We start from the raw sequence: 72,089 nt of genomic DNA, 5'->3' as shown, positions 1-72,089 counted from the left end.
GTCTCCTGAGGGGGAATATGCGTTGTCATGCCCTCTTCACGACTGTCTTGGTGTTTTTGGACAAATAATAGTTTGTTGGTGATGTGGACACCAAGGAACATGAAGCTCTCAATGCGCTCCACTACAGCCCCATCGATGAGAATGGGGGCTTGCTCGGTTCTCCTTTTTCGGTAGTCCACAATCATCTCCATTGTCTTGATCATGTTGAGGGAGAGGTTGTTATCCTGGCACCACACTGCCAGGTCTCTGGGAAAGGGCAGTGTGGAGTGCAATTGAGTTTGCATCATCTGTGGATCTGATGGGGTGATATGCAAATTGGAGTGGGTCTAGGGTTTCTGGGATAATGGTGTTGATGTGACCATGACCAGCCTTTCAAAGCACTTCATGGCTACAGATGTGAATGCTACAGGTTGGTTGTCATTTAGGCAGGTTATCTTGGTGTTCTTGAGCACACGGATTATGGTGGTCTGCTTGAAACATGTTGGTATTACAGACTCGGTCAGGGACAAGTTGAAAATGTCATTGAAGACACTAGCCAGTTGGTCATTGCATGCTCAGAGTACAATAGAGTACAGCTCAGAAAAAGATTGAGATGAAAACTCTATTGCTACATAGTGTGATCTACAGCTTGTCATGAGATACTCCTTAATATTAGATTTTGTGCACCAGCTGTTATTTACAAATAGACAAAGACCGTCACCCCTTGTTTTACCGGAGGCAGCTGTTCTATCTTGCTGATGGACCAAAGACCCAGCCAGCTGTATGTTATCCATGTCGTCGTTCAGCCACGACTCGGTGAAACATAACATATTACAGTTTTTATGTCCCGTTGGTAGGATATACTTGATCAGAGCTCATCCATTTTATTATCCAATGATTGCACGTTGGCTAATAGGACTGATGGTAGAGGGGGTTTACTCACTCCCCTATGAATTCTCAGAAGGCGGCCCGACCTCCGCCCCTTTTTTCTCTGTCTTTTCTTCAAGCAAATGGCAGGGATTTTTGCCCGTTCCAGAGAAAGCAACATATCCTTTGTGTCGGACTCGTTAAAGAAAAAATCTTTGTCTCGTTTGAGGTGAGTAATCGCTGTTCTGATGTCCAGAAGTTATTTTTGGTCATAAGAGATGGTAGCAGCAACATTATGTACAAAATAAGTTCAAAAATAAGTTACAAACAACGTGAAAAACAAACAAAATAGTACAGTTGGTTAGGAGCGCGTAAAACGGCAGCCATCCCCTCCCGGCGCCATTATCATCATGTCACTTTCGATGTTCCCGAACAGATTTCACTTGGTTTCCCAAAATAAGCACTGGGTAGCTGCAGGAACAGGGTTAGAGAGCCCACGGCATACAGAGTTTGGACGGAATATCACCTGTCGTGCATCGAGAGGCTGCATGCTCCTCAAACAGTGATTGATGAGTGGAGTGAAATCGGCTAAGTGTTCTTTTAAGCCCAAACATTTCTATATGCAATCCCATGTGAAAGCGGAGTTTTGATGGTTGCCACTAAAAAGAGGAGGATCAAAGCTGCTACTATATTTGTTTCTCAGCTGCTATTAAGCACATTCTCGACTATAAAACCAGAGTAACCTACCTGGCATGATTGAAAAAGGAACAGCGGGGATGCAGCCTCCATTTTCTATTTGAGTGCATAAGGATGACATGTATTTTTTGCTCTGCCCCTGTTCCTGCCCATTATCATTCTAAATTTAAACTCATTTTACATATTAGTAAAGACAAGATTAAATTGAGAATAGTCTAATGGGTGGAAATATGATAAATTGATGATCTGAGGCAAGCTTTTTTTGCGACTTTTTCTAATCCTCAATATCCAGTAGTTGCATTATTTTATTAACATTTTTTATCTAACCTTTAGTTAACTATGCAAGTCAGTTAAGAACAAATTCTTATTTACAATGTTAGCCTACCAAAAGGCAAAAGGCCTCCTGTGGGGACGGGGGCTGGGCATTGGCGAAAATCTGATATCAACTTTGGAGGGGACAATTACATGAAATTTTCTCAAGAGCAATTCCTGAGGGGGACACCAAAAGTAGTGCTGTAACACATAGCCTACATTGTAATATGGTAAATGTATATTGAGGAACCAAAGAAATAAGGTGTTTGCCGTACTCCTAACTACCGGTACCCAAAACTACACAACTAATCACAACAGCAATACCATTGCCTTTAACAAATCTTAGTTCAATCACCAGTTTAAGTTGAGAGTGGGGGTATCCATGGCATTTTCCAATTATGTTCCTATTTTACAAGTCAAAAAAATGGAGAACCTTTCATAATGTTGCCAAACAAAGACTCAACAAACTTACCTGAGACTCCCTGTCTCTGCCAGTCTGTCCCTGCATATCTGTCCCCAACTCTGCTGTCTGTGTGCCATCTGTTGCCTGCTCTGCCTAATGACATCATTGTGAAACATTTCCATTAGAATTTCATTTCTTTCTTATGAACATTTTATCAACTAGTCTTTGAGATATTAGGCTACTAGGGTTCTTACTTTGCGTTTTGGTGTATTGAAAAATACTCTGATGTCCGTCTTTTATTTTTCTGCCATTTTTCTACCTGGCTGGCTACACACACAGTGTGTAGGTTATTTACAGTAGGAGATGGGCTTCTATCATCTTCAATCATTCTATTTGGGCTTCGATCTAAAAGGTAGCTAGCAAATGTGAAACGGATTAAAATGACAAGAGTTGACAGCTGTATGAGTTCACCATTTACACAACATATGCTGCAACCTTTTGTAATTTTAATAGTTTGTTTCATATTGGCTGGCTTCCAACAATAGCTGAATTTGCAAAGCTAGCGAGCACCAATTCAGTTTCAGTGGTGTTTGCTATAATCTTTGCTACCCGGGTTAAATAAAGGTGAAATAAAATAAATAAATAAAAGTTCACTTGCGACAATTTAGCTTTTGCAACGAGACCATTAAATATATTTAAGACAATGGTAGAAGAGAGTGTAGTTCTGTTCAGTTTGGATTTCAGTTTATCGCTAACCTTATCACAGGGACTTTGAAGCACTAACTTACATCATCTGCATGCTGATTCCATTTTTGACGACGCCACATAAATGGAATAGGTACTAGCTAGCTTAATAGTTCATATTTGCGCGCTAGCTCTGCATATTCAGCTAGTGTGTGTGCGCGATTGACTGGATTAACCTCACGTCAGTTACGTAGCAAGCTAAGGAACTGGCAGTGGATCAAACCATTGTGAGGCAAAGGGTGGGGGGGTTGCAATCTTTTGAAACTTAAAAACGCGCTATTAAGTGTCTATAATCAGCACAATTGCTTTCATTGCGTATTATTAATATTATTTAAATTACATAGTTATGTTTCAGTGATATATTGGGGGGGACAAATCATATTTTTCCCAGGATGGGGGGGTCGTGTCCCCCCCGTCCCCCCCGGGATTTCCGCCCCTGGGGCTGGGATTAAAATACAATTTAAATATAGGACAAAACACACATCACGACAAGAGAGACAACGCAACAGTACATAAAGAGAGACCTAAGACAACAACACAACTCCAGCATGGTAGCAACACAACATAACAGCAGCACAACATGGTAGCAGCACAAAACATGGTACAAAAATTATTGGACACAGACAACAGCACAAAGGGCAAGAAGGTAGAGACAACAATACATTACACGAAGCAGCCACAACTGTCAGTAAGAGTGTCCATGATTGAGTCTTTGAATGAAGAGATGGAGATAAAACTGTGCAATTTGCTTGTTTTTTTGCAGCAAGTCCCAGTCACTAGCTGCAGCGAACTGAAATGAAGAGCAACCCAGGGATGTGTGTGCTTTGGGGACCTTTAACAGAATGTGACTGGCAGAAAGGGTGTTGTATGTGGAGGATGAGGGCTGCAGTATATCAGATATGCAGCCCATATATGTTTTGATTTCTAAGGTTTGTATCATTCACAACTCAAGTTGCCAAGTAAGTCTAAATCTAGTGTATAGGACCTGTTTCAAATTATCACTTTTACGCTCAACATAGCCACTTCATATGCACACGCTCCGGAATGGGAAAATATCCTTTCTATTTTATTCAGCTAAGTTAAATTATATTCTTCTTTCTATGAAATCATATAATATAAAATAATGCCACGGAACTTATAAGCATATCTTGTCTGCTAAATGATCTAACCTACAGCCTATGGCATGGCTCATAGCCAGATAGCATTTGTTCTTCTGAAATACATTTTCTTCATATCTTAATGTTACTTTAGACCTGCCTAAAATATATAATGGATTTATTGTGATGGCGTATATTAAATGGATTTATTCTCATTTTAAATGTAGATGTTCCAAAGGCACGCATCAGCGGCCTATATGCGTGGAGGCCTGGAGATGCTAAACATGTTTATGTTAATTAAAGTTCACTTACCGTGAGACCAGCAGTCATTTGCATGACAATATCTCATGAACGCCACAGCCCTCCCTAGGATCAACAGAAATAACACATGGCAAAAGGGGCTGTGATGAAGTGTACAGGCTGTCAATGGCATTACATCTGTTCACCAAGTATTCCCACAAATAAAATAAGAGACGTGATCGTGTCTCATTGATTTGAATCTGGATTAGCTATCCCGGCCTCAGAACAATTTAAGATTATATGCATTGATTGTAATCTGACTCAATTGATCTAAAACCCCACACGGCTAAATGTGAAAAACAATGTTTGCTTCTCATTGATGATTTAATTCTTACTAATAACCCCCATAAACATTTGTCTAGTATTTGCATATGATCTCAGTAATCATTGTCACCTAGCATGTATTAGAGATACGAAACAGCAAAAATACTAATCCTCGTTAAATTAAGAAGATACATTTAAAAAAAAATGATCCTCAAAGGTTTTTACATGACATGTTTTAGCCACTGTCTCCTGTATTCCTCACCCTGAGTTGGTTCTAGAAAATGTATCCTCCATATTTATTCCTCTGGCAGATACACATGCCCCTTTTAAACAATTCAGAGTCAAAGATAGATCTAACCCTTGGTGTTCTTTGGAGCAATCTGAGCTCATTCAGATGAGAAATCAGGCCTGGCCCAAAAACAAGGAAAGCTAACTGTAGTGGAATGGGAATCTTTCAGACAATTGAGAAACAGATGCACTATCTCGATCAAGAAAGCAAAATCAAGCTACTTTTTAAGCTCTCTCTGACACTGGTGGTGATCCTTCAAAACTTTTGAAAACAGTAAATGCACTGAAGCGTACAAATTCCTCTTCTTCCCTGCCTAAGCAAGTTCTGTCTGACTCTGGCATCATACAAGAAGAATGGGACAAGTGCTGCTTTAAATCATCATTTTTTCTCGGTGGGCTTTTTATTTGAGAGAAACAATGTCTTTAATTGACCTTGGTCAGACCTTGGTCAGACCGCTCTTCCCTCTGTCAACCTTTAGCCGTCAACTTCAACTTATTTTTTTTCTTTTCAACAATTTACTATCTGTGATGTCCTAGATGCCTTGCTTAAGATTGATGTAAAAAAAAATTAAAAAAAAAAAATCCACTGGGGCTAATATGCTTGTTCCATTTTTGCTGCAGCTCTCTGCCACCCTGATTGCTAAATCATTAACCAACATTTCTAACCTGACAATTATATCTGGTACTATCCCCAAGGTTTGTAATGTGCCCCATGTACTCCCCCTTCACAAAGGTGGTGACCCTTGTGACCTAAATAATTATCGCACCATTTCTAAACTTTCTTGACTAGCTAAAATATTAGAATCCTTGATTCATTCTCAGCTAAGATCGTTCTTATCTTTGAAATGTATTCTCAATGTACATCAGTCGGGTTTTAGACCAGGTCATAGCACTATCTCTGCTGCATCCCTAGTTATAAATGATGTGGTTAACTGAATGGATAAAAGGCAACATTGTGCTGTCCTTGTCATTGACCTGTCAAAGGCTTTCAACCCTGTTGATCACAATGCAAATTCAGAGGCTTTCCTCAATTGGCTTAGACCAGGCTGCATGTAACTGCATAAAAATGACTTGACAGATATAACTGAATGTGTAACTACTGATGGTGTTAAATCAGGTTTCCTGGATATTACGAAAGGTGTCCTGCAAGGGTCGATTCTTTGTCCTGTACTTTTTACTGTTTATATTAACAATATCGACTGGTCTGTAAAAAATTGTAACTTGCACTTGTATGCCGATGATACTGTTGTGTATGCTATAGCCCCCACAGTTGACCAGGCTGCCTTCATTGTATTACAGAAAAACTTTATTGAATGCAGGTAAAACTAAGTAAAACTAAGCAACTGGTTAGATGGAAAGCTGTCTTTAAAAAGCATATTGATGAGTTAAGAAGCTGAGAATAAAAGTGGGCTTCTTCTATAGAAATAGGTCCTGCCTCTCGCTAAATAGTAGAAAGCAGATTATTCAGTTGACGTTCCTATTGGTCCTACACTATGGTGACATCATCTACTATATGAACGCAGCTGCCATTTCATTAAAGCCGTTAGATGCAGTTTATCATAGCGCACTGTGCTTTATTACGGGCAACAATTTTTGTTCTCACTGCATCCTCTATCAGAAAGTTGGTTGGCCGTCTTTGATGTCCCGTAGGTTGATACATTGCTATGTTTTTATTTATAATAACCTTTTACTGTAAAACAGACAATGAGGATGCCCTTCATCACAGAGACGTGGTTGTTATTGTTACCTCAGAACGCTCCAGGTATGAATTGTGGGTAAGCCTCACTTACATATAGATAGGCACGGTCTGATTTTGACAACCCTAAATAACACAGATGTTTTGAAAACCACAGACTCACATTTTGGCAAACAAGTTCCTAAAGCTCCAAAAATATCAGTGAGGGAGCACTCAGCTTTGGGCATCTGACAATTGTGTTTGATCTCACTGATGTTGTTACATCAGAGCAGATGGTGTGTGTGTGTGTGTGTGTGTCTGCGCGTGTGTGTGTGTGTGTGTGTGTCTGCGCGTGTGTGTGTGTGTGTGTGTGTCTGCGCGTGTGTGTGTGTGTGTGTGTGTGTGTGTGTGTGTGCGCGCGCGTGCGTGTGCGTGTGTGCGTGCGTGTGCGTGTGTGCGTGTGTGTGTGTGTGTGTGTGTGTGTGTGTGTGTGTGCGTGCATGCGTCGGCCAGTCGGCCAGCGGGCGGGCTGGCGGGAGGTGTGTTTGGCTGAGATTCTCAGGGACAGAGAACAGTGACGCATTTGGAGCTTTAATTTTAAATACCAAAGGAAGCATTTCCCCATTAAGGGAAATAGTGAACATTTTTAGACATCTGCATATCCCTGAAAGTATGTCAATGATTAACAATTTTCCTTTATATGACCACCACAACCCATCCATCCAAAATGCTTTTTCCATGAGGTTTCACATTGTGTGAAGTATTCCATCTTTCACCCCCCCCACCTTTTTCCAGTGACACTCTTTTCCATATAGGAAATTGTCAAACAAAACAGGAGTTATTTTCACAAGGACAATCCTAGTTTATTTCTAGACCATTATAATAGAAAGGTATGGAACATGTCTGTAATTTCAAATATACAGCTGTCATCTGAAACCGATTGGAAAGAGATTTAGAATTGCACACACACACACGTGCACACACACACACAAGACACTCAGATACATGTGACACTACGTTACAGACACACAGACAGACTGGTGCCCAAGTTAATTCTGACGTCACTTCAGAAAATGTGCTTGCGCCTGTTTTTAGCAGCATAGGTTCACTTCAGACTGCGATCACTGGCACTACAGCGGTATTGGGCGCATGTTGCTTGTTCTGATGGATGACCTCTTTGGAGATATTGTGTTTCCAGACGCGGTCACCCTGAGGTGAAATTTGGTAGTGGAAAAAATGTCCTCCTCTCGTCTGTGTGCCTGTCAAAATGTTCTGCACGGTGGACAAAGAGAGTGGGGAGTAGTGTGGTCTAGGAAGTAAGACTGAGAGGGGAATAAAAACCCTTGAAGTTATATCATGTGAAAAAGCAATATTTAGCGGCTCTATCGCACCCCCTTATTGTGACTGGAGGAGCCCCAGCAGAGCTATACTGACACCTAGTGGTAGCTCTGGGAGAGGGCCAGTAGATTGACAGAGACACAACTCAATCAGCCACCTCATGATGGGAGGGTTCAAGCACATAAATCATCTCAGACACACTGCATGCTACTAGAGGGTTTGTGCATGTAGTATGTACTACACAGCTAAACTAAGAAAAAGGAATAAGATCAGGTTTCATCTCACACTAGTCTTATACACTGAGTGTACAAAACATTTGGAACACCTGCTCTTTCCATGACATAAACTGGCCAGGTGAATCCAGGTGAAAGCTATGATCCCTTATTGATGTCACTTGTTAAATCCACTTCAAATCAGTGTAGCTGAAGGGGAGGAGACAGAAGGATTTTTAAGCCTTGAGACAATTGAGACATGGATTGTGTATGTCTTCCATTTAGAGGGTGAATGGGCAAGACAAAATATTTAAGTGGGGTAAAGTAGTAGGTGCCAGGCTCACCAATTTGAGTGGGTCAAGAACTGCAACTCTGCTGGGATTTTCACCCTCAACAGTTTTTCGTGTGTATCATGAATGGTCCACCACCTAAAGGACATACAGCCAACTTGACACAACTGTGGGAAGCCTTGGAGTCAAAATGTGCCAGCATCCCTGTGGAATCTTTTCGACATGTTGTAGAGTCCATGCCCTGACAAATTGAGGCGGTTCTGAGAGCAAAAGCGGGTACAACTCAATATTAGGAAGGTGTTCCTAATGTTTTGTACACTCAGTGTACATCTGTAATATGAATGTAATAACAGAACTAACCAATTGTACTGTAATTCCAGCATACACACTGGGGGGAAAAAACAACGTTTTAACAGTCATTTTGATGTTCTTCAATGACTAGTGTAATAAAGTTCATGAACTTTACTTTCCCGGGTTCCTGATAAGACTTTGGGACACTAAATCAGTAGCAAATGAAATGTCTGACAGAGAAAATCCCAAATGCAATCAAAACCTGTGGAGAAATATGTTGCCCGGCGGATCACTGAAAGAGGGACACTGTGTGCTAAATGAAAAATTGGATATCTGATAATAATGGCAACAGAAATCCTTTCAAAACAGTAGCAGGATAATTTCATTTGGATCTCCCAGTAAAATTTCGAAGTCCAGTAACAATATACATCATTAGGTTATACTCATTAACTGGTCTCTGTCTACTTTTGCCACGTCAAGGAATAACAAATACCCACTTTTCACATAGTTAAACACACACTGTGTCCAACAGAAAAGTATATCAAATTGAAAGTATTTCTAGACAAATAAACAAATCATCCTTGCAGTTAAGTTTTTTTTTGTAGTTCATTTGACATATCCAGTCCCCATCCGTTTGTGTGTGACCAAGCAGAACAGGTGACCTTTCGGACCTCTGAACTTAAAGAATTTGAGGCGTCAGGGTACAAATAAAACCATCGACTCTAATGGCATGTGTCTGTCTCTAATGACACTATTATCCTCAAGTTCATTCAAAGTGGACCGTGTTCCAGTCTAGTCACCACTGTCTGTTTTCCCCCAGCATACTCCACATTCCTCAGGGTTTATACACCAGCCCTGGTTCTCCTTCCTCTGTGTGTTCTGTTCTGCCACGTAGCTGAATCAGTTAGTAGCGTTCTCCACAGGTTATCCCCCAGTAATCCCAACATACCATTTTGCTCACAATAATGTCGTTTCTGGAATTGCTCAAATATTTTCCCATATTTATTCATTCACTTTGTATGAATCATTTTCCATCACTAGTACAACACTTGCCTCATAAAATATACTGAACAAAAATATAAATGCAAAATGAAACATTTTCTAAGATTTTACTGAGTTACAGTTCAAATAAGGAAATCAGCCAATTTAAATTCATTCATTAGGCCCTAATCTCTGGATTTCACATGGCTGGGAATACAGATATGCATCTGTTGGTCACAGATACCTTATAAAAAAGGTAGGGGCGTGGATCAGAAAACTAGTCAGTATCTGGTGTGACCCCCATTTGCCTCATGCAGCGCGACACATCTCCCTCACATAGAGTTGATCAGGCTGTTGATTGTGGCCTGTGGAAATGTTGTCCCACTCTTCAATGGCTGTGCCAAGTTTCTGGATATTGGCTTGAACTGGAAAACGCTGTCGTACACATCGATCCAGAGCATCCCAAATATGCTCAATGTCTGGGGAGTGTGCAGGCTAAGGAAGAACTGGTACATTTTCAGCTTCCAGGAATTGTGTACAGATCCTTGCAACATGGGAACGGGCATTATCATGCTGAAATGGCGGAGGATGAACGGCACCACAATGAGCCTCAGGATCTCGTCACAGTGTCTCTGTGCATTCAAATCGCCATTGATAAAATATAAAATGCATTGGTGTTCGTTTTCCGTAGTTTATGTCTGCCCATACCATAACCCTACCGCCACCATGGGGCTCTCTGTTCACAACGTTGACATCAGCAAACCGCTTGCCCACACTACATCATACATGTGGTCTGTGGTTGTGAGGCCGGTTGGACGTACTGCCAAATTCTCTAAAACAGCTCTGGTGGACATTCCTGCAGTCAGCACGCCAATTGCTCCCTCCAAACTTGAGACATCTGTGGCACTGTGTTGTGTGACAAAACTGAACATTTTAGAGTGGCCTTGTATTGTCCCCAGCACAAGGTGCAGCTGTGTAATGATCATGCTGTTTAAACAGCTTCTTGATATGCCACACCTGTCAGGTGGATGGATTATGTTGGCCAAGGAAAAATCCTCACTTACAGGGATATAAACAAATTTGTGTAAAACATTTGAGAGAAATAAGCTTTTTGTGAGTATGGACAATTTCTGGGATCTTTTATTTCAGCTCATGAAACATGGGACCAAAACATGTTGCGTTTATATTTTTGTTCAGTGTAGTTGGCCCTCTCATAATTTAGTCTTCTTTTGGGGGTTTTGAGAAACAGAACATCTGTGAGCCGGTCATGAATTGTGATGAATTGTTAAACTCTTCCAAGCAGTCTCCTCCTCTAGTTTGACCCGAGCCTTAGGGTTCCCCACCTCCTGATGAGACTGCAGAAATGAGCCGATAGTTCTTCAAGGCCGTAGTACTTCAAACAGTTATAGTTATGCATACCAGTATGCAATGATATGAACTGACAGACAGAGTATCTAAATCTCTGTCAAGACACACACACACTCAGTCCTGTTGCTGTCTTCCTATGTACAGTAATGTCATGGACCAGAAGCACAGATATTTCAACATGAAAAACTGTTTCTCATAAATGACAAAACATTCCTGCAGGACCTGTCTTCCCCTCTCAATCTTTCCTTTACATTGTATAATATGTACAGTAAGACTGCAGGGCAAGAATTCCTCACGTACAGACCTGACATACCCCTTAATCTACTCAGGCAGGCACACTTGAAACAAACCTTAACCTTCACACAGCTCATGTCTTCTCTAACATCTATCCAGACCACTATTTGAAATCATTTCAAATGCTTTAGCTGGGCTTGATTGATTGATTGATGAACCAATAGAATAACCGCATAACTAGAAACCCTGCCCATCTGGCACTCCAGGAGGAAAGCAAATGTTAAAAGTACTTGAGAGATTTCAATAGTATTTGAACCCAACTCTATTCCTCCCATGACACACAATTAAAATGGTTCTCGAGGGGCGCATTCACACTAATATTAGCCACTATAAAGATATAGCCTACTCATCATATAGATTTATTTTACGGTTTCCTAGCTGTGGGATGTGAAGTTATGTTTGTCAGGGAATTAAAAATAGACATAGGTAACATGGGTAACCATCATATTTGAGTTCTGTTTGGTTTCATATTTTCTGCATCCTTCCATTTGTTGTCCAGTCTCCCCATAGCCCCTCCCATTCCTGTCATAAAGCAGCAGTCATTGTCTGGAATTTAATTACTTCTGCACACTCAATGGGAATACTGAGTCTGGGATGAGGGATAAATCTCCAAGCCAAGTTTCAGGAAAAAGCCGCAATAAATGTATGAGCCTTTTCCATGGATAAAGTTGAGCATGCTGAATAGGAAAGAGAAGCTAGAGACGCTTCCATGGTCATAGACCACCTGCAGTCTCTGTCATTCCAGACCTCGTTTGTATCTTTGACGAGACTGTGGAGAAAGCTTTACACACTCACCGTGCCCTGCCTCTCACTGTGAAGGGACTACGGCTGCTATCTGCCAGCACTATCAATCTTCTTTAATGTGCACAATGACAACAATGAACTAAAATGCTATATCCACGGCCGTGTGAGCAGGCTTTAATTTGCCTCTGAAGTTTTAGCACACATCTGGGAGACATTTTGTTATGGTTTACATTTTGAGAAACAAAATAGTTTGTTGCTAGCGCTTGAGCTAGGCTAATGATCCCAGTCTAGTCTAGATTCAGCTGAGGTGTATATACATTTCCCGGGTCGTTTACAGTCCTTAAATTGTGGGAGTATATGGCAATGTAACCATGGTGATGTAGAATTGTAGGTATGCGAAGAGAAAATCAGGACAGCTGGAACCAACACGGTTGAACAGTTATACCAAGTTTTTGAACTTGCCTCTTATCCTTCTGTGTATCAGCCCACTACCAGTTGAGTTTAATACACTAAACGTGAGGAACTGTGACCGCACAAACACGTAAATCAATCATAGCACGAAATAGGATTACCTGGTTGAAAGACACTAGGTCCACTGAAGGTCGTTTTATTAAACCCCAAAGAACCCATTCACCTAATTATCAAAACACAAGGATGGACAAGTTCACGGTAGTTAACAATCTAACATCCCTGGGGGAACTTGATCGCTAGTGTATCATGTGTAGATTTGCGATGACACAAAAGTTATAATGTGTGAGCTTTTAATGAGTGGAAAAGAGAATTGAGCAACGTTTACGTAGCTAGGTTGGAAAGTATTCCAAGCCCTCTGGCAATTGGTAAAGTCTAAATGTACAGGTAGCGATTAATACAGCTGACATCCAACACTACAAGGACCTAGGGTGATAAAATGCCTACTTGTCGAGGGTTTGTGTGTACATGCATTTCACGCTTGTCTACCTGTCTAATCATATGATTGTAAGAGTATCGTTCTCATGTCATTTAAATGTTTCGAACTCATTTATTTACCAGTTATGTGGGAGGCATAACAAGCTGAATAAAAAGGCTTCCAGTATGCTGATGGGAAATGGAAGGCAGACTCCCATTACTGATTGTATCCTAGTATCCTTTGACCTGATGTAACGGCTGCATTTCACACTTAGAAACCCTTGGTATCCAGAGTGTGGTATGATATTTTGGCAGATCTTTGGATACCAGAGATAAATACTCCGGGGTCATGAGTAGAGTAAGGAAACTCATTGTTTTTTCATGAATGTTGTAATATTATTCACTTTGAAAATACTTTCATTTTACAACCTATGCCACTTAAAATGATCATGAAAAGCAGATTTTGAAAGTGAATCATTTGAAGTCCTTCCAGACGAGAGATTTTAACAGCATCTTAGAAGGGCCTTATCAGTCACATTCATTCATCAGATATTACCTCATCTCTTTCAAAGCTTCTCTAATAGGTCACTGTTAATTTACGAAGCGTTACATTACATCAGGACATGTAATGGCCTTGATCTAAAGGGGCAAGTATGACATTTAAACTGAAGCATATGCTAAAATGAAATATTTGTACTGGATTACCAGCTGCTGGGGCTGCAAAAAGTGTCTGAAGGAATGACCACACCAGCTATCTCCCCACCATGCCAGACACGTGGTCACATTTGTTGGCCCCTGCTGCTTCCATCTCTGATCATTTAACTTCATTGGACCACCCATTTAACTTAGTAGTTTTGTTGGTGATGATCAAAAGAAAGAAGCGTGATGACACCGTAAACAAATGCTTATGCTGAGGTCACACACACACCCTCTCTCCCTTCACCACCAAAAGCTGTTAGTGTCTCACCCTAACCCCAGAACTCTCCCAGACAAAACCACAAAGTATTTGCGACATCCGAACAGAACAAAGTGTGACTTTAAATCAAATCACAGATGAATCACCGTCGCTTTTACTGTTCTGGTCAGTGTGTGGTGCTCACTCAGACAGCCTGTGAACACTATGTCTGCATCCAAAATGGCACCATTCCACTGACTAGCAACAATTATCCCTCTCCCTGACCAGCGACAAGGCATGCTACTGCTGACAGCAGACATGAGGAATGACAGGCCGGGCCAATGTTACACAATTCAAGGGAATGATACAATGCACCCACAGAGAGGATTGTCATTATTTTCCCTCCTTTTTCATTGTTTTGAAGGTCATTATGTGTCAGGTCCTTCCATCTTCTTTTTCTTTCACTTGACCTCCAGGTTTCAAGTTCGACCTTGCTGTCCAGACTGTCCGAGTGTTGGATAGGTCAGCTGTAAAACCATGCTAGGTCACCACATCAGAGGACAGAGAGGAGTCCTTCATGGTGATAACATGGTGTGTCGGCACACAAGTACAAGCCATCATAGAGCACCCCAGCTAGAGAGGTCAGAGGTCAGGGACATCTGGTTAACGCTTTACATTTACATTTTCATCATTTAGCATATAGGCCTACTGGAGCTCTGATTGGTTATGCCGCACAGGTGTGTGCAGAGTACAGGCTGAGTAGTGCCTGTCAATGCAATAGAATCCTACTCGGATGTGTCTTGCCTACAACAAAATCTCTTGCGTAGTTAGTTTTGCATACTAAGTCTTGCATAGTATGTTTTGTTTCGGTATGTTGCATTGAAAGTGGCTAATTTTGTATTAGTTCAATCACAATTCCCACAGTAAGGGGAAACGTTGATAGTGTTAACTAAGGGGAAAAACTCTAAAAAGTTGAGTGATGTTCAATCTCGTACTTCTCTGTGCTGTCTGATATTTCTTCTGCCTGACAGTCCCAAGGGAGCTGCGTGCCCGCGCATGCACACACATTGGATGGGATCCTTGTGGAATGAAATATGATATAGCAGAATTCCAAAGTAAACACTGAACTATGACAACCAGATCCTCACCCCACATTTTACTACAAGCACTGGCTTTTCTGATAGCTACTTTATTGAGGAAAAAAGTTATTTACTATAATGTAATTAAATGAATATAACTACTGTTCTCCAAAGGAAGTAACAATGTACAACATACTATGGGGAGTTGCACTCTCGCGACTTCGGTTGAAGGATCTACAATCAAGCATGACAAGGCCAATAAAATCCATGCCACGCTGCAAGCCCTGCCTTCCACAGATGATAAGTGTGAGGCTTGGATTCATTCCTTCAATTTAATATCGCTCTTAACCGAGCCCAGGAACGGGCGGCGCGGGGCCCAACAGGTGTTGTGCCTCGCTTCTCTCCCAGGTGCTGTACATTGTTTCCCCCGGTTCTCTGCACACTCCGCTGGCTTCCAGCCAAATTTTTCATTCCGCTTCAAGGCCATGGTGCTTGCCTACAGAGCAGCAATGGGAACTTCCCCACCCTACCTTCAGGCTATGCTCAAACCCTACACCCAAACTCGAGCACTCAGTTCTGCTACCTCTGGTCTCTTGGCCCTCTCACCCCTATGGGTGGCCAGCTCCCGCTCAGCCCAATCAGAGCTCTTCTTTGTCCTGGTACCCCAATGGTGGAACGAGCTCCCCCCTGACGCTAGGACAGCAGAGTCCCTGCCAATCTTTACGTTCCCTTTCAGTCAGTCAACTTGAGTACAACATATTATGGGGAAATATAATCATGCCCCAACCCGACCCCAATGAATACTAAATGAAATGGCCGATGGCAGACCTCCCCAGACCTGTCCCCACCAGATGCGGCAGTCTGGGTATTGCGCACACGGAATGCTGCCTAATGACTTTCCCCTGTCCCAACCGTAAGCACACTGTGGGCTACACTGGGAGCATTGACATCCAAGCGACAGAAGTGTGTGGTGATGCCCAACTCTCCGCAGTGCAAATATCACCTATAGCCAACTCTTTAAACAACACCCAAGATGCTGCCAAGACCGCTGGTGGAGCGGTGTACACGTCCACTAGTTAACCCTTACCCCTTGCTGCTATATTCTAGGGAGATAGCCTCCACAATCCAGTGGGAGAGACGCTGTTTAGAAGACGCCCTGCTGCAAGCTGGATTAGCAAAACATACAAAAAGCTTATCACATAACCGGATACCCCGGGACCTCCAATGTACGTGTCTAAAGCTTGCACCGGACACAGGGGATGTAACCTCTGTTTCTCTTCAGATTTAAAAGGAGGAGGTGGAAAGGGAAATGGCTCAAAGCTAAGGACCTGTAGGACATAGCCATGACTTTCAAGGGGTGAAGGCCGCATTTGGACTCCACGTCACCTTAGAGTCTCCTGGTGCTAACTGAGTACAGGAATGGTGTACGGATAACGCGTGGAGGTCCCCAACACATTTAGCCGAGGCCAAAGCCATGAGCATGGAGATTTTGTAGGAGAGGATCTTCAGATCCACCAACTCCAGAGGATCAAAGGGGGCACACAGTGCCTCCAAAACTAGCAGCAAGTGTCATATGGGTGCAATATTTGTAGAGAAAACTTACAACCATTCAGGAACCGCACAACCAGGGGGTGGGCACCCGGTGTGGATCCATCAATTCCCACATTACATGCTGAGACTGCGGCCATGTGGACAATGCCCACCCCTGCTCGAATAGCTCCTGTAGGAACATAAGGATGTCACTCACAGAGCACTGAAAAGAAACCAGCCCTTTATCTTGGCACCAGATATCCAATGCTTGTCACTTATATGCATACAGGGCACCCTTGCGGACTGAATGGTAGCAATAACATTCGGAGGTAAACTTCTAGCCATCAGATTGGAACATAAGCCACTGGTGCGCCAGAGCATCTGTTCCCAACGGGGTACTCGGTCCCTCATAGAAAACAAAATAGACATGCGTTTTCTCGTGATGCGTAAAGATCTATGTCGGCCCTCCCGAATCGCTCCAATATCTGGGCAACCACCCAGGGTTGAATTCTCCACTCCTGAGGAAGAGGGCCACCCAGGATAGCAGATCTGCACCCAAGTTGAGTCAATCGGGAACATGCATCACACAGCAACATGGAGCGAGCCAAGGTCAGGATGGGGAGGGACCGTGTCCCCCCCCTGCCTGTTGCTGTGTGCCACCGTTGTCATGTTGTCAGATCTGACCAGCAAATGCCGGCCCGACAAACATGGGAGATGGCGCTTGAGCTCCATGTACATCGTCAGAAGTTCACACCGTCCATACTCCCAGAATTGAGTAACACTCGCACAGCTCGCCCCACCCTTGGAGGATACGTCCGTCATGACCATATTGTGGAACAACACCTAGCCCGTGAGATCCCCTTGCGACAGTAGCCGGGGATCCCTCCAGTGGGCCAGTGCCCGAAGGCATGTTGTGGCCACCTGAATCGACCAGTTTAGATGGCTAGCACCAAGCGTTGGAACAGCTGCATCAATAATAGTCACAGAGGAATGACCACAATCATAGAAGCAATCATCCCCAGTAGGGACAGGAACTGGTGAAAACTTACTGTGCACCCCAACCGAAATTGGGCCAAGAAATCTGGACACCCTCTCCGGGGATAAATACATTCAACAACAAAAAAATTCACCTTTATCCAGGTAGGCCAGTTGAGAACAATTTCTCATTTACAACTGCGACCTGGCCAAGAAAAAGCAAAGCAGTGCGACACAAACAACAACACAGGGTTACACATGGAATAAACAAACACAGTCAATAACACAATAGAAAAAAAAGTCTATATACAGTGTGTGCAAATGGCGTGAGGAGGTAGGGCAATAAATAGGCCATAGTAGCGAAGTAATTACAATTTATCAAATTAACACTGGAGTAATAGATGTGCAGATGATGATGTGCAAGTAGAAATACTGGTGTGCAAAAGAGCAAAAAGTAAATAATAACAATATGGGGATAAGGTAGGTAGATTGGATGGGCTATTTACAGATGGGCTGTGTACAGCTGCAGCGATTGGTTAGCTGCTCAGATAGCTGATGTTTAAAGTTAGTGAGGGAGATATAAGTCTCCAACTTCAGCGATTTTTGCAATTCGTTCCAGTCATTGGCAGCAGAGAACTGGAAGGAAAGCCGGCCAAAGGAGGTGTTGGCTTTGGGGATGACAAGTGAGATATACCTGCTGGAGCGCGTGCTACGGGTGGGTGTTGTTATCGTGACCAATGGACTGAGATAAGGCGGAGCGTTACCTAGTTTATGCAAGAGTCTAACTCAAGACCCAGTATTGGAATGCGTTGCAATAGAGTTAGACAGCTCTTTTCTGGTTTACAATAAAACCTAGAGACTGAAAATGGGACACAAGCCTACGAACTCTGATATACTTTCTGAAGGCACAAAAGTCTAAAAACAGGGCGTCATGTCCCGACCCCTTTCAGGAAACCAAGAAATACCGGCTGTACCCGCTGTCCAGTATCCGACATAGAAACCTCTCGGATTGCCCGCGTCTGGAGACGGGAGGATATTCCCTTTCTGAAAAAAAGGCCACGGAGGCCTCAGGAACAGTCGATGTGATGATGCCGCAAGAGAGTAGGGGTTTCGCAACAAATTGTAGCCTGTACCCCGACGTCAGCCCTGGGTGAAAACAGACCCCTTTTGTGGTAACAGCCAGGGGCAATTCGTAATTGAATCTAATTCCCAGGAATGAAACCAATCGCCTATACAACCCATAACCTGTGTCACTAACCACCTGATTGGGACTAGTGAGTTACAGGCAGGAATCAGCAATGAATCCCAGTAATGAGCCGCATATGGGGAGGAGTACCCCTTGTGGACAGAGAGTGACTCGCCCAACTTATTATTCTCACCCTGAGGAGATTGATATACCCCTTGAACCCTGTGAACACCATGGAACACGGGGTAACAGAGGGGGCTTTAAACATGGACAACTACCAAATGAAGCTGTGCTTCTGTGCAACTGTATAGCCTGGATGAAGCCCAGCCCCTTATGGACACAGGGGGCTCTGGCAATGGCTGACGTAGCACCCCATTTGGCCGTACCCAAACGTGGGGGCACTGACGTCACAGTAATGTTTTTGTGTAGGGGCTCACCGGTTGCTCGGACCGATGCTAAGGCCCCTCGCTCCGAGGCTTATCCAAGCCAAGTGCTCAGAGGCTGCTTCCTCATCGGATGTGCCCGCAATTTCTTCACTCCCTCCAACTCCAGAAATTGGAAATAGGAATGTGATTGTCATAACGCCTGAGGAAAGCTAGTAAGCTTCATTCGCCGGACGTTATGCATGCTAGCCATGATGAGGCTTTTAGTCTATGCTAGGCTAGCTAGCCTCTTTGACCACAGCATGGTCTGTTTAGATTGACCGATTTGTAAGAGTTATTCACAAATATTAAACAAGAGAGCTACAGTCTTATAAAAAAGGTGCTATTAAAAACCTGAAACGGTTCTTTGGCTGTCCCCACAGGAGAACCCTTTAAAGAACCCTTTTTGGTTCCATGTAAAACTCTTTTGGGTTCCATGTAAAACCCTTTCCACAGAGGAGAGTTCTGCCTGGAACCAAAAATGGTTTTACCTGGAACCAAAATGTTGTTTTTGGTCATTTAGCAGACACTCTTATCCAGTGCGACTTACAGTAGTGAATACATACATTTCATGCATTTTTTATTTATTTATTTTTGTACTGGCCCCCCGTGGGACTCAAACCCACAACCCTGGCGTTGCACACATTATGCTGGCGTTGCAAACACTGTGCTCTACCAACTGAGCCACAGGGAAGACTATGGAGACAGCCGCAGAACCTGCAGAACCCTTTTGGAAGTCTTTTCTCTAAGAGTGTACCAAAGCAATTCCACCGTTAGGAAGCCGGAATAGCTAGCAGTAGCTAGCTCACCTCAGCAAGTTAGTTAACCTGGCTACCACGCTATGTAGCGCTTGTTAGCTAACCTGGTCTCGAAAGTCCACGTAGGACCGGATCACCGAGGTCGGACATGGACCCTTCTGGGAAGAGAGGAAATCGGTGTTCAACCAAGGCAGACATAGGTGGCATAGCACATAGGAGCCGGGAGACCGTTGACCCGACCAACAACCCAATCCATCTCTGCGTATCGCAACTCAGACCCAGCTGAAGTACGGGCACCCAGGAGAGGAAGTCACCATCGGAAACACCAAGCCCCCTAAAGAATGCTACACGATTGTCAAGAGAACCTACGCTGTGGACTAGTAAGGGAACAGTGCCAGCCGTCCGCTACTCTCACACTCAAACTGATTTGAGCGAGGGCACACTGAGCATGCACTGAGCCGAGACATACTTATTAACCTTTATTTAACTAGGCAAGTCAGCTAAAAAGCACCCTCATAGATATTTATGTTATCATGGGACTGCCGATATTTCCCTCTGGCCAACGCCAATTGGCGGCCAAGGGTTTGCCGTAGGATGCAAAGGTGTGTCATGAGTCAGGGAGATGGTCTGATGGTTTTAGTGACAATAGACCTAGATATGGGGGGAGGTTTTAGTGGGGGGAATATTAGGACAATTGGAGGTTTACAAATTTGCAGCTACAGTATGCTTATATGGTGCAAATATTATGGTACAGCTATATGGACACTTAATCATCATGGTGCTTTTTAATGGTAAGTTTACAAACATTGGTTGTGGTAAGTATAATTGAAACTTGGGTGTCATTATGGTAAGTGGGGAAATAAGTATAGCCAGTTATAATTGTAATGACTTAGCAGATCATAAAAAAGGAGATACATTTTAACATGGCTAAAATAGAAAGAACATAATATTTATTGTTTACAGGAAACTCATTCTACGAATATAGATGAGGTTGGGTGGAAAAAGGACTGGGAGGGAGAAATATATTTTTGTCATGGGCAAAGAAACTCAAAAGGGGTGGTTATACTAATTAAAACAAATTTTGATCCGATTCTGCAAACTGTGCAAACAGATCCGCAAGGAAGATGGATTATTTTAAATATGCTATTGGATTAAAAACAGATCTGGCTAATTAATCTATTTGGGCCAAATAATGATGATCCACACTTCTTTGAAAATATATATAATAATCTATTGAGCTCACAAGCAACGAATGAATCTATTATTATGGTGGGAGATTATAATACGGTTTTAAGTACCTCAATGGATCGTAAAATAAATCACTCTACAAACTATCACCCTCAAGCACTAAAGGAGATCTTGAAGTTCATGGATACATTAGAACTAGTGGATATATGGAGGCTGAAAAACCCTGACAAATGAGATAAGTATAGAGGAGGCTTAATCAAGCTAGCCATCTTGATTACTTCCTCGTCTCATTCTTGCTGGCATCAAAAGTATTAATAGGAGACTGAATGCGATCGGACCACCATCTAAATTGGCCTCCATATACAGTAACTCTTACAGAATTCCCACATGGATGGGGATATTGGAAATTTAATCAAACCTATTGGATGACAATTTGTTCTTAACTATTACAAAATAATGAATAATTCACTTTTTTTGCACAACATAGGTACAGGAGATCCCCTTATTGTATGGGATACTTCTAAATGTACTTTTAGAGGCCATTCAATACAATACTCATCATAAAAACAAAAGCTGTTTAGGTCAAAAGAGATAAGACTAATAAAGGAAATAGAGGAAATAACAGCGCAGGTACAGTAGATGGTAATGGAAATGGTACTATAGAGGCACAAAATAGGTTAGACGAAATAGAGGTACTTATTCAAGAACGATCAAGTGTAATGTATTACAAAAATAAAGCGAATTGGATGGAAAATTGTGAAAAATGCACAAAATGTTTTCTTGAATATTCAACATAGAAATAATACCAAAATTAATTGACAGAATGTCATTACAAATGATGGTGTCATCCATGATTCAACAAATTATATTTTGAAAGAGGAAGCAAAATATTTTAAGCATATGTTTTCTTTTCAGTCTCCTCCATTTCCACTGAATGATGTTAACTGTAAGGATTTCATTCCTAATAATAATAATAATTTAAAAAATACAAATAATAATAATAATTAAGTGCAGACGTCATTACAAAGTTTATTTTTTATTTACATTTGGTTATTGTCAACTAACGTGAATTGAACGTGAAATCAAAAAACGTTTCACCATGTCATTGGATTTAGGTTAAAAGTTAGGTGAAAATAAATACTAAATTCCCTTACACTGATGACTTTTTACAAATCCAGTTAGTTTTCCACGTTGATTTAACATCGTCACGTTTTTTGGTTTTGTTGAATTGATGAGGAAACGACGTTGATTCAACTAGTTTTTATGTTAAAAAAAAAGAAAAAGAGCTATAAGACCAGTGAGGGCCATTCAAGTTTCAGTCAAGATGAGTTACATTTGGTGAATTAAGATCTTGTGTTAATTTCTTCCAGGGATCATAATTCTATATGTCACCATCATTCTGTATGTCATCATGAATGGGAATTTATGTGTTCTTTTAGCTGAAACAGATGTATCATAGAGTTTGTCTGACTAGCATGTGTGATTGTTTAAACACATAACAATTCACAATGTAGCTTAATTGTACCATCCGCTCTCTGGTGTTGACCGAAAGATAATGGCCTATAAAATGGTTTGGATGGAGGATCCGTATATCACCAGACAGATCGCTTCATGTGGAGCTCAGATGTTCGAAGTGAGCCATCAAACGGAAATTCCTCAGAGCACATAATTCTACAGGATCTGGCAATCCATGGCATGAGGCACCTTACGGACAGACAGATGGAGGTGAATCAAATGCTCACATCTCCCTGGAAAAACATTCTGTCTGTATATGCGAGGATTCCAAACGCAACCCCATGTTAAAGTGGGCATTGGATGGCCAGAACCCATGAAGTCATCACAAATCATACCCCACAAGAAAATGTTAACAGTAGCACTCACAGATCACCTCTCACAGATACAGTTCTTGCATGGATTAAGGTTTAGGACATATCTTGTCTCTGGGGAGTGGGTAGCACCAAGCTTCCTGCCAACATCCCACAGTGGTTTGTTTTAATGGTGTGTATCATGATATGTAATACAGTATTTATACCATGTACAGTGCATTCGGAAAGTATTCAGACCCCTTGACTTTTTCTACATTTTGTTAGGTTACAGCCTTATTCTAAAATTGATGAAATTGTTATTTTTCCTCATCAATCTACACACAATACTCCATAATGACAATGCAAAAACAAGTTTTTAGACATTTTTGCTAATTTATTAAAAATAAAATACAGAAATATCACATTTCCATAAGTATTCAGACACAATACTCAGTACTTTGTTGAAGCACCTTTGGCAGCAATTACAGCCTCGAGTCTTCTTGGGTATGACACTACAAGCGTATCATACTAATTTCAGGGTCACAGATTTACGTTTACTATGTTACGTGTACCCCTGAGTCCAGGTTTCCATTTAGTGTAAAGTACTTAAGTACAAATACTAAAGTACTACATAAGTAGGTTTTTGGGGTATCTGTACTTTACTTTGTATATTTTTGACTACTTTTACTTCACTACATTCCTTAATTAAGAGAATATTGTCGTTTTTATGCCATACATTTTCCTTGACACCCAAAAGACTCGTTACATTTTGAGTGCTCAGCAGGACAGGAAAATGGTCCAATTCACACACTTATCAACAGAACATCCCTGGTCATCCCTACTGCCCCTGATCTGGAGGACTCACTAAACACACAGGCTTCATTTGTGTTTGAGCGTGCCCCTGGCTATCTGTAAATTAAAAACAAGAAAAGAAAATGGTGCTGTTATTATATTATTAATTATTTATACTTTTACTTTTACTTTTGATACTTAAGTACATTTTAGCAATTACTTATACTTTTGATACTTAAGTATATTTTAAACCAAATACTTTTATACATTTACTGGGTGACTTTTACTTGAGTCAGTTTCTAAACTGCGTTTATTTTCAGCAAACTTAACATGTGTAAATATTTGTATGAACATAACAAGATTCAACAACTGAGACATAAACTGAACAAGTTCCACAGACGTGTGACTAACAGAAATGGAATAATGTGTCCCTGAACAAAGGGGGGGGGGGGGGGGGTGTCAAAATCAAAAGTAACAGTCAGTATCTGCTGTGGCCACCAGCTGCATTAAGTACTGCAGTGCATCTCCTCCTCATGGACTGCACCAGATTTGCCAGTTCTTGCTGTGAGATGTTACCCCACTCTTCCACCAAGGCACCTGCAAGTTCCCAGACCTTCTGGGGGGAATGGCCCTAGCCCTCACCCTCTGATCCAACAGGTCCCAGACGTGCTCAATGGGATTGAGATACGGGCACTTCACTGGCCATGGCAGAAGACTGACATTCTTGTGTGAAGGTGTGAAGGTGAATGGAAAGGCACTGGAGCAACGAACCCCCTTGCTGTCTCTGCCTAGCCGGTTCCCCTCTCTCCACTGGGATTCTCTGCCTCTAACCCTATTACAGGGGCCGAGTCACTGGCTTACTGGTGCTCTTCCATGCCGTCCCTAGGAGGGGTGCGTCACTTGAGTGGGTTGAGTCACTGACGTAGTCTTCCTGTCTGGGTTGGCGCCCCCCTTGGGTTGTGCCGTGGCGGAGATTTTTGTGGGCTATACTCGGCCTTGTCTCAGGATGGTAAGTTGGTGGTTGAAGATATCCCTCTAGTGGTGTGGGGGCTGTGCTTTGGCAAAGTGGGTGGGGTTATATCCTGCCTGTTTGGCCCAGTCCGGGGGTATCATCGGATGGGGCCACAGTGTCTCCTGACCCCTCCTGTCTCAGCCTCCAGTATTTATGCTGCAGTAGTTTTTTGTCGGGGGGCTAGGGTCAGTCTGTTATATCTGGAGTATTCCTCCAGTGTCCTGTGTGAATTTAAGTATGCTCGCTCTAATTCTCTCTTTCTCTCTCTCGGGGGACCTGAGCCCTAGGACCATGCCTCAGGACTACCTGGCATGATGACTCCTTGCTGTCCCCAGTCCACCTGGCCGTGCTGCTGCTACAGTTTCAACTGTTCTGCCTGCGGCTATGGAACCCTGACCTGTTCACTGGACGTGCTACCTGTCCTAGACCTGCTGTTTTCAACTCTCTATAGACAGCAGGAGTGGTAGAGATATTCTCAATGATCGGCTATGAAAAGCCAACTGACATTTACTCCTGAGGTGCTGACCTGTTGCACCCTCGACAACTATTGTGATTAATATTTTTTGACCATGCTGGTCATTTATGAACATTTGAACATCTTGGCCATGTTCTGTTATAATCTCCATCCAGCACAGCCAGAAGAGGACTGGCCAGTTTTTGGCCTTTCTAGGGAGTTTTTCCTAGCCACCGTGCTTCTACACCTGCATTGCTTGCTGTTTGGGGTTTTAGGCTGGGTTTCTGTACAGCACTTTGATATATCAGCTGATGTAAGAAGGGCTTTATAAATACATTTGATTTGATTTGTCTTGCAGGAAATCACGCACAGAACAAGCAGTATAGCTGGTGGCATTGTCATGCTGGAGGGTCATGTCAGGATGAGCCTGCAGGAAGGGTACCACATGAGGGAGGAGGATGTCTTCCCTGTAACGTACAGCATTGAGATTGCCTGCAATGACAACAAGCTCAGTCCGATGTTGCTGTGACACACCGCCCAAGACCATGACAGACCCTCCACCTCCAAATCGATCCCGCTCCAGAGTACAGGCCTCGGTGTAACGCTCATTCCTTCGACGATAAACGCAAATCTGACCATCACCCCTGGTGAGACAAAACCACGACTCGTCTTTGAAGAGCACTTTTTCCCAGTCCTGTCTTGTCCAGCGATGGTGGGTTTGTGTCCATAGGCGACGTTGTTGCCGGTGATGTCTGGTGAGGATCTGCCTTACAGCAGGCCTACAAGCTCTCAGTCCAGCCTCTCTCAGCCTATTGCGGACAGTCTGAGCACTGATGGAGGGATTGTGTGTTCCTTGTGTAACTCGGGCAGTTGTTGTTGCCATCCTGTACCTGTCCTGCAGGTGTGATGTTTGGATGTACCGATCCTGTGCAGGTGTTGTTACACGTGGTCTGCCACTGCGAGGACGATAAGCTGTCCGCCCTGTCTCCCTGTAGCGCTGTCTTAGGCGTCTCACAGTACGGACATCGCAATTTATTGCCCTGGCCACATCTGCAGTCCTCATGCCTCCTTGTAGCATGCCTAAGGCACGTTCAAGCAGATGAGCAGGGACCCTGCGGCATCTTTCTCTTGGTGTTTTTCAGAGTCAGCAGAAAGGCCTCTTTAGTGTCCTAAGTTTTCATAACTGTGACCTTAATTGTGTCTTAACGACCGTTCCACAGGTGCATGTTCATACATTTTTTATGGTTCATCGAACAAGCATGGGAAACAGTGTTTAAACCCTTTACAATGAAGACCTATGATGTTATTTGGATTTTTTACGAATTATCTTTGAAAGACAGGATCCTGAAAAAGAGACATTTCCTTTTGTGCTGAGTTTATAAAGCAGTTGCAGTATAACTGTGCCAATACAGGACCATTAGAAAACTACAGTGCCTTCAGAAAGTATTCATACCCCTTGACTTATTCCACATGTTGATCTGTTACAGCCTGAATTCAAAATGGATTAAATATGTTTTTTCTCACCCGTCTACACACAATACCCCATAATGACCAAGTGAAAACCCATTTTTAGAAATGCAAATTTCTTGAAAAAGAAATACAGAAATATCTAATTTACATAAGTATTCAAACTTCTGAGTAAATACATGTAAGAATCACCTTTGGCAGTGATTACACCTGTGAGTATTTCTGGGTAAGTCTCTAAGATCTTTGCACACCCGGATTGTACAATATTTTCCCAGAATTATTTTCAAAATTATTCAAGCTCTGTCTAATTGTTTTGCCATAGTCTTGCCATAGATTTTCAAGGAGATTTAAGTCAAAACTGTAAGTTGGCCACTCAGGAACATTCACTGTCTTCTTGGTAAGTGTAGATTTGGCCTTTTTTTGTTCTGCTGAAAGGTGAATTAATCTCCCAGTGTCTGGTGGAAAGCAGACTGAACCAGATTTTCCTCTTGGATTTTGTCTGTGCTTAGCTCCATTCCATTTTTTTATCTTGAAAATCTCCCCAGTCCTTAATAACGATTACAAGCATACCCATAACATGATGCAGCCACCACTATGCTTGAAAATGGTACTCATTAATATGTTGTATTGGATTTGCCCACACAATAACACTTTGTATTCAGGACAAAAGTGAATTGCTTTGCCACGTGTTTTGCAGTATTACTTCAGTGCCTTATTGCAAACAGGATGCATGTTTTGGAATATTTGTATTCTATACATGCCTTCTTCTTTTCACTCTGTCATTTAGGTTAGTATTGTGGAGTAATAACTACAATGTTGTTGATCCATGCTCAGTTTTCTCCTATTAAAGCCATTAAACTCTGTAACTGTTTTAAAGTCACCATTGGCCTCATGGTGAAATCCCTGAGCGGTTTCCTTCCTCTCCGGCAACTGAGTTAAGAAGGACGCCTGTATTTTTTTATTGACTGTGTGTATTGATTCACATACAGCCTGACTTAAAAATGTCAGTAGACTTTACACATAAATCTCACTTGAAAGGGTGATTTACTTTAAATAAATGCAAAACATGTCTAAAATATCCTTGTTGCTGACATGGAGCCTTGCATTTTATGTTCTCTATCCATACTCATGTCATCAGCAACATTTACATTAGTCGGTGCTGGCTGCAAAGCCAAACTGTATGGAGCTTGAGTGTGCTTTTCATTTCTGATAGCTCTTTACTATGTCCCTGGAAAAAGGGAGAATTCTAATCTATGTGCTTTCATGGATTACATATTTGTCGAATCCTCGACAGTATCAAGCAATGTGGAAAGAATGCATATGGTGAGGAGCAGAGGAGGCAATACTTGACCACTGACTGAGGGGTATGTTCTCCACATACATATATGTACATAAATGTAATATTAGCTTGTCTCTCTCGCTCACATTTTTATTATATTTTTCCGTCTTTAAAGTTGAGGATATGCCAAACCGTTTGAGCCAGAAACTGGGACAATTTATAGCAGTGTGATTGATACCACATTGTGGTAGAAAGCCCCATATTCATTGGGATTTGGAGCCGTAGATCCCTTCAGAACTGTTCGTCAAGCTTACATTGTTCAAATGCGACTATTCTAGATTTGAGGGTAAAGACACGGTGACTAAACCATTAAATTACTGTCATTAGATGATACAGAGCTCTATCTTAAAGCAGTTTCCAATTACAATTATAAACAACATGGACTTACCTATAGTCCTGTCTCCTTTGACCTAAACATGAACATAAGCACTTATCAATTTAATAACAGTTTAATAACAGTTCATCATCCTATTGACCTTATAAAGCTACCCTAGTAGCTTTCTTAATGAAAATATCTGCATCAAAGAGGAAGAGGATTTGTACATTCCCACGAAAAACATTTCTCCCTATAGCGCAGCACATCTGAATATTCGTCGGGTTAACTTTCTTTATGGCTTACAATGTGAAACTGTAGGCAGTCCACATGTCTTCTGGGCCAGAGAATGGTGTTGTCCCAAATAGCACCCTATTCCCTATGTGGTGCACTACTTTTGACCAGGGCCCGTGAGGGTCTGGGCAAAAGTAGTGCACTATGTAGGGGACAGGGTGCCATTTGGGACAGAGCCTATATGATACTACCCACCCTGCAGGAATGGGGCATCCGGAAAAATCTCCTCACTGGGGTCCTGCTCTCCACCCTAAGCCCTAGCTCACCACTGATGCTTCCAGCCAGCACTGCAGCAGTGGAAAATGTTGCTTCTGGAAGTCTACATAATCTGGCATCATACCACTGAGGCGTTAAAGAAGTGATTCTATCCAGCTCTGCAGCTTTAAAGTGAGAGCCCTCCACAAGGACAAATGTGTTGCCATTACTGTTTTAGGCAATTGTTAAGAGTAATGTCTTTATTAGAATGTTGGATGAAGATTTGATGTTATGATGCATTCACCCAGAAAGACTGAAGACTGATACTTTTGAGAATGGCTATTGTTGTTGTCACGCACAAGGTGAAGGAAGCAATGCTGTGTGAATCAGGCATGGCCACAACCGTCATGTTTTCCATACATTAGTCCATTCACATGTGCAGTGGCGACACGTGCCACAGAAGATTAATGCAGTGGCCTGTTTCTCATTATACTAAATTGGTGATTGTGTTAAGGAAAATGTAGAGCAGCTGTCTAAATTTGTACTAGTAAGCTCATGTTGGGCTTGGGCAAAATAAATGAAAGCTCTTCTGCTAATAAGAGAGCCGTTCTGAAGCGGCAACTTCCCAGCAGCTTCCCTTACCTGGCAGCATCTAAGAACTTAACAGTTAGCTAAGGCTTTTGAAAGCTCTTAAGCCGTTTTCAATGACTTTAAGCTGGTGCCTCTCGTTTTACCTTTGGTCATATTTGGCAAACCCATGAAGAATTGCCCCCCACCACCACCACCACTACTACTACCACCCTGCCCCTAGCAGCATAGCTAAGCTCCTTTCCCAAATCTCTCCTTTGAACTCAGTTTTCCCCAAATGAGAAACACTCACACTCCAAGGGACCATAAACAGGCCTCTCCTCCTAGCATGTTGGAGAATGATTTACAACAGACGGCCTGCGGACACTGCCAATCATCCATTCCTTTGGCGTGTATGCAGAGAGAGGGCCACAGGCACTCCGGGGCCTGCCCTTTTGCCCTTTCGGTGGAGACAGGCAGGTTTTTTCCACAAGATGTGGGTTTTTGACCCTGTTAAAGGTTTTCCATTCATAAATCATGGCTCCAATCCATACTTACATCACTGACAGCCATAGTAGTTATCAATGAACTGTATTATTTCATGGGCATCCAAGGAATGGAATGGATATCTAGTTGTAGTACACAATAGTTACTCAGTTATATACTATATGCTATAAGTTATGTAGGCAGTAACTTGCGGCGGTAAAAAGTGATTGTGTTGTGCTGCCTTTACCAACAGTGCTCCTTATCTTCAGAATGACCATTATCCCATATTTTCAAAGAGCAAAGGTTCCATGGTAATCACAGTGAATAAGGGTAACTGCCTACTAATGGTACTAAATTAACCCAATTTACTTAAATTGACTAAACTGCGGATTAGATTGATGACATAAAGAGAACCATCAGATCTGGTCTGGGATTCCCAAGTGGATCGCTGCCTTGACAGGTACTGTAATCCCCGTTGTAATCCCAGCTGTTTCAAGCCTAGCGGCAGAAAAAAAATAGACATTAGTTCCATCAACGCTTTAAGTAAAACGTGTTGTATAACTCCCACGACGTCGTCTCGCACCACAACGTTCTCTTTGATCTCTCAGTGGTGCTCCCAGTAGTGTGGCTAGCCTAGTTGACTTGGTGTGCTTGGCCTGCAAAACCCTAGACTGAATTATGAGTTAGCTGGTGGGAAAAGGACCAGAGGACTTTCCATGACTCCCCGGGATGAGATGAGCGAGTCCTGCCAGATGCATGCATCATCATCACCACGGCTGACGAGCCACACTAAGGTCATGTTTGGTTCTTTGTCAGAAACAAATGAGAGCTCCCCCATGGGCTATTACAAGGGATGGGATGACATCATGACTCGGCTCTGGGCCAAATCAGGGTTATGCCGGTAGGGCATGTTTGCTTTTGATTCTTATGTAGACAGCAGTGGGACTTTGTGTTCGGGGGGGGGGGGGGGCTATCAGCCCTAATCTAAAGATAATCATTACACAGCTGCAATTTTGGGCTCACAAGATGAAAGGAGGTATTTGAAGGGGATGAGTAGGCTTTTATAGTTTAAGGGAGTTTTAGAGAAATGTAATCAAAGTTCCATCACTTGTCCTGGGAAGCAATTATGGAATATTAAGATAATGAGACTTGGGTTATTACAGTAAAACATGTATGGCATTGATACTGTAAGGGTTATAGTGCGCTGAAGACAATTTAGTGATACCTTTTATAAATATCTATGAAAGCTAGCGCTCAACCTTTGCATTTATTTCCATGGCAACGGTTTTGTTGTGGTGTTGCCTTTTATGATTAAGGGCAGGCAAAATAACTGAAAATATTTGTGACTCTAAGGTTGACTTAGTTGCAATACATTCACCGTTTTAAGTAGCCTACCCACAATTGATCATGCATTAAAGCTCCCTCCAATTAAAATCTGTCAGACCATTTCTGTATTAAGTGATTCTTGGTAGGTGTTGAATTTGTATTTGTTTATGTCATCTGCATCCTCATGGTAACCCTTTTATAGGTGTTCTTTGAGGTCTTTCTTCATTCCTGGATATCATTAAATGGTTGAGACTCTAGTGAAGTTATTTGATTGTGACACATGCTCTTACCTAGACCTCCTATTGTGTTCTGTTGAACTGCGGTGTGTTACAGATCGAGCCAAATACAACTAGCCAATTACAAACTGAATCCAAATACCTTGGGCAGTGAGCTGTTTGCATACCCCCCAAAATATGTTAGCTAATAGCATATTCAAAGTTTAGTGTTCTCTTCGTTTTTGAAAATGTTCTTGGAACCACATCCCATAAGCAATGTTTAGACTGGAACATTTTTGGAATGATTCCCTTCCCTGATTTCATCAATGTAAACAGCACAAACACATGTCGACATGTGATTGAGTAAATAGCTGCATCCACGACCACGCATGCTTGTTTCCATAAATGGCAACCTCAGCTTGATGCAGTAAGTGTCACTAGGGTATGGTAATGTATTATTGGGAGACGCAACACAATTATGAAGAGCATGGCCATGGAAACCAATAATTGGAGGCTGGGGTCTCCCATAGTGACTGTAAGTTGTGTGTGGGATAATCAGGGGCCCCAGTGTTGGAACATTTCATCACAACAACAGTAGCTCAAACCTCTGGACAACCAAACCCACCTGGACATACCAGACAGTTTAATAATGATCCTCTAAGGATCAATTTGGATTTTCCTTTCCCTGACCTGCCTCTGCGGATGACCTGAAAGAGGCAGCTTGGGGTGTGCCGAGGGGCCACAGTGGCTTAGTGCTGTAACACGATCCTGAGAGTCAATAGTCCTTGGAAGCCCCTGGGGTTATGGATTGACTTCTATGACCTGGGCCCCTGAGTAGAGCTGAGCTCAATACTAATGAATGTTGTACATCACCTCCGGCCAGGACTGCTCTGCTCTCTCCAATGGTGGGATGGACTTGTGTTGTAACCATGCGTTCACTCCGCATCCCAAATGGTACCCTATCCCTTATATAGTGCACTACTTTTGACCAGAGCCCTGGTTCAAAGCAGTGCCCTATATTAGGAATAGGTTGCCATTTGGGACACATCCTGTGTGTTACGTTACCAAACTGCCTCACTCCCATCCCCGGGGAAACCTTAGTGATACATTTTTCATTTTATGACTTCCATTATCCTAGTCAGCAAAATGAATGCTACATTCATACATTCACACTTGAGTCCTGAGTCATGTACGTATACGTCCATGCCTGGATCTGATCTGCTATGCTCTGGGGTTTATGGAAAGCTGCGCTGCGTATCCGCCTGGCTCAGTTCACTCCAGATTCCTGTAAACTGGGGCATGAAGAAGAAGCATCCCTTGTTCTGAGGAGCGCCTAGCTGACCAAGATTCACATGACAGTTTAGTATGAATAAAAGAATGGAACGAATTGAACGATAACACTTGCTGTTGCTAGGCAGTCGTTAAGTAGAACGAGAAAATAACTTCCTCGGTGCATTAACGAGCCTACCACATTTTTTTTTTATTGGCTCTCCCTGACCTTTAGTGAATCTAATTACTAGTATGTTTTAGTGGTGAGAATGCTTTCAAACAGAGCAAGAACAGTGTTTAATTGTCATGGTACCCTTAGCATGGTCCCAGATCTGTTTGTGCTGTTAAGGCTGCTTTTACAAAGGCAGCCCAATTCTGATATTTTTTTTCCATTCATTGGTCTTTTGACCAATCACATCAGATATTTTCACAGCAGATCTTTTTCAGAGCTGATCTGATTGGTCAAATGACCAATTACTGAAAAAAAAGATGATGTGTAAATGCATCCATGTCAATGTCGTCTCGACATGGCATGCCAAGGAGTAGCATGATGGCACAAACAGACTGATACCCAGGCTAAGTTACTCTCACCCAAGGTCAGTCGTGTCACTTTTCACTGTAGATAGACATGATATGAATACACTTGTAATGTAAAATGGTGTGAGGATATCCACCCTAAGAGAACCTAAGCACACTGTAGATTTGATGCTAGACATCATAGGTGTTTCTGTGTTATGTGCTGCACTTCCACTGATTCCATATTTTCGTAATTATTTTGTTGCATGTGGTCTATGAGTCTCTGGCAGTGATCTCGGCCCATCTGCCTTCGATGAACAGTGACAGTCAAAAAGTCTCTCTTCTCACACAGTTTGACTTACACAGGCGATGTGAAAGCATCTATAAAAAGGTTCCTGTTGTTACCTTTTTTGTCATGGAAAGTAATTTACTTTTTTTTGGCTCTCAAAACTTTGTCTTGAGCAAGTTTGCCACCTAGTGGTGAAATGGATGACTGTGATGGTCAGCACAGAGTGACGAACATCCAGGATCCACGATGTATGAATTAAATCTGAGGGAGCGTTATTAGAACTCATTTTCTCGTTGCCCCAGAAGAAGAGGTGTTGTGAATCTTGTCTCCATCATCCATCACTAGTAAGACCAATCTTTAGTCCCAGAGAAGCCCAATTGACACTGGTTTTGATTCCAACAACTGCTCTAACGATCAGTTATGTCTGATTGCCTACGAGATAAACTCAAATGGGATGGGTGTCCTTGGTAAATGAATTAGTGTGGCTTGAGAGAAAATGCTGGATGTCTTGTTGGATCTGATGATCCAACCTTGTCCTTTACCAACAAATTAGCATAACTGGATCTTGTTGGAAAATTGGAGCCAGGTGGTTGTTGACAGTATCATATTATTTTCTTCTCTGAAGTCACACTGAAGCACAGAGTCATTTTGACAATCCTGCCTGTGTGTGTTGTTTGATGACCAAGGGAATGACCAATGTGGTCTGTGCTACATGTGTCGGGTGGGGGTGGATAGATGTAGGCTATACAAGAGGGTCTGGCCTATTTAGAATGACTAATGATGAACCAGAACTCTGTGTTTGTGTAGAGTAAGATTCTCCGCTGAGGAAAGATTCAGCCTTTATCGTGTTTATATTCCCACAAGGTCTAGACACACGATTTTCTGGCTGGGCGTGCGGCGAGCAAACGTGTTTGTTTACAGGGACGCATCTTCCCTTTTTTTGGACCTGGTTGGAATCAGAGGTCAGTCTCTCGTGACCAGATGCACTAACAAGTAAACAACCTTTCCTCTTGTGTCCTTATTGCAGACATAAACCTCACTGTGTTATTCCATACTGAACAGTACTGCAATGTGTGCATGATAAAGCTGGAAAAAACAGGAAAGTTGCTATCAAAGCCAATGTAATTACTATGGTTACATCCCAAATGATACCCTATTCACCATATAGTGCACTACTTTGCCCTGGTCAAAAGTAATGCACTAAATAGGTAATAGGGTGCCATTTGGAACAGAACCTATGAAATAAAGTGCTGCATGCTCCAGTCAGTAACATATGGCCCAAAGTCCACAACACACCTCTGTAATTCTCAGCTGCGTTGAATATCCCTCTAACTGCCCTGCTTCCTGGTTTGGCTGCTCATGACCCTGGTTGCCTTGGTCATTTCTGAAGGCATATCCCCTGAGCATGACATCCATCTCCGGTATCTCCGACTGAGTCCAATGTTGTTCTGTTACCAGTGGGAGATGACATTCAGACCCATTTCTACTGTTGATATAACCTGAAGCACCTAACTACAGTGCATTCTGAAAGTATTCAGACCCCTTCCCTTTTTCCACATTTTGTTACGTTACAGCCTTATTCTAAAATGGATTAAATAAACAACTTGATTAAATGTTCGAATAAGGCTGCAACCTAACAAAATGTAGAAAAATTTAAGGGGGCGGAATACTTTCCGAAGGCACGGAATATAGGAAATAGGGTGCTATTTGGGACGCACACCTGAGATCAGAGGCAGACTGAGGGGCAGGAAGTGCTTTTTGGACAGACCTAATTGAGAGACACACCCTAAGTAAAGCCCTGTCTGTGCCATTTGGTGCTGATCAGGGCCCAGGATATGTCCAGTTCAGACCCAGGCCTGCAAGGCGTCAGGTACCGACCGGTAAGCAAAGACAGGGTTCCCCTCCTCTGGAAGAAGCAACACTTCAGCTCATTGACATTTACACACATACAGAACCTTGTGGCTGAGGGATTTGATTGTATAGTAGTTTGAAGGTTATTTAGATGCTGGATGGATTACTCTCTATAGACAAACACTGGATGGACATCGATTACTCTTTTGAGCTGACCATATTCACACCCATGCATCAACTCAACTACTTCTTGTTCTGTCCCAACGATTAACCAACATCTGACCAATCAGAATAGAGCAAGGTAGAGCTAAGTAGTAACTAGGTAGATAATCCACAGAGCTAAAAAGTAGCTAGACAGATATTCAATTACCATTACTATTCCAAACAACTGATTCACCATATTTGAGAACTACAAAACAGTGACGTAAAAATAATCCTACATGATCAACAGGGTAGAAGTATGTCAACTCTGCAGAACTATAGGAATTAACAACATTCATCACACTTTGTGAGTAATCAGCGTTACAATGCTTGTAGTGAATACAATGTTGAAGAATCGTAACAAAATGATTCTACCAATATCTGCCATGTAAGTACACTACCAGCAAAGGAGTAGTATGTAGTGATAGAAGTGTGTTCCCTCCCCTGCTGTCGGAAGGAATGCCAATAAATAAAAAACAGCAGTGTGAAACAGCATGCCAAGGACCAGAGGGCATCCATCGACCCAGAAAAACCTCAAAGGAACTACAAATATTACAAAGGATCCAGAATATGAGGTCAAAATGACCTAACAGACTAACGCCATACACTACAGTCTGTCTGTGAGGGCATGATTCCAACTGGGCACAGACGTCAATTCAACATCTATTCCACGTTAATTCCGTGTAATTTCCTTAAAATTAAGTGGAAACAACGTTGATTCAACCAGTGTGTGACTTTGTTAGGTCAGGGACAGATCTCCAACCCCACTCATATTTTTTTGTGCCGATGGAGGGGAAAAAAATCTGTTATCGCCTTACTCACGTAACTCTTTCTTCTCATTCTGTGTCCAGTAAGGGCAGTGTGATTGTTGTAATTAATCGTCATGGAGACAGCTTGGTTGTGTTCAAGAAAAGATTTACCCGTTTTGAATGTTATATTGTTTTCGTGCATCTCGATGTTCTATCGATTTCCATTGTCATGTCATGTTTATCTGAGCTATTCAAGCAGGCAGAAATACAGTGAGCAAAACTTGTCATACCAGCTGTATTTCTGCCTGCTTAAACGGCTAGCTCAGACACACATGAAAACATTTAAATGACGCCAGGAATCGATAGAACATAGCTCAGAGATGCACAAAACAACATAAAATGGGTCAATATTTTCTTTAAAAGGGTCAAAAACGTGATTTCCTGTGTTTCATGTATATTTCCATACTATGAGATTGGAATAATACTGTGAAATGATGATAATGCCCTTTTTATTGTAAGAGCTGTTTGACTGACTGCCTGAAATTTCAGCTTGTTTTGCATGGGTCGGGTTTTGGACCGCCTGGCGACATCAACAGGTGGTATAAGTTAATAGGCCAATAACAAAGAGAGTTTACCCTCCTCTGCCAATAACAGCTAGTTTTCAGGTTACATATCCCTCCAATTAGGCTCCTCAAATTAGGTCACTCAGACCACTCTCAGACAGTCCTAACAATATTCTTGCTTGATAAATAGCTTTTTGCTAAGAAGCATTTTTGTTTATTTTTTTAACCATTTAATTGAAAACAATCACAGTAAGGTACTTAAGTGTTACCAAGAAATTATTTAATATTGAGATCAAAACAGCTGCATTGGATCTTTAAAACCCCACTCTTTCTATAATGGGTAATTCCCGGAGAGTATTCCCCGTAAAGGATTTCCCAGAGAGTATTCCCCGGAGAGTATGCGCCAATGCATACTGTGTCATTTACTTCAAAAAGGTCTGCATGAGAGGCTGGAGGTGCTATTTGTTGTCCGATTTGTTCTGCCGTTTCCAGTTGCCAGCCACTTGAGTATATACAGGTGTAGAATCTTAAATTGACCAGTTTGTCACAGCAGGAAAATAATCCTGCAGCAACAGGAAATGTGAATTATTGTGTGGATTATAATGACTGGATATTTTTGTAGGGGTTGATACATTTTTAGTTAGGGCAAATCAAGTCTGACATGTTTAAGTGGAAATTAAACTTTAGAAGCCTTTTTAAACCTTGAACATACTACACGTTTTCATTTCCTACTGTGCAGGACATTTCCTGCAACAACAGGGTGATCAAATTAAGATCCTACACCTGTATTACTATACTGCTCTCAACTCCTCTCAGGTCAGTCGGTCTGCTCTCAGAGTGTCTTTCTCTTTATTCAACAGACTTTATATTACATTGTACACGATCATACCCAACATATGAAGACATATCAGGTTGTGACAGTCAGTCATTATATTAATTGTGAAATGCTATATTGTACTTTTCATGAATGCCTTAAAAGTGATGACAGGAAGAATTCAAATAAATGCATAATATGCCTGTAATGTTCTGCGCTCTGGTACCTCTATCTATATTTCACTTAAAAGTCCAATAAAAAAATTCTAAACAGTATTTACAAACATTCCAGTGCATGACTTTGAGATGCCTAAGACAAAATACACTGCAGAGCAAGATTTAATAAAACCTCGATTGAGAGAAAAAATACCTCACACTTCCCCAACCTATTCAGTTAAATCAGTTTCCACTTACTTATTATTAAACAACCAAATGGTATAACAAGTCTATACAGATGTCTTTTACAAGCTACAGACCAGGAGGACAATAAGAGAATAGGCGAGAGTGGCCACATGGTGGCAATGGTGGGAGACAGACACACTGTTAGACACATAGGCCATCTGTCCTTTACACTGGCTGCAGTCTTCCCCACAGAATGAGCAGGCGCCCATGTCATACCTCCAATAGGACTGGTATGTCCTCACCGTCTTCCTCCCTTGGTATGAGACAAGAAAGGAAACAATTAGTTTACAGGCACAAGTCCACCAGGTAATCTCATGCCCTCATTTCGAATGCGTGTTGAAACTTAAGTGTTGTTTACGGGGCTCGTAGTAATCATAGATGAGAACCGTTGCATCCTGGACGTTGGCAACCTTGAAGTCCATGACTAGAGGGATTTTCACACACATCTCCTCTGTTGTCACCTGAGGAGGGAGTCAACATGAGAATAAAACGAGAGGTGGTTTCCCTGCTGAACAGTGAACTTGGAGGTCATGTAACACACGTTTTGACTTCTGACCACTGTTTCCAAGGCCTCCATATCTATAATGAGTACCTATAACAATAATTGTGTAAATCAAGAGTTTCAAGATCTATCTCAATATGGGATATGTTTCCTCCTCGCCATTGTCGGAACGAGAGATGCCACAGGGTATATTGTCTTGATGGTCTTGTTACATGAACCGGCAGACACACCACACAGTACAGTACTAGAAGATACCACACAGTACAGTAGTAGAAGATACACCTCACACCACACAGTACAGTAGGAGAAGATACACCTCACACCACACACTACAGTAGTAGATACACCTCACACCACACAGTACAGTAGGAGAAGATACACCACACAGTACAGTAGGAGAAGATACACCTCACACCACACAGTACAGTAGGAGAAGATACACCTCACACCACACAGTACAGTAGTAAAAGATACCTCAAACCACACAGTACAGTAGTAGAAGAGACACCTCACACCACACAGTACAGTAGTAGAAGATACACCTCACACCACACAGTACAGTAGGAGAAGATACACCTCACACCACACAGAGACAAACACTACACGGAGGGGAAGTGGTGAGGATATATACAGGGCATTTGGAAAGTATTCAGACCGCTTCCCTTTTTCCACATTTTGTTACGTTACAGATTTATTCTAAAAGAGATTTTTTTTATATTCCCCTCATCAATCTACACACACCTCATAATGACAAAGCAAAAACAGGTTTTTAGAAATTCTTCCAAATGTATTAAAAAATAAAAAACAGAAATGCCTTATTTATGTATGTATTTAAGTATTCAGATCCTTTGCTATGAGACACTAAATTGAGCTCAGGTGCATCCTGTTTCCATTGATCATCCTTGAGGTGTTTCTCCAACTTGATTGGAGTCCACCTGTGGTAAATTTAATTAATTGGACATGATTTGGAAAGGCACACACCTGTCTATATAACGTCCCACAGTTGACAATGCATGTCAGAGCAAAAACCAAGCCATTAGGTCGAAGAGCTCCGAGACAGGAGCTGTAGAGCTCCGAGACAGGATTGTGTCAAGGCACCGATCTTGGGAAGGGTACAAAAAAATTGTCTGCAACATTGAAGGTCCCCAAGTTTACAGTGGCCTCCATCATTATTAAATGGAAGAAGTTTGGAACCACCAAGATTCTTCCTAGAGCTGGTGGCCCGGCCAAACTGAGCAATTGGGGAGGTGACCAAGAACCCAATGGTCACTCTGACAGAGCTCCAGAGTTCCTCTGTGGAGATGGGAGAACCTTCCAGAAGGACAACCATCTCTGCGGCACTCCACCAATCAGGCCTTTATGTGGACAGACGGAAGCCACTACTCAGTTAAAGGCACATGACAGCCCAATTGGAGTTTGCCAAAAGGCACCTAAAGGACTCTCAGACCATGAGAAACAAGATTCTCTGGTCTGACGAAACCAAGATTGAACTCTTTAGCCTGAATGCCAAGCATCACATCTGGAGAAAACCTGGCACCATCCCTACGGTGAAGAATGGTGGTGGCAGCATCATGCTGTGGGGATGTTTTTCAGCGGCAGGGACTGGGAGACTAGTTAGGATCGAGGGAAAGATGAACGGAGCAAAGTACACAGAGATCCTTGATGAAAACCTGCTCCAGAGCACTCAGGACCTCAGACTGGGGCGAAGGTTCACCTTCCAACAGGACAACGACTCTAAGCACACAGCCAAGGCAACGCAAGAGGGGCTTTGGGACAAGTCTTTGAAAGTCCTTGAGTAGCCCAGCCAGAGCCCGGACTTGAACCCGATCGAACATCTCTGGAGAGACCTGAAAATAGCTGTGCAGCGACACTCCCCATCCAACCTGACAGAGCTTGAGAGGATCTGCAGAGAAGAATGGGAGAAACTCCCCAAATACAGGTGTGCCAAGCTTGTAGCATCATACCAAAGAAGACTCAAGGCTGGAATCGCTGCCAAAGGTGCTTGAACAAAGTACTGAGTAAGGGTCAGAATACTTATGTAAACGTGATGTTTCAGTTATGTATTTATTTTGCAAAAATGTCTACAAAAATGTGTCTGTCAGCGTAGTGTCCAGAGCATGGAGGCGCTACCAGGAGACAGGCCAGTACATCAGGAGACGTGGAGGAGGTCGTAGGAGGGCAACAACCCAGCAGCAGGACCGCTACCTCCGCCTTTGTGCAAGGAGGAGCACTGCCAGAGCCCTGCAAAATGACCTCCAGCAGGCCACAAATGTGCATGTGTCTGCTCAAACAGTCAGAAACAGACTCCATGAGGGTGGTATGAGGGCCTGACGTCCACAGGTGGGGGTTGTGCTTACAGCCCAACACCGTGCAGGACGTTTGGCATTTGCCAGAGAACACCAAGATTGGCAAATTCGCCACTGGCACCCTGTGCTCTTCACAGATGAAAGCAGGTTCACACTGAGCACGTGACAGACGTGACAGAGTCTGGAGACGCCGTGGAGAATGTTCTGCTGCCTGCAACATCCTCCAGCATGACCGGTTTGGCGGTGGGTCAGTCATGGTGTGGGGTGGCATTTCTTTGGGGGGCCGCACAGCCCTCCATGTGCTCGCCAGAGGTAGCCTGACTGCCATTAGGTACCGAGATGAGATCCTCAGACCCCTTGTGAGACCATATGCTGGTGCGGTTGGCCCTGGGTTCCTCCTAATGCAAGACAATGCTAGACCTCATGTGGCTGGAGTGTGTCAGCAGTTCCTGCAAGAGGAAGGCATTGATGCTATGGACTGGCCCGCCCGTTCCCCAGACCTGAATCCAATTGAGCACATCTGGGACATCATGTCTCGCTCCATCCACCAACGCCACGTTGCACCACAGACTGTCCAGGAGTTGGCGGATGCTTTAGTCCAGGTCTGGGAGGAGATCCCTCAGGAGACCATCCGCCACCTCATCAGGAGCATGCCCAGGCGTTGTAGGGAGGTCATACAGGCACGTGGAGGCCACACACACTACTGAGACTCATTTTGACTTGTTTTAAGAACATTACATCAAAGTTGGATCAGCCTGTAGTGTGGTTTTCCACTTTAATTTTGAGTGTGACTCCAAATCCAGACCTCCATGGGTTGATAAATTGGATTTCCATTGATTATTTTTGTGTGATTTTGTTGTCAGCACATTCAACTATGTAAAGAAAAAAGTATTTAATAAGATTATTTCTTTCATTCAGATCTAGGATGTGTTGTTTAAGTGTTCCCTTTATTTTTTTGAGCAGTATATATATATATATATATATATATATATATGTGTGTGTGTGTGTGTGTGTGTGTGTGTGTGTGTGTGTGTGTATATATATATATATATACATACATACATACATACATACATACGTACGTACGTACGTACGTACGTACGTATGTGTGTGTATATATATATATATATATATATATATATATATATATATATATATATATGTGTGTGTAATAGTAACACTTACAGAGTCCAGGTAGAGGATGACTTTCCCCGAAGGCGTTTCCACTCTCCGTACCACATCGTTGGTCTCGATGCCATCCTGAGCCAAGATGAAGCCACTGAGAAGGCCCACGTCTAGAATGGCCATGCCAGTCTGATTAATGCCTTGGCCCTCCAACAGACTGGAAGAGAAAAATACATAAATAGCTGTCTCAAACGTGGTAGGTATTAAACTTTTAGTAGCATACTGGCACGCCAGACCATGTGGTCCTTTCCAATATCTGTCTTACTTAACAGCAGGCGATCGAAAAACAGAGTTTTCTTTCCTGTTTTTCATTTTTAAGTTGTAAATGTGTGTTACCAAGCCAGACCCTAACCCTTACCTTGTGCAAATGTAAAGGTGGATGTAGTACATGTTAGTGTCAAACAACTCTATGTGCAAATCAAAAGCCTCCTGTGCAGTGTTTCTCCATTTCCGTGACAACCCTCTGCTCTCTAAATTGTAAAACACATTAATCTAGAGAGAGAGAGAGAAAGAGAGAAACAAATCATTTGAGAGATATAAATAAAGGACAGGAAAATCAAAACAATTTACAGGCAAGTTTCATTTCCATTGTTTAACTGACAGACAGAATGTTTTCTTCAAAATGACTAGGGGCTGATTTGTTGCAGCTCATTCACAGAGATGAAAACAGGTCAAGAAGACTGAGACTACAGGCCACTTTCCAGCAGGAGGCTCCACCATAAACTCCCTGGGACACAATCGGACAGTGGCAGCATGTTGTACTCAATAACACTGCAAAGTGGACATTTTTACTATATATTTTGGTTATTTCTTATCCTTTTGATATGAGTTTAATCATTGGTATGATGCAGGAGGCTGGGTAATAATTCGCAGCAGTTGAACATTTTGTTTTCATGTGTTGTACCTTGATAATTACAATGTTCTAGGCACTGGCAACCTCTATGTCATGGTGTTCATGTGGATACCACAATAGCCCAGCAACCAGGGTGGCTTAGCTTTTGTCTGTAATGTCATGTAATCTCTTACTGACGCAACATTGCTCGGTGGGGTTACTATTATGATCGTAAAACCAGGGTGACAGGTTTTCATTATTGAGATTATTGATGCTGGCAGACATGACATCAAGTACATTTAAGATTATCGGTACCTGAAACAGAGCGAATCCTTGGCCCTTGGCAGAAACCGTTAAGCGTACCTCTCTTCCTGTCTCGATCTGAAATGTAAAATCACAGCGATCGGTTGCAACATCATCACTAAGGTGGGGCACCAACCTGGAGAATCATGCGCTGCTTTGTTCTTTATCGGCAGATAGATTTAGATATTTATTTGAATGGGGATATTTTTATTTTACCTCTCGGCTTTGGTATAGCAAATAGTTGGTGTAGTTTATGTGGAAGCTGGCCACTGTGGTTGAGGGTGCTGTGTTGACTGTAATGTGGAGATTGATGAATTGAGACCCACTGTAGGCTGCATACTCAGACAAGGCCTGCAGGGCAATCACTGTATCCTGAGGAGAGAAAGGGACAATAAAGCAGCTAGACTCCGGTTGAGTCCCAAATGGTACACTATTCCCTATATAGTGCACTACTTTTGACCAGGGCCCTAGGGCTCTGGTCAAAAGTAGTGCATTATGAAGGGGAATAGGGTACCATTTGGGACAGCCCTAGACTTAATTTCCACATGTGGAGGCAAGAAGAGGCCATTTTTGAAAAACCCTTTCAATAAATGAATGCCAATTCCCACAGAATGAAACCAATATCTGGTTTTGCTTTGGATGTTGTTTGAGTGTCTGAGCACGGACTGGGCTGCTTACAATAACTTTTCTTTTAGCCCAGCCAGCCAAAGACAGTCTCCCTAACGATTTGACACAGACAGAGCAGCTATTCCCTCTTCCCGGTTGGTTGTTGTTATCCTCTCTCCAGCTCTACGAGTAGCTGCATGCCAGCTCAATACAGCCTGTTGATCCTTACTGCTATCTTCACTGGGGTCCCTAATATCTTGTTATACCCTAACTCTGTCCATGGTGGGATTTTGGGTAAAGTGGTACATTTTATCACAACGTGCCTCAAAGTACTTGAGGGACTTCATTTCAATCCCTGTGACTGACACAGAACAGGCTCCATAGACACTAAACTAGAGGATTGTTCTTTTGGGTTTTGTGAATGTTCCTTTTGGTTATATTCAGTGAAACTGGAATGCAGTATGCTCTGAGTCAACCTAACTGATCTGGACTCAGAGATTGACCCTTTAAATGCTTCTTCAGTCTAACTGATCTGGGTTTCGTCACTGACCCTTGAAATGCATATGTTCTGAACCAGCCTTGCTGATATGGGATCAGAGACTGACCCTTCCTTCCTTACCTGTGTGGAGCTGTATCCTCCCAAGTAGTTCCTCTGCTGGCTGAGCCACTTCATGAGGCTGAAGCCCTCCTCCAGCCTGGATAGCTTGTGGAGGGAGAGCAGCAGGTAGGCAGCCATTTCGATGTCTGCGGAGCGCGGCTGCCATGACTCAGAAAGCCCTACGCCTGATGAACTCCACGATGGAACACTGTCTGCAAACAGAGGAAGTAATGGTGGGAAACACAAATTAACTACATCAACAACGACAACATCTAGAAGACAAGGCTTGCGCTGTACAGTTGAAGTCGGAAGTTTACATACACTTAGGTTGGAGTCATTAAAACTCGTTTTTCAACCACTCCAAAAATGTCTTGTTAACAAACTATAGTTTTGGCAAGTCGGTTAGGACATCTACTTTGTGCATGATACAAGTCATTTTTCCAACAATTGTTTACAGACAGATTATTTCACTTATAATTTACTGTATCACAATTCTAGTGGGTCAGAAGATTACATACATAAAGTTGACTGTGCCTTTAAACAGCTTGGAAAATTCCAGAAAATGATGTCATGGCTTTAGAAGCTTCTGGATAGGCTAATTGACATCATTTGAGTCAATTGGAGGCGTACCTGTGGATGTATTTCAAGGCCTACCTTCAAACTAAGTGCCTCTTTGCTTGACATCATGGGAAAATCAAAAGAAATCAGCCAAGACCTCAGAAAAAAATTGTAGACCTCCACAAGTCTGGTTCATCCTTGGGAGCAATTTCCAAATGCCTGAAGGTACCATGTTCATCTGTACAAACAATAGTATGCAAGTATAAACACAATGGGACCACACAGCTGTCACACCGCTCAGGAAGGAGACCCGTTCTGTCTCCTAGAGATGAACGTACTTTGGTGCGAAAAGTGCAAATCAATCCCAGAACAACAACAAAGGACTTTGTGAAGATGCTGGAGGAAACAGGTACAAAAGTATCTATATCTACAGTAAAACAAGTCCTATAGCGGCATAACCTGAAAGGCCGCTCAGCAAGGAAGAAGCCACTGCTCCAAAACCGCCATAAAAAAAGCCAGACTACGGTTTGCAACTGCACATGGGGATAAAGATTGTACTTTTTGGAGAAATGTCCTCTGGTCTGATGAAACAAAAATAGAACTGTCTGGCCATAATGACCATCGTTATGTTTGGAGGAAAAAGGGGGAGGCTTGCAAGCTGAAGAACACCATCCCAACCCTGAAGCACGGGGTGGCAGCATCATGTTGTGGGGGTGCTTTGCTGCAGGAGTGACTGGTGCACTTCACAAAATAGATGGCATCATGAGGGAGGAAAATGATGTGGATATATTGATGCAACATCTCAAGATCAGTCAGGAAGTTAAAGCTTGGTCGCATATGGATCTTCCAAATGGACAATGACCCCAAGCATACTTCTAAAGTTGTGGCAAAATGGCTTAAGGACAACAAAGTCAAGGTATTGGAGTGGCCATCACAAAGCCCTGACATCAATTCTATACAAAATTTGTGGGCAGAACTGAAAAAGCGTGTGCGAGCAAGGAGGCCTACAAACCTGACTCAGTTACACCAGCTCTGTCAGGAGGAATGGGCCAAAGTTCACCCAACTTATTGTTGGAAGCTTGTGGGAGGCTATCTGAAATGTTTGACCCAAGTTAAACAATTTAAAGGCAATGCTACCAAATACTAATTGAGTGTATGTAAACTTCCGACCCACTGGGAATGGAAATAAAAGCTCAAGTAAATCATTCTCTCTACTATTTTTCTGACATTTCACATTCTTAAAATAAAGTGGTGATCCTAACTGACCTAAGACAGGGAATTTTTACTGTGATTAAATGTCAGGAATTGTCAAAAACTGAGTTTAAATGTATTTGGCTAAGGTGTATGTAAACTTCCGACTTCAACTGTATATAGAATAACAAACTATTAAACATGCAGAAATCAAGAAAGTTTAATCAAGAAATAACCATTTTCTAAATTCCTCTTGAAATGTTTTTAGATATAACCAGCACCTTGTAAAGAGGTGTCTCATCCATCCCCATCCAACTCCCCAAGTGTTTACCCTTCATCTCTGCTCGTCCCATCAGCTGTGCCAGCGCTCGTTCTGCACTCTCACTGTTGGCCAGGGTCAGAGCGTAGGTGGCCAGACACAGGCTGTAGTTACTGGAGATGCCTAGAGCAAGCCTGGTCTCCAAAAACATCAGGGCCCCGGAAACCTGGCTCGCATACATCTTCTGAATAATAGAAACAGAGAAAACGTCAACCACAGAGATTTAACAAACCAAATACTGTAGCACAGAATCTAACGGTAGCATGACTCCCACCTTGTAGATGTCATCCTCCAGTAGAGCCATGAGAACGTAGGCTGTGAGAGATACAGGGCCATCCAGGCCTCCCTGGAGCTCAGTGTGAATGACCCGGCCAGGCTCCAAGAAGGCCCCATCATTCCCCTGCTGGGCCCCCAACCAGGCGGCGGTACTGACCAGCACTCTCCCATCAATGGAGATGAAGGGCCTCGCCTGCAGGAAGCACTTCAGTACGAACGCAGAGAGCCTTCGGAGAGAAAACATGAATACAGGGTTACAGACAGACACACACACACAACCACAAGCCAAGTTTTCTCACCATGTGCTTCCAGAGTAGTCACTATCCCCAAAAGCACTGAAGGAACCGTCATCTCTCTGGTAGGACAGTTCACGTTCATAACCTACATTGATGAGAGACAAAAAGGTTAACTATTCATCTTCATCATACACATTTCAGCTCAGTGGCATGAGTTGGTATTATTAGCACCTTTCATCATGTAAGACGTGGCTTTAATCAAGGTATCGTGGTCAGCTTGTCCAGACGCGGTCAGATACTGGATGACATATATGTTGGGAGCAAAGTGGATCATGTTCTGCTCCCCGCAACCAGAAGGCATCTGGATGAGGGACTCCAGGCCCGTGATGGACGGTCCAAGGATGTCACCTTTTCCACCAAGAAAGAAAATGAAGAAAAGACGACAGAAACCAGAGAGAAACCATGAGAAATTACATCTTGGTCTAACTCTCACAATGCATCCCCAGACTGAGACAGCTCATCCCATAGAATTAGGAATTAGAACACTAACAATTGATTAAGATATCTATGGCCTGTCAACATCCAAAGGAGCCCACGTGGTGACAGCTTAACAAGTGTAAAAAAAATAAAAAATAAAATAAATAAAAAAGGGCTTTCTTTTAATATGGTGACAGACAATTAGCCTAACAAGTAACAACCAGACTTGCTCTTCCCTGACATATTTAAAAGAGCTGCCACTTAAACAGCAAGCATGTTTACCGGACAACAAACACAAGCATCCAAAGTAGCCTGCTAGATTGACAGGTTGACTAGAGTGACAGATGCAGCACTCTTTAGGATTCCATTCTCCGAAGGGTAAGGAAACAATCACACAGCTGCTGACCATAAAAAGAGAAAGAAACGTTGCCAAACATGTCAGTATTTTCCACGGAAATGTATGATTCAACGTGTTTAAGGCTTTGTCTTTGCTTGACATTCTTTCTCCGTGTTTTCAAAGAGTTCACTTCGACATTTTATAGGGGTAAAGTGGTGATAAAAAGGTCTAATATATTGTGACTATGCTCGTTATAAGACCATCGAAAATGAGTTTTGGGGTCACTAGCTTGTGACTGGAGTGGAAGAGGCCAAGCTGGATGTGTTTACATACCGACTGCAGTCACTTGTGCTCGCTGACTGCCCTCCACAACATCTGCAGGGAAGGTAAACGCCACTTCCCTGGAAAGGCTTTTCACTGACCCCACCAGCTCCAGAAACATGGTCTTCGAAAAAGACTGCTCAAATCCTTCAGGCTACCAAAACAACACGGATGAAAAAATGATTACGCACAAAGAAACAATAATATGCAATACAAACTGGGTGAGACTGAAAAGTTCTTTGAAGAAGTTTAGAAGAACGAGATGTGTGTGTTTGAGCTGAAATAACTAACAAATTCATTTGATACTCCAATAAGGAGAAAAATGAATTGCTTTCGCTGACTTGTACGTTTTATCAAAGTAAAGTGAAACTTGTGACCTGTACCTTGACCAGAACCATCCGGCGGACGGCGTCAGAGGCCACAGACGATTTGGCTTCCACCGAGATTGGGATCTCCCCCAGGACCAGTAGCCTGATGGGAAATAGGACAGAGGTTCCGTTCTGACTCCCCACTGACACAGTACGTGTACTGGCCATAGAGAGCCCCTCATTGTCCGGGAAGACAAACTCAAACGAGTCACTCTGGGAAACAATCACCATCACCTGGAAGTGGAGAATAAGAGCAAACAAAGAGAGAAAGGGAAGAAAGGGAAGTCGCCCAGATCACATTACACGCTTCTCAAAAGACATGGAATGTATTTAGAGGTAAAACAAACTGTTCTTTACCCCCAAATGTTTGTCCCGTAACAGTATTACAGATTAGAACTATGATAAATGGATTGTCTAGGGTCCTGCTCCACATAGAGGGGAGTGATATTTCTGGGATAGGTCCCTGTTGGATTAATAGGTACAATGATTTGTTACCTCTAGCATGTAAACATCTAAACTGGTTCATTCTTGTTCTGGCTGCAACTCCATTACAGGATTCTATTTGTAATTGTAAACTGGGTGGTTCGAGCCCTGAATGTTGATTGGCTGAAAGCCGTGGTATAGCAGACCGTATAAAACGGGTATGATAAAACGTTTATTTTTACTGCTCTAATTACATTGGTAATCAGTTTTAACAGCAATATGGCACCTTGGGTGTTTGTGGTATATTTCCAATAAACCACGGCTAAGGGCTGTATCCAGGCACTCCGTGTTGCGTCGTGTTTAAGAACAGCCCTTAGCCGTGGCATATTGGCCATATAACCACACCCCCTCGGGCCTTACTGCTTAAATATGTTACGGTGAATGTGTCAAAAAAGGAAATAATACTGTTAGATGTACAGATGTCAGTGGTGGAAAAAGTACCCCATTTTCATACTTGAGTAAAAGTATAGATACCTTAAAAGAAAATGACTGAAGTAAAAGTGAAAGTCACCCAGTAAAATACTACTTGAGTAAAAGTCTGAAAGTATTTGCTTTGAAATGTACTTAAGTATCAAAAGTAAAAGTCTAAATCATTAAATATTTCTTATATTAAGCAAACCAGACAACTTGATTTTTTATTTACTTATAGCCAGGGGCACAGTTCAACACTCAGACATCATTTACAAACGAAGCATTTGTGTTTAGTGAGTCTGATAGATCAGAGGCAGTAGGGATGACCAGGGATGTTCTCTTGATACGTGCGTGAATTAGACACATTTCCTGTCCTGCTAAGCATTCAAAACGTTATGAGTACTTTTGGGTGTCAGGGAAAATGTAAGGAGTAAAAAGTACATTATTTTCTTTAGGAATGTAGTGGAGTAAAAGTAAAAGTTGTCAAAAATATAAATAATAAAGTAAAGCACAGATACCCCAAAACACAGCTTAAGTAGTACTTTGAAGTATTTGTACTTAAGTACTTTACACCACTGACTGTAGTGAGGGATTCTCAACACAGTAAATAATATCAAAGTGGCTATGCCAGAGACATCTGAGAGGCACATTGATGCCAGACAGTGCAGCTCACCTCGAGATCCTGTTCGAGGTAATTGAAGAGAGTGACCTCCACGACCAGCAGCTCTCCTCGGATGATGAAAGCAGGTAGATTCAAGGACAGAAAGAAGTCCTGGAACACTGTGAGCTGAAAACACAAGAGGGAGAGGAGAGGAGAGCAAAGGAGAGGAGAGGATGGTAGAGTCAAGCAGAGAAAAGTAGAGTAGAGTAAAGTAGAGTAGAGTATCGTAGATGAAAGTAGAGTAGAGAAGGGTAGAGTAGAGTATTGTAGATTTAAGTAGAGAAGGGTAGGGTAGAGTAAAGTAGAGTAAAGTAGATGAAGGTAGAGTAGAGTAAAGTAGAGTAGAGTATTGTAGATGAAAGTAGAGAGGGATAGAGTAGAGTATTGTAGATTTAGTAGAGTAGAGAAGGGTAGAGTAGAGTATCGTAGATGAAAGTTGAGTAGAGAAGATGAAAGGGTAGAGTAGATGAAAGTAGAGTAAAGTAGAGTAGTGTAGAGTACCGGAGATGAAAGTAGAGTAGGGTAGAGGAGAGTATTGTAGATTTAAGTAGAGTAGAGAAGAGTATAGTAGAGTATCGTAGATGAACGTAGAATAGAGAAGAGTAGAGTACAGTAGAGTATTGTAGATGAAAGTAGAGTAGAAAAGGATAGGGTAGAGTAGAGTAGATGAAAGTAGAGTAGATGAAGGTAGAGTAGAGTAAAGTAGAGTAGAGTATTGTAGATGAAAGTAGAGTAGAGAGGGGTAGAGTAGAGTATTGTAGATTTAGTAGAGAAGAGAAGGGTATAGAAGAGTAGAGTAGATGAAAGTAGAGTAGAGTATCGTAGATGAAAGTTGAGTAGAGAAGATGAAAGGGTAGAGTAGATGAAAGTAGAGTAAAGTAGAGTAGTGTAGAGTAGAGTACCAGAGATGAAAGTAGAGTAGTGTAGAGTAGAGTATCGTATAAGAAAGTAGAGTAGAGTAGAGTATCGGACATGAAAGAAGAATAGAGTATCATAGAGTAAAGTAAAGAAGAGTAGAGTAAGTCTATCTGGGAATGAACAATGACTCGTACGGCGCCAACAATGCAGATCAGGGCGTGTGTGAGGATATAGTACAGGAAAAGTTACTGCATCGGAGCTATTAGAGTGTGCAGCTTTTCCTTTTCTTCTAAAGGGTATAGTGCAGTACCTTTGCAGGGGTCTCAATGATGCCTATGCCCAGATCAGCAGACATGACAAAGGCAGTGGCTACCCAGGTAGTAATGCTGTCCGGTAAAGTCAGAGGGAACTCAGCTGTGGTAGAATCCCTGTGACCAAGACAATGAAATGCCTGTTGTCAATAAGAGTAGGATTAATGCATATTTAATTCAAGTGTGTGTGTGTGTGTGTGTGTGTGTGTGTGTGTGTGTGTGTGTGTGTGTGTGTGTGTGTGTGTGTGTGTGTGTGTGTATATGTATGTATGTATGTATGTATGTATTATGGACCATGGTTCCTGTCCATCACCCTGTGTTGGTGTCCAGCCACAGCCAGGTCTCAGGGAAGTCCCTGCGTTCCCGAGGCTCCTGCTCCTCCTGTTCCATATCATCCCCCTCATCTCCAAGCAACTGGATTCCCTCCCCTGCTGTAGGGAACACAGGGGTTAATACAGCCAAGACAAATACTGCACATAGGTGTACTGGAATCACAATGTGCTTTGTGGGTATTTATATCTGAGCTTACGGAATTGAGGTCTCAATTGCTCCCCCATCTTCTCCAACTTGGCATCTGTCAAAACCATGATGCCAGATGTCTGGGGATGTAGGAAACAATCACAAAGAACATATGAAAAATGCACATTTTCCAAGGAATGTGATATACAGTATGTGTGATGGTGTTATGGCATCTGATATGCCTGTCAAAGTCACAGCTAGCCACCGTAAAGATGGAGTAGGGATCTCCCATTCTCATGTCGCCTGTCGTCTTTCTGCCGTACTTTGCCATCTCCTCCAGCACCTGAGAAAAAACACCAGCATTCACTAAAGCCTCCTACTGTTACAACCTACACAGCACAACAAAACATCTAGAGACAAAAATATAATGCATTGTTAAAACCTGTTTGGTCAGGTTCAAAACAGACAGTTCATAGTGACTTCGTTTACACCTGACCGATACTTGGGTGGGGGCAATAGAAAGTGTTTCATAGGTGTACCTGCACGGGATATTATATCATGTAAAATGGCCTACCTGAGATGAAATAAATAAAATAAATAAATATGTGAGGTGCACATTAAAGTCAGACAATGAAAAGCTGTAGGGAACCACAAAACAACGAAAAGCTCCCCCCTTTTGTAGGCCCGCGGCTCAATTTCCAAATAACAACAACAACAATATTTGTTGTTGTTACCAGATCCATGAACTGTTGAAAGGGGGATGAGGAAGGACAAGAAAGGAAAGGAGGAGAGGATAGAAGAGGGTTGAAACAACAATAAAAAAAACAATTTGGGTCTCAACTTACTGTTGAGAGTTACAATAGTAGAATACACAAGGTGCAATTTAGAAATGTGGTTATGCATCAGTAGTTTCTCTCATGTTATGTCAGTTATTGACAGTCACTCAATGAACCATGTCAGCTAACAATTTTTTGATTGGTGTGTTAGCTGGATAGACTATCTAAACTTGTATTGAAGTTGGCCGAATACCAACCGTGCATGTTCCCTGGGAACCTGACCTCCAGAGGGCCCCCATTGATTTTGTTAGTCCTTCTCACTCAGATGTAATATTAACATGGCATAAGTCATGGCAAAGTGTGTAGAATTGCAAGACATTAGCTTAAAAACTGCAAAAATGTCTCTACCCCATGGCAAAATGAGTAGAATTGCGTGCCATGTGTTATACAGTTGCAAAATGTTCTCTCTGCCTCATGGCAAAATGTGTAGAATTGCAGTAAACTTACTTTAAAACTGCAACATTTTCTTTCTGCCCTGTGGCAAAATGTGTAGAATTGCAGGAAAAATCTCCGCCTTCAAGACGGCAGATAGCCTAGTGGTTAGAGCGTTGGGCTAGTAACTGAAAGGTTGCTAGATCGAATCCCCGAGCTGACAAGGTAAAAATCTGTCGTTCTGCCCCTGAACAAGGCAGTTAACCCACTGTTCCTAGGCCGTCATTGTAAATAATAATTTGATCCTAACTGATTTGCCAAGTTAAATAAAGGTTAAATAAAAAGACGTGGGCCAGTAAAATGTTTTGCCTGCGAGATGGGGGACCCCCCCCCCCACACACAAAAAGCTTGGGCTGGCCTTGGCTACTGGTATAATGCATTTATTTAAGAGAGTTAAGTAGTTTAACTGCACAGTTGGATTGATTGCACAAATCAGTTGACTGCATGTGTGGGTATGGATGTGGGTAAATTCATATTTTTTGTGGCCCCCACCCCCCAACAAAGTTGCCCATCCCTGTGTCATCAGTGGTACTATCTAGCCCAAGGTTACAGAATGGATCGCACTCTTTTGTGAAACAAACAATGTCTTTCAAAACAGTAAGTATCTGCTTACATACATTTTCCTTATATTAACTGAATTCTGTGGCAGTCAAGTTCACGCATGTTTATAGGCTGTTTTTTTTCCCTTTTACAACATTGGTCTTCCTCACCATGTCCTTGGTGATGTCATTGTGTGAGCGCGGCCAGCGTGTTGCCTTATCCACCACCAGAATCCCCACCAGTGAACCGGGCTCAGCAACAGACACCTTGAGAGACACCTCATCAGCAGGCCTGGCCCTGTCCTCACTCCAGCTCAGAGACACCTGCCAGAGAGAGGTCACACCACAATATACTGGGGCAGAATATCACAGTCAAGATCATGAATGACTACACTGCTAGGTTAACTGTTACTTATTCCAACGATTCAGTTTAGAGATATGATGAAGGGCAGCGGGGGTCTCAATCTGCACCTTGAGCTGGCGCAGCAAATGTTCAAAGTAAAACAACGGATGGCAACTACCTTGTTCTTTAGATCTTGGGCGATGGGAACATGCAGTGCATCATTGAAGATCTCTCCATCGGAATGTACACAGTATACGACAATGCAGGCCAAGGGAGCCCAGGACTCCTGTGGGGTCAGGGTGAGGGAAGAAGAGCTGCCTGTTCCAGAAGACAGCACCTGTCCCCTGGACATCACCTGAAAACAGGGGAGACAAGAGAAGAATGCTGGGCCTTTGGATACTAACTGATGAGATTAACTTGAAGATCAATCTTTTAGGGTATCATTATATGACAGGTAAACTGCTTGAGGTACTTACCAGGTAGTGAAACTCTTTCAATGGGAAATTGCTCTGAAGTGTCAACTGGAGCGGGACATCAACCTTCAGAAAATCAAAGTTTGGTTCATCACTTAGAGTAAATATACTGCTAAAAAAAATAAAGGGAACACTAAAATAACACATCCTAGATCTGAATGAATGAAATAATCTTATTAAATACTTTTTTCTTTACATAGTTGAATGTGCTGACAACAAAATCACACAAAAATAATCAATGGAAATCCAATTTATCAACCCATGGAGGTCTGGATTTGGAGTCACACTCAAAATTAAAGTGGAAAACCACACTACAGGCTGATCCAACTTTGATGTAATGTCCTTAAAACAAGTCAAAATGAGGCTCAGTAGTGTGTGTGGCCTCCACGTGCCTGTATGACCTCCCTTCAACGCCTGGGCATGCTCCTGATGAGGTGGCGGATGGTCTCCTGAGGGATCTCCTCCCAGACCTGGACTAAAGCATCCGCCAACTCCTGGACAGTCTGTGGTGCAACGTGGCGTTGGTGGATGGAGCGAGACATGATGTCCCAGATGTGCTCAATTGGATTCATGTCTGGGGAACGGGCGGGCCAGTCCATAGCATCAATGCCTTCCTCTTGCAGGAACTGCTGACACACTCCAGCCACATGAGGTCTAGCATTGTCTTGCATTAGGAGGAACCCAGGGCCAACCGCACCAGCATATGGTCTCACAAGGGGTCTGGGGATCTCATCTCGGTACCTAATGGCAGTCAGGCTACCTCTGGCGAGCACATGGAGGGCTGTGCGGCCCCCCAAAGAAATGCCACCCCACACCATGACTGACCCACCGCCAAACCGGTCATGCTGGAGGATGTTGCAGGCAGCAGAACGTTCTCCACGGCGTCTCCAGACTCTGTCACGTGCTCAGTGTGAACCTGCTTTCATCTGTGAAGAGCACAGGGCGCCAGTGGCGAATTTGCCAATCTTGGTGTTCTCTGGAAAATGCCAAACGTCCTGCACGGTGTTGGGCTGTAAACACAACCCCCACCTGTGGACGTCGGGCCCTCATACCACCCTCATGGAGTCTGTTTCTGACCGTTTGAGCAGACACATGCACATTTGTGGCCTGCTGGAGGTCATTTTGCAGGGCTCTGGCAGTGCTCCTCCTGCTCCTCCTTGCACAAAGGCGGAGGTAGCGGTCCTGCTGCTGGGTTGTTGCCCTCCTACGGCCTCCTCCACGTCTCCTGATGTACTGGCCTGTCTCCTGGTAGCGCCTCCATGCTCTGGACACTACGCTGACAGACACAGCAAACCTTCTTGCCACAGCTCGCATTGATGTGTCATCCTGGATGAGCTGCACTACCTGAGCCACTTGTGTGGATTGTAGACTCCGTCTCATGCTACCACTAGAGTGAAAGCACCGCCAGCATTCAAAAGTGACCAAAACATCAGCCAGGAAGCATAGGAACTGAGAAGTGGTCTGTGGTTACCACCTGCAGAACCACTCCTTTATTGGGGGTGTCTTGCTAATTGCCTATAATTTCCACCTGTTGTCTATTCCATTTGCACAACAGCATGTGAAATTTATTGTCAATCAGTGTTGCTTCCTAAGTGGACAGTTTGATTTCACAGAAGTGTGATTGACTTGGAGTTACATTGTGTTGTTTAAGTGTTCCCTTTATTTTTTTGAGCAGTGTATATCACGAGAATCTCGCCATGTTGCTAGCGTTTATGAAACGGTCCATTTTTAGCGCAAGGTGCTCAAGCCTAAAGCATCTCACACATCTATGACATCTACGGCCTCAGTCTCAGCATGACTTCCTTCAATCTCCTAGGAGGAACAAAGTCGTTTGGTAACATGCATTTAATCACTGGATGTCTTAACCATCCCTGTGAGATTTACCTGTGGAGATAAACTGGACTTCTGGATCTGCAGGTACGATTTACTGGGGGACTTGTAGCTGCTATAGACCTGTAGCATCTTATAGCTGTCCTTGAATGAAGCCTAAAAAGTATGAAATATTATCACAAATGATGATATCTTCATTTTGACCACGTACTGCGGTACCTAACCCAGGTACAGTTAAATACAAAGAGAGATACTGTACATTGTTGGAAGTTGGCAGTGATTTTGAAACAGTCATTTTGAAAGGCCACTTACATCTACAGTGAGTGTTGCCACCTTATCTGAGAGCTGTATGTGAATGGGGATGACCCCGTCTGCAGGCACAGGTAAAACCATTGTCTGGACCGGTATCTCATCTGGCATTGGAGGGAGGCCAGGACCAGTAGAGTTCAGCAACACACGAGGCAGCATTAACCCCAAGTCGTCCAACTTCCAGCTCCACGGACTGTGCCTTTGCTGTGTTACGGAGATTGTAACAGTCTTCCCCTGATCCTCTCGAGTCAGGGGCCACTTGTTGTACGTGGATATTTTCAGCTGCAAGAACAAGGGGTTTGTGTTTCAGGACATGACATCCATACTCTAAAGATCATAATGACTTCTATTGTTTTCTGTGATGACAATTGGAGTAGTAGGGAACAGCATTCTGCAGGTCCTGGGTATGGCACAAACACATATAGTAGTACATTTGTTTCCATGGCATTGATAAAAGGTAGTCTGAAACAATGCCCTACTCATATATCACTGATTACGCTGCATGAAAACAGGCGTAATAATACAAAACGTGAAAAAGCTACTTAATCTACTTTTGTCAGAGCTGCGCCGATATGTTTTGTCATGGAAAGATTACCATTTATTTCCACACCCACGCAACTGAACAATACTCTATAGACTTGTACTTTCGCTTACCTCAGCGGTGAAGTTCAAAGAGGGCTTTATATAGCTGGGGTATCCACGGAAGGCAAGGTTATATCTACATTTAACCACACCCACCTCCATAGTGCTGTGATAGGTCAGTCCTTAAAAATCAACAAACAGCAGATTCTATAGATCAGTAACAGTCGACTCTGAATGAGAGCGTTATTCTTCCTTCTCAATAAGAAATGAGTGTACAGAATCTAACTTATATGGTTTGAAATAACGATATGATTACCTGTCAGGGACTCTGTGACATAAACTATGATGGTAAGAAACTCATCGTTCTCATAATCCTCATACATGTTGTCTGCAGATCGTTTATACATGACCTGGTAGTCAGGCACATCGAAAGAGAACTCCGTCGAGCCGTGAATCTGTATAAAAATGACAAACACTGAATCATCAGAGATCTCCACTTCAGGTTTCATGAATGTCATTCAAATGTCAACAGGATCCCTTATTTGATTCATAAGACTAAAACTACAAATTACATGTTGGGGGGGGGGGGGGCAAACTTACCTCTTTATGATCATCAGAACTCACACTGATGCCATGAAAATGATGCAAGTAGGTTATGTTCATGTGACCTCGCACAGGCTTCCCATACATGTATCTGTGAGATAGAGAGGGAGTAGATTACAATCCCTCTTGCTGCAGTGGGACCTTCAAATGATCTGAACCAAATAGTTTTGATTGAATTTTCAGTGTTATACACCATTTCGCGCCCAGCCCATATGGGCTTATAAGACACTATTTCTTCAAGTATGTGTGCACAAAACACATAGCCTTGTTCAAACCATAAGGTAAAACATTATCAAACTGATTTACTTAGCAGTGACCATGCCCCAGAGAGTATCATCATGATGAAGGACACTGGGAGCCTCTATCCACACCTCAAACCTGGGCAGCACTGAAACAAACACAAAGAACATTCATTGAAATCGATTACAATCACACACAAACCTCAGCAAATGCTTTTCAAATGTGTATTTTTATTCAAGATACACTACATGACCAAAAGTACGTGGAAACCTGCTCGTCGAAAATTTCATTCCAAAATTATTGGCATTTGTCCCCCCTTTGCTGCTATAACAGCCTCCACTCTTCTGGGAAGGCTTTCCACTAGATGTTGGAACATTGCTGGGGGGACTTGCTTCCATTCAGCCATTAGTGAGGTCGGGCACTGATGTTGGGCAATTAGGCCTGGCTCGCAGTCGGCATTCCGAATCATCCCAAAGATGTTTGATTGGGTTAAGGTCAGGGCTCTGTGCAGGCCAGTCAAGTTCTTCCACACCAATTTTGACAAACCATTTTGTATGGACCTCGCTTTGTGCATGGGGCATTTTCATGCTGAAACAGGAAAGGGCCTTCCCCAAACTCTTTCCACAAAGTTGGAAGTACAGAATCGTAGAGTGTCATTGTAAGCTGTAGCATTACGATTTCCCTTCACTGGAACTAGGGGGCCTAGCCCGAACCATGAAAAACAGCCCCAGACCATTATTCCTCCTCCACCAAACTTTACAGTTGGCACTATGCATTTGGGCAGGTAGCGTTCTCCTGGCATCCGCCAAACCCAGAATCATCTTTCGGACTGCCAGATGGTGAAGCGTGATTCATCACTCCCGAGAACGCATTTCCACTGCTCCAGAGTCCAATGGTGCTGAGCTTTAGTCCACTCCAGCCAACGCTTGGCATTACGCATGGTGATCTTAGGCTTGTGTGCGGCTGCTTGGCCATGGAAACCCCTTTCATGAAGCTCCCGATGAATAGTTATTTTGCTGATGTTGCTTCCAGAGGCAGTTTGGAACTCAGTAGTGAGTGTTACAACTGAGGACAGGCGATTTTTACACGTTACGCGCTTCAGTACTCGGTGGTCCCGTTCTGTTAGCTTGTGTGGCCTGCCACTTCGCGGATGAGCCATTGTTGTTCCTAAACATTTCCACTTCACAATAACAGCATTTACAGTTGACCGGGGCAGCTCTAGCAGGGCAGAAACTTGCTGAACTGACTTGTTGGAAAGGTGGCATCCTATGACAGTGCCAGGTTGAAAGTCACTGAGCTCTTCAGTAAGGCCATTCTAATGCCAATGCTTGTCTATGGAGATGGCATGGCTGTGTGCTCGAATCATCAACGGGTGTGGCTGAATTAGCCGAATCCACTAATTTGAAGGGGTGACCACATACTTTTGCATATATAGTGTATATTGAAGTACAAAACAAGTAAATGCTATGCAGCTCAATTGCAGCCTATTTAGTTACAACCTAAATGTACCATATTGAATGTGTTTGGTTTATGTAAATGGCAAATGTATAGCTTATTAGCTTAACTTTAATATCTGAGTAAATAGTTCAGCTTTAGTCATGTTCAAAATGAGAGAGAGTCAGTGAGTACACCTGGTGGGTCATCTACCGTTGTTCTGAACAATATAGGGAGGAACCAGAACTTATGGAAAAGGTACAGGAGCCCTAAGCTTAACAATGATGTAACGTTGATGTAAGCGATCTTACCATAATGTTCCACGTTGAATTGGTTTTCACTCACAACATCCTGCGAGACAAAGAGAAAATGTGAGAAGTGACCACATTTCAGCACAATGAACTATGTACTGCTTGTTTCTAGCCCTCCTACAGGAAGACTTTTAAAACGTCTGGACAGTTTTGTTGTAGTTATCTACTCTCCCTTGAGTAAAACAACATGAGGGGGGGGGGGCTGTCTTTGTGTAATAGTTCGCAGAAGACACGTTTCAGTGAAGACACATTTTTTTAAATAACACTCATTTATTATGAGTATTTAGTGTCAATTATTCCTGAAGATGAAAACATTTGCAGACAAAAAACACATTCAAGCCCCAAGGCCATCTGTTAACAAGATGGAATATCGCCAACAAGAAATATATAGCCTGCATCACCCTGAAAGGCCTTAATAAAGCTATAATAACCCCTCAATGTTTTGAGCAGCAAAACGTTAGCATAGTCCTTCACATTTTAAGAGGACTTACATTGACAGAAGTCACAATGGTCCACTTGCCAAGGGATGGATTCTTAGACAGCTGAAACTCTTTAGACAGAACACCCAGAACACTGTCCAATGACAACCACTGCCGGATCATGTTTGCCTTAGGATCCTGGCTCACAGCGTTCATAAAAGGAAATGAGAATGATCAACTGGCCATCATAGTTTCATATCTCAAGTTTCCATTCCATCCACCTGCTATCACTTCCACACTGAATGTTCATACAATACCCACTTGACATGGTAACAGTAACACACACCTTAATGATAATATCTATCTTGCCCTTATATGGCTTTCCGTCTGGGTAAATGGACACTGCCCGGATCTTCACAACCTGCCCAGGCCCGTAGTTGGCCTTGTCTGTCTGAATAAACGTGGATGAGCTTTTGGGGTTAAAACGCAGGACCGTAGAGTTGGTGAACACCATATTGCCCATCCCGTCATAGCCCTTGACCACTAGCGTGTAGGGGTGCCTATAGTTCAGTTCACTGTCAGGGATCTGTAGAGGGGGGAATGGAAGAATAGGTCAAAGGTCAAAGAGGGTCAGGAAGAAGAAGTATTCTGGCAGACACGAGTCAAGGCTAATGAGTACTGTTATCTCAGACACAATGGTGGACGGTGATATTTCGAACGTGACTTACTTTGTCATGTTTGTGGTGGTTTATAATAACCCATTTTTGTTATGCTATACCTGACACAAAAGATACACCTGATCCAAGCCTCTCTCTATAGGAATGATGGTGTGGGACCTCAGAGTTGAATACCAAAACTGAAGAGGAGTTTTCTATGTGCCTGTGACCAGCAATACTGTGATCAACAGCACATACTATAAAAAAAATACTGTCTCTACTTTGAAAGGGGGAATACAACTCAAGTAACCAAAATGGTAACAACATCACTGCCACTATAAAATGTAAATGTGTATCTTCATTCATACCATGTATAGATGATAGCTTTGACATCTAATTGCTACTTTTATTTAATGAATTGTTTTTATATTGTATAAGCGTACACATTATGCATTTCAGAAAAATGAATACTTACCGGTGACAGAACCAGCAGCTCAGTAGAAACTGTATGAAGAAAATGGAACAAAGAAAAAAGGGATGTTTATCATCAACTGAGTCATAATCAATTGAGTTAATGCACTGATAAATACAACATCATTATAGCGAAATGTCAAGGTTGCTGCTTGGCGTGTGAAATAAATTTTAAGCAAATATTTACCGTATAAACCGTTATAGAAATATTAAAAGTTGAGTTGAAAATAATATCTTACCTCCTTGAATTATGGTTGTTTCTGTGACAACAGTATTATTACCATTAATAATCTCAGTAACGACTTGGACTTCCACCGCCTTGGTGAGGATAGTGACTGATAGTGTGATGGGGACACCAGGCCGTAGCACCCTCGGAACAGAGATCAGGTATGAAGGGCTGGGGGCCATGCTGGGCCTGAAAGAAAAGAGGATGGCGAACTTTGAAAATAGGGGAGGCAATTTAAAAAAAAAAATCCTCTATAACGTCAAATAAGTATAGCATCTTCAATAATGGAAAAAGTATAGGATTGCAAATGCATTTGTCTAGAATACTTTTGAAGTACCATTTTTTTCCCCATACCTTGGTGTGTTCTGGGCTCCACTGAAAACGACAAATAATCCAAGAAACCCCAACACTTGAAACCACTCCATTTGCATTAACAACACACCAAAGTGCTTCACTAATCAATGGAACCAAGTCCTTTCAGTGACTGTCTTCAGACATGTTCTAAAGTAACTCCACCTACTCTGTCCCCAGAGAATACATATTATACTCTCCACCAACCATATCAAAGGAAAAAAAACACCTCACTTAAAACCTTTCTTTCCTAAAACATGTTCTTGTTCAATCAATATTTTTACGTTTGGAAATTTGTAGTTCAGTTACTGCAATTAGATGCATGTACTTTTTTTTTTGTCGTGGGCTACTTACCCAGGTATTTGTTTTTCATGGAGGAACATCTAGCTAACGGTTTTTAAATTGCCACCGAATTAATTGATTTTAAATTGTACACTACTACAGTATCAAGCATAAGTCAGCTATCCATGTGTTTGTGAATTCACTATTGCAAAGTAATGGATTAATATCTCAACTTCCCATACAAAACTTGATGAGATAGGTCCTACACATCGAAATATCTTTCCAAACTTTGCTCATCATGTTTCTGCTCGTGTATTCTAGCCTGCTACTCCTCAGTCAAACAGAAGATGGCAGTAAATCAACAGCCAATGACACCTCCCTAACGATAGAGGGCATCGACGTTTTGGTTCATGCTAAAGTTGGTCAGCGAAAATGACAACATTACGAGCTTTCACGTGCGATGATTTGTTCAAGTTCAACAACATGTGAGTTAATTTAGATTTGTTTGTAATCATGTTGAATAGGCTAACCTTCTAGCTACACAATACTTATGTTTTAGTGGACAATATCAATGGCATTTTGCTCGTTGGCTAGTTGCAGGTATAGCTAGCTAGCCAGAAGCTAATTCTTTGGCCATACAGTGAGATGCATAGACGCCATCTTAAACGAGTCAACTCTGTTGCTATAAGATACAGTATTTGGTATGTATGGACAATAGCTCACTAGCTGGCTATCTCTTTCAAAGAAGATAGCTAGCTGGGCATAAAGACAAACTGAAGTCTGCTGCCCCTCATCGTTAGGGGCATTGCATTGAATGCATGAAACATGTCGAACTTTGTTTCTACCTTCACAGCAACCTGGATCCATTAACAGAGACTGTATCCTTTCACACGTACAAATTGAACCCCTGCATTGTAATAATATACCACCTGTCTATCTATGCATAGAAACCCCAGATAATGTAGCCTTTGTCTTGTTATATTAGAAGACAAGCAGTCCTTAACTTTCTTTTACAGTATGGAATCCCATTTTACCTACAGTACCTGGCCCACTGGCCTGAGTACTTCATTGTAGCAGAAGCCCCTGGTGGAGAATTGATGGGTTACAGTAAGTACATGTCATATGTACCATTCTATATGATGATTGCTTTCGAGAAAATGCAATAGCATACGCTCTGGATGGCCTCCATCAAAATTACACTTCTGACTTTGTCCTTGCAGTCATGGGAAAGGCGGAGGGATCAGTGGCGCGAGAAGAGTGGCATGGGCACGTCACGGCTCTCTCAGTGGCCCCAGAGTTCAGACGACTGGGACTGGCAGCCAAGCTTATGGAGATGCTGGAGGAGATCTCAGAAAGGTGGGTCTGACTTTTATTAAGATCAGGGTCATTTGGTACCAATGTATATCTTTTTTGTATTGAAACAGGGAGGGAATACAAATTATAAACCGTTATTTTTGTTTTGTTTGAAACATTTTGCTATAGTGCACCCAACTGAACATGACCATGTTATCTCGCATACTTCTTGGCTTATTCTAATCTATGTCATGTCTCACTGTTGTTTAGGAAGGGCGGGTTCTTTGTTGACCTGTTTGTTCGAGTCTCCAATCAAGTCGCGGTGAACATGTACAAACAGCTAGGCTACAGTGTTTACAGAACCGTGATAGAGTACTATTCTGCTAGCAACGGAGAACCGGATGAAGACGCCTATGGTAAGATGAACCCCTTCAAATCAATGTAAACATTACTGTAACGCAATAATTTTGTTGACACGTGCTCACTCTTTGTAGATATGAGGAAAGCCTTGTCGAGTGACACAGAGAAGAAGTCCATCGTTCCTATACCACATCCTGTCAGACCAGAAGATATAGAATAGACGGTGGAACGCGGACACTTTTTAAAACGAATACGTTTATATTTCTCTCGTCTGCATTGGTGAGTGTGATCAGGACTAGTTTTGAGGGTGTGATGTGTGAAAGCTGACAGAATGTAATTGTACATAATTTTGAACTATCCAATAACTGGTCCTTTGTGAAACTAAGATTTTTTTTGCCAATGAGTCACTGTTTGGTGTGAAATTTGAAAGTATGAAATGCTATATGGAATTGAAAGGACTAATTCAATAAATGATCTACTTACTTGACTCACCCAGGGACCTGCTGCTTTGTTACAACAATCAGTTATGGTTCATTTTCAAATAAATAAAATGGATATCAGTGTTATTTATTTACAATGTCATTGTACTACAGTAACTAAAACAAAGACATGGAATAAGAATTCACATTAACAAAATACATGTTTGTAAAAAAATAAAATAAAAATGCACTAGAAATTACCTGATGAGGTACCCAACTTGACCCTACTTGTCATGAGTGAAACATTTTCCAGACAAGCTAATCATTCACTGAATCCTTTTTGCTCTTCCTGGGCTGTTTCTCACTGCCATCTTTGTCACTATCACTACCGCTGCTGCCACTACTGCTGCTGCTGCTGCTTTCATCAGAATCATCGCTGTCATCATATGTGCTCTCTTTGGAGTCTTTTTCAGGCACAGGCTCACTGACCATAGGATTTTCTGATGATGGTGATGCAGAGTCTTCTGACATTTCTTTGTCTCTACCCTTCTCCCCTCTTCCATTTTCTTCTCCATCCATTTTTTCATCTCCATCTCTCTCCACTCTTCTGTTATCTTCCTCCATTTCTTTGCCACTACCTCTATTGTTTTCTTCTTCCTCATCTTCTTCCTCCTCCTCTTCGTCATCTTCTTGTTGCTGCCTCTTCCACATCTTGGCCATGGCGAGTAGCTTGAGGTTGGGCTGATTGGCTGCATCCTCAGGGAAGATATAGTCGTAGTACTCCTCCCACCCTGCATCCGACTGTTGAATCAAAATGAAAAGTAAATTATTGATCAACCGAACCACACCATGACAAACTTGCTGAGTACCTCAACTCCAACTAACCGCAGACTCGATATGCGTCGATAATTCAAAAATGTAAATCCTTAAACCCTCACTGTGTACCCATGTTTGCCCTCTGTTTTAGCGTGCCTTTGTTTGCTGAAATCCATACTTTTTAATAAAATTAGATTTTAAAACTTAAACACACTGCTAACCGTATGCCTAACCCTAAATTAAGACCAAAAGGCTAATATTTGGAGCCCATTTTGTGGCTGTGGAATCTGACTGTGGCTATTGAAGCTAGTGGAAACCAGTGTGAATGCGCATGTGCCAATTGTATCTCAACAAGGAAACAGTCCGTTTGTATTTGATTAATGTTTAATTAAAAAGTATGGATTTCAGCAAACAAAGAAAAGCACGCAACAGAGAACAAAACATAGGTACACGGTAAGGGTTTAAGAATGTACATTTTTTAAGTGTCGGCGCATAGCGAGTCGGAGATTCATTTGAGAGCAGACTATAGTTTTTCAACTCCGTGGAGGAGTTGAGGTACTCGGTAAGACAAACAAGGGTAATGAATTAATGTTGGATTGGTATGACCAAAGGAAACAACACTTACCCCGTCCTCTGCTGTGAGCTTTCTCCTCTTCTTCACCTTCTCCGGCAGCAGTTTTTTCACCCTCTCCCTGGTCGTGTCTGAACCAAACTCCTGCTCAAACTCCTTCCAGGACTCCAACAACATCAGACGCTCCTCCTTCTCCTCACAGCTTCTCAGACCCTTGTTGGCCTCCTCAAATATCCCCCTACACCTCTGCAGCCGGTCCGAGGTATCGATGGACAGCTCATACTGGGCATAGCTGATCCAGACCTGCAGGTAACATTTATCTAAATTACACAATGAACGAGTAAATGTTTGAGGAGTTGCTGCGCCACAGTGAGTTTTTGGCAGGCGAGTTGTAGCATGGGACTGGTAGCAAGACGGTCACTTCAAGGTTAAAGGGACATCTCTCACCTTAACGTGCTGTGTGCGCTGCAAAAGTCTCTGGTAGAGGCCCCTGGTGTTGTCATACTCTTCCTGCTCAATTTCAAAGTCGATGTAGGACTTCCACAACACCTAAGATTAAAAAGAAAATGGAATATATTAAAGTAAAATACTGTTCAGAGGTACCTTCATTAGTTTTCACTACAACACTTCTCACTTGAGGGGCGTCTTCAGACATGCTAAACGACAGAAAGTGGAAAGTCAATACAGTGAGTAAATGTCCTGGGTGAGCGTTTGAGCCTGACCTCTGGCATGTCCAGTCGTGGCTGTCCGATGGCCAGCTCGAAGATGGCCCGGGCCCTCTCTGTGTCTCCTAGAATGGTCTCCAGCTCAGAGAACTTGATCCAGGTGGTGCAGTTCTCTGGGGCAAACTCCAGGTACTTCTCGTAGAGCTTCCTGCATCGGTCAAACTCTCGGAGCTGCAGCTCCAGCTCAATGTAGCCCTTGAACAGCTTGTTTTTTGGACATTTACCAATGGCTGTGCCCTGGGGGAGAGGAAGAAGCCCAAATTAGAGAGAAGTTTGATACAATGAAAAACATACATCTTCAGCAATCAGTAGGGACCTTACCAAGCCTCGTCTGGCAGCTTGAAGGTTCTTCTGGCGGATTTCAAACTGGCCGTAGAGTAGCCAAATCTTGGCAAATGTGAACTATGAGGAAGAATGCAAAGTAATAAATATGATCATTTGTTGATCAATGTTTTTGTTCAATATCAAAATGTTGATTATGTCCCATTTCAGAAAGGATGTGCCACTGATTGTAAACATTGCAAACTGCCAATACCTTTTTGTGAGGGATGAGATCCAGACATGCCTGGTACACCTGTCTTGTTCTCTCCGGGTCCTGCCAATTCAACAAAATAAGCACCGAAATCCACAGCTATATGCACAATGTCACACATAGCAATGTGAGAATTATAGCCATTCTATAAAACACACAGAGGAAGTAGGCTTACCTTGACCTCCAGTTCTTCATATAAAGCATAGTTTATCCACAGGTAAATGTATCTTCTCCAGTGCCTCTTCTCCTGTATAGGAGGGATGTTGGCGATGGCTCTCTCATACACCTCTCTGGCAGTGTCAGGATCCGCATCGCTCTCCACCAGGCGTAGGTAATCAAACCAAGCGTCGTAATTGTGTGGGCTTGCCTACACAGGAAACAAAACAATCCAATAGAAAGCTATTAGGGGGATGAAATATTGAACCATAAGTGTTTTAATGGTTTATTTGGAGTGAAGTCTTTGCACATTTTTAAAGGTTTAATTGAACGTACCTTGACTTCCTCCTCATACTGAAATCTCCGCTTGCTGACGATGACGTCCTCAATTCCCCTCCGGTCTCCAAATTTCTTCTCAAATACTGTGTAGAACTTGAAGAGCTCCTGAGCCTGATGCTTGGGGATTCTGTCTAAGGCGTACTTGTAGATGACTCGAACACGCTCAAACTAAGAGACAAAGGGAGAGAAACGTTGTGTTGTTCTGTTGACCACAGTATAAATATGTGGGAATAAAACTGACATGGTTCAAAGTGTCAGATTTAGATACCTCTTTCTGTTTCTCTTCAAATCTGGCGAAGGCCACAAAGAGGTTTTCATTGACATGCTCCTCGCCAAAGAACTCCACTGATCTCTCAAACACCTTCCTCCCGTGGGCGATGTAGCCATGCTTCTCTTCAAAACGGGCATACTTGATCCAATTCTTCACGTCAGGGTGGACAATCACAAGTGCACTGTAGTTAAGGAGCTTTAAAAGAGATGCACTCTACAGGCATGATGACAATGTGAAGGTAATGCCATTACAGTAGGTTGCTATGAATCATTATAAATGTAATCAACTGCTAAACTGCTACAAGTCTCTGCTAGGTAAAGCCCCACCTTATCTCAGCTCACTGGTCACCATAGCAGCACGCACTCGTAGCACGCACTCCAGCAGGTATATCTCACTGGTCACCCCCAAAGCCAATTCCTCCTTTGGTCGCCTTTCCTTCCAGTTCTCTGCTGCCAATGACCGAAACGAACTGCAAAAAAAATCACTGAAGCTGGAGACTCATATCTCCCTCACTAGCTTTAAGCACCAGCTGTCAGAGCAGCTCACAGATCACTGCACCTGTACATAGCTCATCTGTAAACTGTAAACAGCCCATCTATCTACTTCATCCCCATACTGTATTTCTTTATCTTGCTCCTTTGCACCCCAGTATCTCTACTTGCACATTTATCTCCTGCATCTACCATTCCAGTGTTTAATTGTTATATTGTAATTACTTCACCACCATGGCCTATTTATTGCCTTAACTCCCTTATCTTACCTCATTTGCACTCACTGTATATAGACTTTTTCTTTTCTTTTTTCTACTGTATTATTGACTATGTTTTGTTTATTCCATGTGTAACTCTGTTGTTGTATGTCGAATTGCTATGCTTTATCTTGGCAGGGTCGCAGTTGCAAATGAGAACTTGTTCTCAACTAGCCTACCTGGTTAAATAAAGGTGAAATAAAATTTAAAAAATCAAATCAAACACCTGTCAATTAATGACGCACTCTACAGCAACCACAACTCATTTGCCAATACATTGTAGTAAGTAAATGCTTCAAGCACTTCCCATCAAAAGGATATATCTCTCATAGATGGAGCGGGCCTTGTCGACCTCTTTGTAGCGCAGCTCAAAGTTGATGTAGGAGTGCCAGGCTTGTTCCTCTGGTTCCCACTCTGTCCAGCGCTCAAACACCTGTCTGCAGCCAGCAATGTTGCCCAGCATCTCCTCCATGTAACTGTACTTGTACCTGAAACGGGGGGGAAACAGAAAAAGAACAGATGAGCCGCAACAAGATTTAACCACCAATGTGCATGCTTTAGTCATTATTCTGCAAAAGTCTGATTCATTGAGGATCAAAACACTAATATGTGACCACATCAATCAGATAAAAAAAATGTTTTTAAACAGATAAATGGTTTAGGAGGTGAAGTTGTTCAGTACCAGAACTGGTTGACACGAGGCAAGATGGTGATGGCTCTGTCCCAAATGTTGCGGGCGTGGTTCACTTGCCGGTTCTTCATCTCCATCTCGGCATACTTCAGCCATAGAGCAATGTTCCGGTGGTCTACATCCAGAGCACGCTCGTAAATAGAGCGAGCCCTGGGGTGGGGGGGGGGGTTAGACAACAAGTATCCCAGTCAAAATCCATCTGTAACATTCACATCAGATTTCAAATAGGTATGGTTCACAATCATCACCTTCACAAAGTGAAATTGACAAGCATTAGCTTACCTCTGGACTTCTTTCAGGCTCTCCTCCCATTGTGCGTATTTTATCCAGTTGCTGATAACAGTACGATTCTTTCTGATGTTGTCTTCAAATCCCTATGAGAAGGAGAGTCCAATATGCATCTAATTAGATCAATGTATTTACTGTATTCTTCACAGGATTCGGAAATGATTAAACTGGCAGGATGGCAGACCAACAGAATATCAACAGTAAAAGTGAGGTTTGAAGTGTAACCTATGTGTCCACTGTTACGTGGGGTCTTACCTTCCGCTTCTTTAACTTGTAATCGTTCAACTCTTCTTCATCAGTGATTTTCTGTTTGGGCGGCGGTGGCAAAAGCTCGAGCTCCCTCTCCTTTGCCTCCCTGAGCAACTGCTCAGCTGTGATTTGTACCTCTGCTGGAGCTTTGTTTTTCACCTACACAAAACAAATGAAGACGTTCATTTAAGAGTGGGTGAAATTAGTTGGAGATAATACTAGCTAGTTACATAGTACATGTTCCAAAAGGAAACAGTTCGAACTCGCCAGCTAATTACGTAATCAGCGAACTTCATCACAGACACTGACTTGGGTTAGAGTATCTAGCTAGTTACGTTAGCTTGCTAAATACAATTATTTGCAGTGCTTAGCTACCCTTTCGTTCGTTTAAAGTAGCTGAAAGTAATTGAACTACATTCGTACCAAAACAAAGGACAAGTATTGTTGTGGTTAGCTAGCTTGATACCTGTCTAGGCCCATATAGACATGGCTAGTCAATAACTTACAAGTTCGCTAACGTTAGATAGCTAACTGTTTTTAAATGTTCTGTTACCTTAGCCACTTTAGGTATCCTCTGTTTCCCTGCTGCAGTGGATGCCATTTTGCTCGGTACTATGGCAGAATCAATGAGAAACAACTATTACAATTGAATCTATAAAACACAACGAACAGATAATAGTTTAGAATATTTTCACAGCGCCAGTGGGCTCCGCCATGACACCTTCAAAAACGTGCGTCAAACGTAACCTATGAACTGTAACCTTTCACCCCAAGACATCACTGACGGTTCTGTTTCTATGGTTACACACCACAACCCCATCAGCACAGTGCCTTTACTTTCTTCCTTAGTTTATTACAGGAGGACAAATATGTATTTATGTTTCACTTTATGTTTCAATAATTAGCTAACCGTTAAAGAAGAGCCACCCTGATTTGCATCCTTGATGTAAATTCAGAAGAATACATAGAGCTTGAAAAAGTTTCCATGATGCTAATTTTACAAGAATGCTGGAGTGGTCTTCAAACGTAAACACTTGTTGATATTATTCCCCATAGCTATTGAATTGTTAGCTATTACAGAAATTGTGTTTTGTTAAATTTCCCAACAGCCTTCCCCGTAGCTCAGTTGGTAGAGCATGGTGTTTGCAACGCCAGGGTTGTGGGTTCGATTCCCACGGGGGGCCAAGTACGAAAAAAATGTATGAAATGAAAAAAATTAAATGTATGCATTCACTACTGTAAGTCGCTCTGGATAAGAGCGTCTGCTAAAATGACTAAAATGTAAAAAATGTGTACATCCTGTGCACGTGACCAATAAACGTTGATTTGATGATAATTTAGTTGGTTTGCTTCTCATTTGCTTTTCTCTCCCAAAATCAGAAAAAGATGAGGACCATAACTTCCCCAGGTGGCAAAGTTAAGACTGTGACTGTGAGGAGAACAGTGTCATTGGATGCACATGAGATCAATAGCCTGATCACTTCTGCCACAGTACCAGTATTTGGAAGAGTAAATGTCATTCGTCTACTGTGAGTATGCTTAAGCTTACTCATGGCAAATGCATGCAACAGATATTGACACTCAAGGTGGGACAGATTTTTCGATACATCATTCGTTTACTTTTATCATATCAGAATGCATGCACTTGCACGCGTCAATCCATTACATTAGCCACAATAATTTATCCTGGCCTCAATGTCTGTATGTTGGTATCCTCAGAGAGAAGGCTAATCTGGCAGTGACCCTGAACAATGCAAAGAATGAGGTGCTGGCCCATACTGACTTCTCTGTTCACCCCATTGGAGACATTGTGGATCAAGCTTTTTGGGAACCATTCGACAGCCTCTGAACACACTCTTCCTGCACCTCTTTTACAGCCCAGCTGATCTTCTCCATCGGGAGTGCCAAAGAGATTGTAAGGTATTGGAGATGATGAATGTTTTCAATGTATGGTATGAAATCAGCAAAAAACTGAGTGGCAGAGTGAGCAGCACTAATAAGTGTTGGCATGGCATTGCTCATAATCATGTAACAAGCCCTTTTATAACATAGGCTCAAAAATATAACATGATGAAATGTTATATTTAATAATAAGACTGTTTGATTCCTGTTTGTGATACAGCAGTCTGACATTCCTATACCAAAAATGCTTTTCCAATTTGATTCCACAGCCATTTCATCAAATTTCAGCATCATAAATTAGATTCTCATGATGTGATATTGCATGCATTTCAGGTTCTTGACAGGGTGATGGATTGTGCAAAAAGGAAAGTAAACATCTTCTTCTTACAGAACTGTGTTTAATGATATCATTGAGCTGCAATACATCTGCTTGGTCACCCCAACCAGTGGATGTCTAGGTAAGAAGTGGAGGGTGCACCTATAGGTCTATCGCTGGCCAATCAGATAGGTCAGATCCCCATGTCTGCAGTTCCCTTGAGCCGTAGACTGTAAAAATAAGCCCAGAATGCACAGCAAAGTTGATACTGTGAGATTTCAAAACTTTTAAAATCCATGAATAGAGAGAAACTCAACGAATACAGCAAAGAGCTGCTGTTTTTGAATGAAAGTGTTCTGAAAGTGTTATTATCAGCGGCTTGTGTCTTTAATATCGAGGAATATTTCACTTTCTCTGGTCATATGAATGAATTGGTGCATGAGGCAGAAATAATGCAGTGCGACTTGAGTTTTGCCATCAGCTGGAAGACTGTGTCCCC

The 72,089-nt window shown here is 42.5% G+C and overlaps 3 protein-coding genes and 1 long non-coding RNA gene across 4 annotated transcripts; 1 reads left to right on the top strand and 3 right to left on the bottom strand.

The window, feature by feature from the left end:
• Positions 1-37,108: 37,108 nt before the first annotated feature.
• Positions 37,109-61,463, bottom strand: LOC106607682 (CD109 antigen). Its single transcript, XM_082976159.1, has 24 exons — positions 61,295-61,463; positions 61,060-61,088; positions 60,275-60,514; positions 60,001-60,126; positions 56,343-56,621; positions 53,906-54,082; positions 53,556-53,708; positions 51,711-51,920; positions 51,432-51,619; positions 51,118-51,235; positions 49,962-50,483; positions 48,410-48,628; positions 48,039-48,180; positions 47,123-47,299; positions 46,955-47,036; positions 46,648-46,882; positions 46,392-46,545; positions 44,333-44,523; positions 43,324-43,479; positions 43,120-43,185; positions 42,331-42,464; positions 41,973-42,129; positions 38,338-38,440; positions 37,109-38,232 (listed from the first exon to the last, which is right to left on the bottom strand). Exons 1-24 carry the CDS (start codon positions 61,461-61,463, stop codon positions 38,039-38,041), a joined length of 4,221 nt encoding a protein of 1,406 aa, XP_082832285.1. The 3' UTR covers positions 37,109-38,038.
• LOC145879874 (uncharacterized) lies at positions 56,994-57,615 on the bottom strand. Its single transcript, XR_014392702.1, has 3 exons — positions 57,522-57,615; positions 57,238-57,376; positions 56,994-57,103 (listed from the first exon to the last, which is right to left on the bottom strand). It is a non-coding gene; the product is annotated as an uncharacterized LOC145879874 (long non-coding RNA).
• An 804-nt stretch (positions 61,464-62,267) lies between the features above and the next one.
• Positions 62,268-64,133, top strand: LOC106607684 (N-alpha-acetyltransferase 20). The gene is made up of 6 exons (XM_014204888.3): positions 62,268-62,399; positions 62,768-62,792; positions 62,931-63,021; positions 63,135-63,270; positions 63,478-63,623; positions 63,702-64,133. Exons 1-6 carry the CDS (start codon positions 62,347-62,349, stop codon positions 63,785-63,787), a joined length of 537 nt encoding a protein of 178 aa, XP_014060363.1. The 5' UTR covers positions 62,268-62,346; the 3' UTR covers positions 63,788-64,133.
• Positions 64,114-70,118, bottom strand: LOC106607683 (crooked neck-like protein 1). Its single transcript, XM_014204887.3, has 14 exons — positions 69,926-70,118; positions 69,379-69,531; positions 69,118-69,209; positions 68,827-68,985; positions 68,466-68,632; positions 67,394-67,572; positions 67,123-67,293; positions 66,806-66,997; positions 66,634-66,693; positions 66,420-66,500; positions 66,096-66,335; positions 65,821-65,922; positions 65,428-65,676; positions 64,114-64,787 (listed from the first exon to the last, which is right to left on the bottom strand). The coding sequence occupies exons 1-14, from the start codon at positions 69,971-69,973 to the stop codon at positions 64,305-64,307; spliced, it is 2,376 nt and encodes a 791-aa protein (XP_014060362.1). The 5' UTR covers positions 69,974-70,118; the 3' UTR covers positions 64,114-64,304.
• Positions 70,119-72,089: the final 1,971 nt, after the last annotated feature.

This window comes from Salmo salar, chromosome 06, assembly GCF_965601325.2.
Source record: "Salmo salar chromosome 06, fSalSal1, whole genome shotgun sequence".
Lineage (NCBI taxonomy): Eukaryota > Metazoa > Chordata > Actinopteri > Salmoniformes > Salmonidae > Salmo > Salmo salar.
Note: the sequence above shows the minus strand (reverse complement) of the source record. Positions and strands in the feature narration are given on the sequence as shown.

Bases quoted from the DNA above. Each gene is read 5' to 3' on its own strand.
- LOC106607683 (XM_014204887.3), bottom strand. From the start codon at position 69,973: ATGGCATCCACTGCAGCAGGGAAACAGAGGATACCTAAAGTGGCTAAG. The intron at 66,694-66,805 runs GTAAGCCTACTT...TTGAATTGGCAG, and splicing joins ATGAAGAACTGGAGGTCAAG to GACCCGGAGAGAACAAGACA. The intron at 66,501-66,633 runs GTATTGGCAGTT...TCTTCCTCATAG, and splicing joins ATCTCATCCCTCACAAAAAG to TTCACATTTGCCAAGATTTG.
- LOC106607684 (XM_014204888.3), top strand. From the start codon at position 62,347: ATGACAACATTACGAGCTTTCACGTGCGATGATTTGTTCAAGTTCAAC. The intron at 63,022-63,134 runs GTAAGTACATGT...TTGTCCTTGCAG, and splicing joins TGGAGAATTGATGGGTTACA to TCATGGGAAAGGCGGAGGGA. The intron at 63,624-63,701 runs GTAAGATGAACC...CACTCTTTGTAG, and splicing joins ACCGGATGAAGACGCCTATG to ATATGAGGAAAGCCTTGTCG.
- LOC106607682 (XM_082976159.1), bottom strand. From the start codon at position 61,463: ATGGCCCCCAGCCCTTCATACCTGATCTCTGTTCCGAGGGTGCTACGG. The intron at 47,037-47,122 runs GTGCTAATAATA...TCATCAATGTAG, and splicing joins CACGTCTTACATGATGAAAG to GTTATGAACGTGAACTGTCC. The intron at 46,883-46,954 runs GTGAGAAAACTT...TTCTCTCCGAAG, and splicing joins GACTACTCTGGAAGCACATG to GCTCTCTGCGTTCGTACTGA.